Genomic DNA, 72,089 nt, shown 5'->3' with positions numbered 1-72,089 from the left:
CCTTAACTTCGTCGAGATCCCAATCTTCAGAGTTGCGTTTAATTCTCTCCAATAAATTCCATTTGAATTCAGTAGTCTTCATCATAAAGGAAGCAGTACAAGAAGTATCGAGCATGGAGCGATTGTTGTCAGAAAGCCGAGCATAAAAGTTTTGAATAATCATTTCTCTTAAGAGCTCATGATTGGGGCATGAATATAACATTGACTTGAGCCTCCCCCAAGCTTGAGCGATGCTTTCTCCTTCGCGAGGCCAAAAATTATATATATAATTACGATCACGATGAACGAGATGCATAGGATAAAACCTCTGATGGGATTCCAATTTCAACCGTTTGTAGTCCCATGATCCCATATCATCACATAGCCTATACCATGTCAATGCATCTCCCTTCAAAGATAAAGGGAAGACCTTCTTCTTGATAACATCATCGGGCATACCTGCAAGCTTAAATAATCCACAAACTTCATCCACATAGATTAAGTGTAAGTCGGGATGCAATGTTCCATCTCCTGCAAAAGGATTAGCTAGCAGTTCTCTATCATACCCGAAGGAATTTCAAAGTAAACATTTTCAGTAGGTTCAGTAGGTTTAGGAGTAACTAATTGTGGTTCCGGACGAGGTGAATATACCCCGAACAAACCCCTCAAAGGATTATGTTCCATAGTAAAAAGTGACAGTAAATTTTAGCACACTATATAAAATTTTCTTTACCAAATTCCACCTACCAAAGGCGCTTCACTACCTGGCAACGGCGCCAGAAAAGAGTCTTGATGACCCACAAGTATAGGGGATCTATCGTAGTCCTTTCGATAAGTAAGAGTGTCGAACCCAACGAGGAGCGGAAGGAAATGATAAGCGGTTTTCAGCAAGGTATTCTCTACAAGCACTGAAATTATCGGTAACAGATAGTTTTGCGATAAGGTAATTGATAAGGAGTAGCAAGTAATAAAAGTAAATAAGGTGCAACAAGATGGCCCTGCTACCTCTTGAGCAATGCGTTGGTTTTCCCTTGAAGAGGAAAGGGTGATGCAGCAAAGTAGTGTAAGTATTTCCCTCAGTTTTTCAGAACCAATGTATCAATCCAGTAGGAGGCCATGCACGAGTCCCTCGCACCTACACAAACAAATAAAATCCTCGCAACCAACGCAATAAAGGGGTTGTCAATCCCTTCACGGTCACTTACGAAAGTGAGATCTGATAGATATGATAAGATAATATTTTGGTATTTTTATGATAAAGATGCAAAGTAAATAAAGCAAAATAAAAACGGCGCAAGAAATAGCTTGTTAAAGGGAGATTAATATGATGGAAAATAGACCTGGGGGCCATAGGTTTCACTAGTGGCTTCTCTCGAGAGCATAAGTATCACGGTGGGTAAACAAATTACTGTTGAGCAATTGACAGAATTGAGCATAGTTATGAGAATATCTAGGTATGATCATGTATATAGGCATCACGTCCGAGACAAGTAGACCAACTCCTGCCTGCATCTACTACTATTACTCCACACATCGACCGCTATCTAGCATGCATCTAGAGTATTCAAAGGAACAAAGTAACACTTTAAGCAAGATGACATTATGTAGAGGGATAAACTCATGCAATATGATATAAACCCCATCTTGTTATCCTCGATGACAACAATAGAATATGTGCCTTACTGCCCCTACTGTCACTGGGAAAGGACACCGCAAGATTGAACCAAAAGCTAAGAAAGATCAATCTAGTAGGCCAAACCAAACTGATAATTCGAAGAGACTTGCAAATATAACAATTCATACATAAAAGAATTCAGAGAAGATTCAAATATTGCTCATAGGTAAACTTGATCATAAACCCACAATTCATCGGTCTCAACAAACACACCGCAAAAGAAGATTACATTGAATAGATCTCCACAAGAGAGGGGGAGAACCTTGTATTGAGATCCAAAAAGAGACAAGAAGCCATCTAGCTAATAACTATGGACCGGAAGGTCTGAAGTAAACTACTCACACATCATCAGAGAGGCTATGGTGTTGATGTAGAAGCCCTCCGTGATCGATGCCCCCTCCGGCGGAGCTCCGGAAAAGGCCCCAAGATGGGATCTCACGGGTACAGAAGGTTGCGGTGGTGGAATTAGGTTTTTGGCTCCGTATCTGGTAGTTTGGGGGCACGTAGGTATATATAGGAGGAAGAAGTACGTCGGTGGAGCAACGTGGGCCCCATGAGGGTGGAGGGAGCGCCTGGGGGGGTAGGCGCGCTCCCTACCTCGTGCCTTCCTGTTTGCTTTCTTGACGTAGGGTCCAAGTCCTCTGGATCGCGTTCGTTCCAAAAATCACGTTCCTGAAGGTTTCATTCCGTTTGGACTCCGTTTGATATTCTTTTTCTGCGAAACTCTGAAATAGGCAAAAAACAACAATTCTGGGTTGGTCCTCCGGTTAATAGGTTAGTCCTAAAAATAATATAAAAGTGTATAATAAAGCCCAGTAATGTCCAAAACAGAATATAATATAGCATGGAACAATAAAAAATTATAGATACGTTGGAGACGTATCAGGCCCAATCCTTTTTGTAGCAAAGGACAAGCCTGGACAAACTCTTATATGACGGAAAGCGCTCCCGAGGACACGTGGGAATTATCATCAAGCTAGTTTTCATCACGATCGTATGATTCGCGTTCGGTACTTTGATAATTTGATATGTGGGTGGACCGGTGCTTGGCTACTGTCCTTACTTGGACAAGCATCCCACTTATGATTAACCCCTATTGCAAGCATCCGCAACTACAATAGAAGTACTAAGGTAAACCTAACCATAGCATGAAACATATGGATCCAAATGAGCCCCTTACGAAGCAACGCATAAACTAGGGTTTAAGCTTCTGTCACTCTAGCAACCCATCATCTACTAATTACTTCCCAATGCCTCCCTCTGGGCCCAAACAATGGTGAAGTGTCATGTAGTCGACGTTCACATGACACCACTAGAGGGATGACAACATACATCATATCAAAATATCGAACGAATACCAAATTCACATGACTACTAATAGCAAGACTTCTCCCATGTCCTCAGGAACAAACGTAACTACTCAGAAAGCATATTCATGTTCATAATCAGAGGGGTATTAATATGCATAATGGATCTGAACATATGATCTTCCACCAAGTAAACCAACTAGCATCAACTACAAGGAGTAATCAACACTACTAGCAACCCACAGGTACTAATTTGAGGTTTGGATACAAAGATTGGATACAAGAGATGAACTAGGGTTTGAGATGATATGGTGCTGGTGAAGATGTTGATGGAGATTGACCACCTCCCGATGAGAGGATCGTTGGTGATGATGACGGTGATGATTTCTCCTTCCCGGAGGGAAGCTTCCTCGACAGAATAGCTCTGCCAGAGCCCTAGATTGGTTCCGCTAAGGTTCCGCCTCGTGGCGGCGGAGTCTCGTCCCGTGTAACACCCACGATGCGGCTATATCTCCCACGTGTCGGAGCATGACTTAGAGGCATAATCGCATTGTAGGCATGTCGCAAGAGGGGTAATCTTTACACAACCCATGTACTGAATAAGAAAGAGATACAGAGTTGGCTTACAATCGCCACTTCACACAATACATGAAAAGCATTACAACATCCAGAATACAATCAAAGTCCGACTACGGAACCAAAATAAAAGAAGACTACCCCTAATGCAAAAGATCCCCGATCGCCCCGACTGGGCTCCACTATTGATCAACTGAAACGAAACAACACAAAGAACGAGATCTTCATCGAGCTCCTCCTTGAGCTCGGTTGCGTCACCTGCACGGTTTCATCAGCACTTGCAAACTGGTTTTGAAAGTAATCTGTTAGTCACAGGGACTCAGCAATCTCACACCCTCGTGATCAAGACTATTTAAGCTTATGGGTAGGAAAAGGTATGTGAGGTGGAGCTGCAGCAAGAACTAGCATATATGGTGGCCAACTTATGCAAATGAGAGCGAGAAGAGAAGCAAAGCACGGCCGTGAACTAGAAGTGATCAAGAAGTGATCCTGAAACTACTTACGTTCAAGCATAACTCCAGCACTGTGTTCACTTCCCGGACTCCGCCGAGAAGAGACCATCACGGCTACACATGCGGTTGATGCATTTTAATTAAGTTAAGTGTCAAGTTTTCTACAACCGGACATTAACAAATTCCCATCTGCCCATAACCGCGGGCATGGCTTTCGAAAGTTCAAAACCCTGCAGGGGTGTCCTAACTTAGCCCATCACAAGCTCTCACGGTCAACGAAGGATATTCCTTCTCCTAGGACGGCCCGATAAGACTTGGAATCCCGGTTACAAGACATCTCGACAATGGTAAAACAAGACCAGCAAAGCCACCCGAATGTGCCAACAAATCCCGATAGGAGCTGCACATATCTCGTTCTCAGGGCAGACCGGATTGTCCAAGGTTCCGGTAGGCCAGCCCAGAGTTGCCCCTGGTGGCCACCGGCAGCTGACAGGTTGGACCAACACTCAGAGGAGCACTGGCCCGGGGGTTTAAATAGAGATGACCCTTGAGTCTGCAGAACCCAAGGGAAAAAGGCTAGGTGGCAAATGGTAAAACCAATGTTGGGCCTTGCTGGAGGAGTTTTATTCAAGGCGAACTGTCAAGGGGTTCCCATTATAACCCAACCATGTAAGGAACGCAAAATCAAGGAACATAACACCGGTATGACGGAAACTAGGGCGGCAAGAGTGGAACAAAACACCAGGCATAAGGCCGAGCCTTCCACCCTTTACCAAGTATATAAGATGCATTAATTAAATAAGAGATATTGTGATATCCCAACAATAAACATGTTCCAACAAGGAACAACTCCAATCTTCACCTCCAACTAGCAACACTATAAGAGGGGCTAAGCAAAGCGGTAACATAGCCAAACAACGGTTTGCTAGGACAAGGTGGGTTAGAGGTTTGACATGGCAATGTGGGAGGCATGATATAGCAAGTGGTAGGTATCGCGACATAGGCATAGCAGTAGAGCGAGAAACTAGCAAGAAAAGATAGAAGTGATTTCGAGGGTATGGTCATCTTGCCTGAGATCCCGCAAGGAAGAAGAACGGGTCCATGAAGAAGACAAACAGAGTAGTCGAACGGATCCTCACAACTCCGGAACGAAACCGAAGCTAACGCGAGAAGCAACCCGGAAAGAAGCAAACAACATAGTAAACAACCATCACATAAACATGGCATGATGCGCAAACAAGTATGATGCATGTCCGGTTTAAATATGCATGGCATGGCAAAGGGCACAAACAAAACTAAAAGTTAAGTGGAGTTATGCAGGGACGGCTGGCTCCATGGAAGTGCTTGAGAAGAAGCAGAGGAGGCCGTGGACTCTGGCTGCTGGTCGAGTTCGAGTTTTCTCGATCTGGAAGCTGGCCGGGACGGGTGCTGCTCGGGGAAGGGGAAGCTCGGGCAGTGGTTGGCTGCGGTTTGGATCTAGGAAGATCGGGCGAGGGGATTTGGCCAGGTGGGATATGGATCGCTCCCGAGGAAGGAGGAGACTTGTTCGAGCGCTTCGTTTGGGCTGGTGGGGAGACCGAGGAGAAGGTGGAGGCTCTGGTTGGTTCGCTGGTGATCCCGAGGAGAACCAGAGAGAGTGGTGGTGGAGGGATTCAGAGGATGGGACAGTATAGGCTAGGGTTTGATCTGATATTTATATCAGATGAGTTTAGGTTAGGGGCTAACTCGTCCCTCCGATCAAAATCGGACGGTTGGGAAAAATAGGCTAGGGAACCCAAATAAGAAAATGGTGATGTTTTGTAGATGTTTGGGGATGATCCGGATTCAACGGTGACGACTGTCCGGGTCGGGTCCGGGAAAGTTTTGGACGCGCACATGAGGGGTCGGTGCACTATGCAAAGAGGGGTTTTTGGACCGTGCGATCGCATCGGACGGCTCCGGACGCGAAGAGGGGTAGGTGGATGGACTAGGTGGACTGTGGCGAGGCTGAGAGGAGAGAAGAGAGAGAGAGGGCCCGACAGCAGTTTCCGGAGACCGAAAACGTCCGACGATAGACCGGCTATACTGCCGCTATAGTTTAACGGTTGGGATATCAAACGAACTCCGAATGCGATGAAACTTGGCAGGCGACCTACTAACACTATAACAACACGGCATGCCAACTTTTAACCCAATCCGAGAACATTTTCTGGCCACTTATAAAATACTATTTCGGACATGCCGCGGGCGCGTGCAAGAGTGTCTGGGCTCAGAACGGACAAGAGACGGGACAAGGAGACCGGGACGGATGCAAGTTTTCAAAAACATGCAGATGCAATGCGGGTGATGACATGACAAGATGCAACACGGAAGCGAATGACATGGCAATGACGGCGAATAACTGGAAGACACCTGGCGCATCGGTCTCGGGGCGTCACATCCTGAAAGCTTGCTTATGATTTTTTCCTCGACGAAATACTCCATATAGCAGAAGATGGGCATTAGAGGGCCACCAGGGGGCCCACGAGGCAGGGGGCGCGCCCCCACCCTCGTGGCTGGTGGGTGGCCCCCCTCTGGTACTTCTTGCACTCAATATTTTTTATATATTATGGAAATAACTCACGTGAAGTTTCAGGACTTTTGGAGCTGTGCAGAATAGGTCTCCAATATTTGCTCCTTTTCCAGCCCAGAATCGCAGCTGCCAGCATTCTCCCTCTTTATGTAAACCTTGTAAAATAAGAGAGAATAGGCATAAGTATTGTGACATAACGTGTAATAATAGCCCATAATGCAATAAATATTGATATAAAACCATGATGCAAAATGGATGTATCAAAAAGTTACCACTCCATTTTCATCCCTACTCGAAGGGCACGTTGCACCTCAAGTGCTTGAGCTTCACGTAGTTGTTGTTCTTGGCGTTGTGCCTCGGCATCTTGTGCATCTTGGTGTAGACGCCCTTGCTCTTCCTCTTCGTGTTGGCGTTGTCGTTGCCATTATCGTGCTTGCACAAAGGTAGCTTGGTCTTGACGGTGTCGGTGCTCTTGAGAGTCGGTGTCGCTTAGAGGATTGAGGCTTGCTTGACGATCGTTGCACGCGGTACGTCGAAGAGTGTTCGATGTTAGTGTACGTGAGCCAGAGAGGGTGAAGTCGGAGTGTCGACTTGAGCGGCTCTATCTTGATGGGGACGAAGTGCAAGAAGAGCGGTTGAGCAACAAAGCACGAATCTCGTCCATTCTTGCGTTGTTCTCTTGCTTGTGATCGTCGAGCTTGTGGTCGAAGTAGTCTCTTGTATGTTGCTAGGAGAGTCGCAAGTCGGTGGCGAGGTTGTCAATGCGTTCACTCATTGCTTGTTGCTCTTGATGCAAAGCACGTTGTGCACCAAAGAGGTGGCTCTTGGTGACGTAGGAGTTCATGTTGTCGTCTTGCCGATGAAGAGTGGGTTGGTAGAAGTACTTGGCCTATCCATCATTCCAAGAGAAATATGTGAGTGGGAGAAAGAGAAGAACGTATACCAAATGTACCTTGACTGAAGTTGAAGGTGGATCAATGATCACTCGAATGTGGGACAAGGAAATAGCACAATTGGTACCAATTCTTGTTAGTTTCTCACACCTACAGAAGTAAAAGCTTATGGTGGAGCTTGGTTAGGATGGTGGCACAAAAATTGATGCAATTGTTAGTAAGCTTCAATAATGTTGGAAAAGATTCGCAAGTTTGCAATGCAACAAGTAGACCAAGCAATATAAGGTACACGGAAACACACACACAAAGCGATAAGTGGGGTCGTGCAACCAAGGATGAGCCAAAATGTGGAATCCATGAAAATTCTCTTGTTGCACAATACTAGAGAGACGCTAGCACGATTGCACCATAGGCGGATACAAAGACTTGTGCACAACCTACTAAGAAAAAATGCAATGACTTCTATCCCAAGTATGATATATGTATGGTGTTTTTATGATATGATCCAAGATGATCTAGTATGACAATCTTAATGTTGTATGATGCTATGGTTCTTTCTTAAAAGCTCTTTGCTTATCTTTCCCTTTTGCTTAAAAGCTTGTTTGGCTCTTTGTTGTTTGAGCTATTTTCTCATGCAATGCTTCACGAACCAAGATAGCAATTGTGTATGTGATGACAACCTTGTGACACAAGAGATGATACCAAGATATTCACCAATGATGTATGTATGCTATGGGAAGTATGATCACTAATGTGCACAAGTCACGTTGCCGGCAATACTCAAAGGCTAGCCTCGATGGGTAAGCGACGCAAAGGAGTAAGGCTATGATGGCTACCAATGTAATGGCAAGAATGATGTATCCAATACCAAGATGATGTTACCGTTCTCGCTTACGGTATGGTGTCAAAATGGTGTAGCGGTTGTTGTCGATGACGCGTACGTGGTGAAGATGAGCGGCGGTGATGTTGATGTCGAACCGTACCTAAATAGCCAAAACACAATAGGACACGGAACCACAACTCAAATTCTCAAAGCACAAAGTTGCAAAACAAGTCGGAGTGTGAAATGGATAAGCAATGGTGGTGCTATGCGGAAGTGGTGATGGTGTAGAGGTGGTGGGAGTGCATATGCGGAGGTGTGGCGGTGGTGGAGACCAAACTGAAAAAATTCAGTTTCCACAGGGAACATCGGACGTCCGGTGGAGGAGTGGTCATCCGGTCGTCAGATGTCCGGTAGCTTGCGGACGTCCGATGCCTGGGCAACTTCGGGCATGGTATGAACAACAAGGGTTCGTGAATGGGGAGGTCCAAATTCATCGAATTTGGGCGATTTCATGGATGAAAAAGGTGGGAACGAAGGGGAAAAGCTAGATCCACACAAGGCAAAGCAAATCCATGGATCAAATCCAACAAAATTTCATCACAGCAACAAATCAAAAAAAAATTGGGGCTATTTTTGTGGGGAATTTTTGAATTAGGGACAAAATCAACAAAACACAAGGCTAGAAACACAACGGGGAGGCTCTGAAATCGTGATCAACGTGGCTCGGATACCAAGATGATGTAAGGTAGGAACCCTAGAAGATGATCTTTCATGAAAGGAGCGGATCCCGCGATGAACACAAAGAACACGTGGGGAAACACAAAGGGAAACACGAGAGAATCACTAAACCAACAATAAATTGTCACACATATGCTAGGTCCTCAAGTACACAAGAGATCACACGGTCCACGGTCAACTAAGGACGATACAAGTAGCACGATATTCTCCGTGAGGAGGTCTTGAGGTTCTTCCCCTGAAGGGGTCTTGAATCCGGTTGGCGGATCTTCTCTGAGGAGGCGCTATCTCCGAGGAGAAGGTAACCAAGTGGATGAGCAAACCTCTCACACAAAAAAATGAGCTAATCCTTTGCTAACCCTAGCTAGGAGGAATAGGAGGTTTATTTATAGTCTTAGTGCAACTAGGGACGAAGTGAGGGGGTACATGGGCCTCGGGCCCGAATCCTGTGCACAGACAGGTACCGGACGTCCGCTGGGGGCCGGTCCGGTGGCTCGTGGGCGGCCGAACGTCTGGTAGTCGCCGGTCTCCCGCTCATTCTGGCTCAGATACTGGAGTAGCGGATTTCTGGAAGTGGCCGGTCGTCCGGTCGCCAGACGTCCGGTGGCGTCGGACTTCCGCTCGTTTGGCTCGGGTGCGTGGCCGCCGATCGTCCCATCTAGGCCGGACGTCCGCTTGCCATAGCTCGGTTGGGGCTTCAGGCGCCGGACATCCGGTCCCGAGTGGTCGTCCAGTGGCTGGGGCTTCAGGCGTTGGACGTCCGGTCCCGAGTGGTCATTCGGTGGCTGGCGCTTGTTCCGCAGCTCTTCTTCTTGTACTTCACGGTCGGTATTCTTGCCGTCTTGTCCATTGGGTGTAGCCGCTCCATGGCCCTCCTCCAAGTACCTGATCACACATGGTAGTAGCCATGTTTCATGTATAGGAAATGGTAGTTTGGAGAGGAGCGAGTTCACCTTATCTTCAATAGCCTTTGCTCGTGCCCTTGTCATTGGTCCAAGTGGTGTCATGGGAGACATAGGTAGGTCCATGGTGATGATCTTGGGATGCTCCGCATCAAAGTCGGGGTGTCGTGTGGTGGGGGAACCGGAAGTTACCAAAGCAACCCCAACCTATTATGTAAATGAGGGTCGTATTGTAACTATTGTTCTCCGTGCACCAAGGACAAAAGGGGAATTTCGCATGCTAAAGACTAGGTGGCGGAAATTTAACAAGGAGGCAGGAAATTTTGCCGCCCGCGGGATCATTCGTAGCCAGTTTCAACTAATTTTGGACAGTGCCAGCGGGAAGGTCATGCGAGACTGTGTACACGGGGCACAGGTCAGCAGTTAATAACAGGTGTGAAGTCCACCCTAGAAAAAAGACAATAACTCAGGATGATGCACCGATAACTTGGACGTTCACACGGGTGCACCCAATCGTACGGTTGTAGAGGCCCATTCACAAAAACACGGATCGAACGCTCAGCCTATGTATTTCTCGTGTAAATATATAATTTAGTGCCATTGGTTATTTATTTTAAACACAATGCATTGACGTTTTAATTTTAATTATACTTGAGAGTAACGAATGGATAATATAGATGCACAAAAGAAATGGACATTGTAGTCCATTACTTAAAAGTGTTACCTCATATGATTACATGGCCTCCATTTCATAAATTGCATACCCGTTGAATTCATATATGAATATTACATGTATTACTTCATAACAGAACCTTAAATCATCCAAGACTAATGAATTTGAATGCAAAACTAACAATGGTGCATGTACATGATAACTATAGTGGTTGTTTGAAGAAACATCACTATAACTTTGGCATGCACAATTAAAAAGGACTATTTGGAAAAAATGTGATATGTGAGTGTCCAATCTTTATAGCGTTGAATCGATATTGTATATTTGGCCACGATACGAAGTAGATATTGATTATGTTCAAGGGATGCACGTCCATGATTGCTAGATAGTGATACATGAATGAATTGTGCAATCTCTCTCACACACATACATATCTCATTTCTCCATGGGCATCGGAATCACACACGCACACTTCGTGTATTTATCTCCTAATGTCAAGGTTAGAATATGTCTTTCTACCCCGTCCTACAAGTCTCTCGCACACAAACACATACTCTCTCTCTATCGAACACGCCCACCCCTTTAATTCCGCCCACCCACTGCCACCAATGTCTCGAAGTATAACTATGTCTCGCACACATATGCGTAAGGTTAACTGAAGTCCTGGAACCATATGAATACATACAATGGGATTCTAGCAAAGCACCTTTTGTTTTGAGATTTCGCTCTCTCTCACACACACACACATTGTTTCTCTCTTCATATTTTCCGGCACTTGCATGCACACCACTTGTTTATCTCTGTGATGCTTTAAGTATGCCTCGGATACATGCTATCTACCTATCCCTTAATATAGATATGTATCACACAAATTCCTTCTCCCTACATCTCAGTGTCACTGCCCCCCCCCCACACACACTTCCCGACATCGAAGGAGTAGGGTGACACCTCGATCTTGATACTAATCTATCAACTAGCTTCTCTCTCAAACACACACACACACACACACACTTCCCGGCACTGAAGGAGTAGGGTGACACCTCGATCTTGATACTAATATATCTACTGGCTTCTCTCTCAAACACACACACTCGCTAGTTGTGCCTCTGTGCCTACCGCTCGCACACTCTCAATACATCTTTCTCTCCCTCCCCCCTCCCCCAACAATGACAGCAGAATGGCGACACCTCGATCTTGATCTTAATCTATCAATTGGCTTCTCTCTCAAACACACACACACACACACTAACTAGTTGTGCCCCTGTGCCTCTCTCACACACACTCGATACTTCTTTCTCTCCGTAGCTCGATATGTAGATTTCTCGCGCGCGCACAGCAGGAGTGACGATGACGTTGAACCCGGTCTGCCTTGTTTTTACCAGCCTCATGTGATAGTTTTCACCCTGTTTTCTGTTAATTAACAAGGCAATCTTTTCTTTGTTACTACTAGTGAATTTGAGATCATTCGGGGCAGACAGAAAATATACCACTTCAACCCAATTATCGTAGTAACTATTTAAAAAGAAACAAGCAAGATGCCCGTGTGTTGCACGGAACATCAAGATGCATTTGTATGAGTAGTTTATCTTTTGGGAGAAAACGATGAACGAGGGAAGGCCTTATTTGCAAATGTGGACAGGGGTGTGGGTATATTTTTGCAAAATTTCCATAGTTTCCTTCCTGTCCGCCAGATATAAACTGGCGGCCTATATTGCAGGATGGCAGGCACACCATCATCACCAACTCTGTTTTTTATAAGAGTAGAGAAAGACGAGTGATATATCTCTTGCATCTTCCACAATGAACATCTATTGGACTGGTTAGCGCCGGATGCTGGCAACACGCTGACCTGAGTTCGAATTTTTTCTTAAACTTTAGATTTTTAGATTTTTTTTCAATATATACTTCTTTCGCTACTATACTGACAGTGGAACCCACAGTGTACTTAGAATACAAGATTAAGGATGGATTTGTTTATATTTAACTTTCTGTATGAATCTGTAGACACCCTGAAAGTCATGTACACTGTACATGCAATTAACTTTTTATAGAGGGAGAATCATACATGCAATTAACTCAAATGGATTGTGTTCGATTCAGGGCCCCGCAGACCCAAGAAAGGTTCGAACTCTGGGGCCTGTGCGAAGAACTCAACCTAAACAACCTACCAGCTCGTCGCCCCAAGCCTTTCCCGATTCGCATGAGCAAGGGAGAAGATGACACATTAGTTTACCCAGGTTCGGGCCACCTTGCGGTGTAAGACCCTACTCCTGCTTTGTGGTGGATTGGCCTCACGAGGGACTACGGATGAACTAGTACAAGGGATGAACAACCTCGCGAGGCTCAGGGGTGAGGAATGAGTCGACCCTTCTACGATGGTGGCTAACCTATATTTATAGTGGCCTCAGTCCTCTTCCACAAAAACATAGACGGCAAGGGATACCACAGTGGCCAATTTGAAAGGGGACAAGTAGTACATCTTATCCTGATGAAAGGTGGTCTTCACGTGCAAAGCTTCTAGTCGTGACGTAGCGATGGGCTCGGCGATGACATCCGTCCTGCCGTGCGGGCGGTCTTGGTCTCATTGCACCGGAATGGAAACCTTTGCCAGATTCCTCGGGAACCCACACCTGTCCTTGCCTCCTTAGCACCAAAGTGGAAGCTGCCTCTTCTGCGCCCACTGGCGCCCGTCTGCCTTGGTCGTCATGGCTTGTGTCATCGTGGCCTCATGAGGCCTTACCTGCATAGAAATCTCTGCTCCTCGGGAGGCCGCTCCTTCGGGAGATCTTGGTGTCGTCCGCCTCGCGAGGCTTGGCCCCTTGCGAGGGTCTTGTCTTGGCCCCTTGCAAGGGTCTTTTCTTGGCTGTCTTGCAGATGGGTCGGACCAGGTCCTCGAGCGAGCCACGCCATGGGCCGCAGGCAGGCAAGTTTGGGTACCCTAGTTCCTAGAATGCCAACAGTAGCCCCCGGGCCCAAGGCGCACTCGGACATGGCTTCGAGGAAAAGCCAAAGGGCAAGGGAGAAGCGCCATGGGCCCCAATTGCCTGCGGGCCATGCTAACGCGTGGCGCTCGGCAGGATGCGGACACCTCCGCTCCCCCACGCCGCCTCAGCAACTGTCCAAACTGTCAAAAGACTAGCTTGCCCCGCGAGGCCATAATTACTCCTACTTGCCTCGCCTTAGACCCCCTTTCCTCTGCCAAGGACCTGTCTGGATCCAATCGAGCTCGGCTTCCCCTTTCCTTCTCCAACTCTGGTGCCGGCGACTTTTGCTGATGGCTCCCAAGAAGTCGCAGCCCGTGGTGCACGCTGCAAGCTCTTCCTCCTCTCCTACGCATGCACTCAATGTCTCCTCCATCACCGAGGAGGGGAACCTCGCCCTTGTGCTCCTGTACACGGCGGGCGACGAGAATGAGTGGAAGCGGACCATAATCTGGGCCTACTCCACCGAGCAGCGGACTCTGGCGCGGACATTTTACCCCTTCGTCCTCCGCAACATCTTTGCGGGGCTCGTGCCCCCTCTTTCTGAGTTCTTCAACGCCATCCTCAACCACTACCAGGTCCAGGCCTTGCATTTTCAGCCCCTCTCCATCCTCCTCCTGTCCATCTTTTCCTTTTACTGCGAGGCCTTCATGGGCGTGAGGCCCTCTGTGCCCCTCCTCCGGCACTTCTTCTCTTTGTGGCTGAACAATCCGACCCAGCGCTCCGACTGCGTGTCCTCATCGTGGTTCACAAGAACAATGTGCTCATGAGGGTCGGATACCCGAGGATGGCATTGTACGGGAGGCGTATGTGGGCGACGTCAAAGTCGATGTGCTCGGTGTGGTAGTTTTCACGCTTGACGAAGGTGACTGGGAGGCGCACCTGCCCGAGGGGAACGATGGATCCATCGGTCACTCCTGAGAAAGGCTTGGTGGGGAGGAGCTGGTCATAGGGCACCTGGAGCATCTCAAACGTCTCAACGAAGAGAACATTGAGCCCCGTGCCATAGTCAATGAGGGTTTTGGCGATGAGGACATTACTGATGGTTGGCGTGCAGAGCATCGGGAGTACGCCAGCGGCGGTTGAGCACTTGAACTGGTCCATGGAGTCAAAGGTGATGGCATGCTTGGACCACCTGAGGGGACGCGATGCCTGAAGCTTGAGGAGGGCCGCGTTGAACGCACGAGCGAACTGCTTGAAGATGCGCTGGGAGGCGGGAGCCTGAGCACCACCCAGGATGCAGGCGATTGCGTGAGGCTCTTGGAAGCCCACAGACCCATCGTCTTGCTGGTTGTCGTCATTTCTCCTTGGCGGCGACGATAGCGGAGGGAGGCCGGTGTTTCCTTGATGACGGTCGTCATGAGGCTGGTCCCGCCATGGGCCGTCACGAGGCTGGCCTTGACAGCGGTTCTCGCGGGTCTGGTCATGCCAGTCCTGACGAGAGTCGCGGTTGTCCCAATGGTCCCCACCGTGGCCGTAGCCACGGTCGCTGCATTCGGGGCGGTGGTCAAGGCGCTCATCTTGGATTGCCCTGAGCTCCTGGCAGTCGTTGGTGTTGTGGCCGTGGACGTTGTGGAACACGCAGAATGGGCGGTTGCCCCTAGGAGGCTCATTGTGGTCATGACCATGCTTCATCTCGGGCTCCGCAGCCAGCACGGCGGGGCCCTTACGCTTTGCCTCTTTGTCCTTAGCCTTCATGTCTTCAGGATCTAGCTCTGGGAGGTCAAGGAGGGAGAGCCACCCTTTTTCGGCCCTTGCGCACTTGGTCGCCAGGTTGAACATCTCCAGAGCAGAACATAGGTCCTCGTGGATGGCGAGCTCCTCCTTCATCTTGACAGCCCATACGCCATTAGTGAATGCCAAGATGATGGCCTCATCTGACGCCTTCAGGATCTTGAGGTGAACGCTCGTAAAGCACTGGATGTATTTGTGCAAAGTTTCCCATGGCTGCCACTTCACGCGCCGCAGGTCGGTCACTACAGGAGCGTGGTTGCAAGTTCCCTGGAAGATGGCGATGAAGCGCTTGTGAAGCTCATTCCAGGAGGAGATCGACCTCTCCGGGAGGTTCAGGAACCAGGAGCGCGCGCCGTCCTTGAGGGCCATGGGGAACCAATTGGCCATAACTTTCTCATCACTGCTCGCCACTTCGATGCTCAGCACGTAAAGTTGGACGAACTCTGTGGGGTCGGGGGTGCCATCATAGCATTCAGGCAGATATGGCCTGAACTTGTCGGGCCACATGACATGGCGCAGCTCCGGGGTGAAGGCACAGCAGGCCGTCGCGCTCACAAGCACGGCGCGCACTGGGGGAGCTCGGTCCTGACACCCACAAGCCACAGGCTCCGGCGGTGCAAGGTCTTGGTGCTGGCGCGGAGGCGATGGGAGCGCGCGCATCGGCCTGCGACCGCTACACCACCTGGCTGCTTGCTTCATCTCCTGCCGGCACCACACGCCATGGGTCGCGTGGGGGCACGTCACGCCTGGGCTCCGGGTCAGTGTTGTGCCGAGGAGGAGGAGGCGCGCCGTGAGCCATGTCGCCCGCCTGGGACGGTAGGGAAGGCAGCGAGCAGGGCGGCGTAGGAGCCTCGCTGGTGGCGTTGACGTGCTCAGTGATGCGTCCGAGCCAGTTGTTGTGGAGGTTGTTGGCGGGACGATAACACAGGAGCTCGCGTGCCATGAGCAATGCAGCCTGCGCGTTCGCTGGCCCACGACGAGCATGGGAGGATGATGCCATGGCTGGAGTGGGCGACGGAGTCGCGGTGCGGCCATCACGCCGCACAGAAGGTGGCATCGACGAATCCTACTGCTCGTGAGCAGCCGAGTCACTGGCGGTGTTATCCATGGGGGAGGCAGAGCGGCGAGGAGCGTTGTTGCCTGTGGGTGCTGTTTGGCCGACACGGGTGGCCCGGCGCTTGGCGCGGACATGGTGGGCGTCGGCCATGGGAGCGACGGAATGGAGGGGAAACGAATGGTGGAAGAAGGACTATGACACGCCCCTACCTGGCGCGCCACATGTAGGATTCAGGGCTCTGCAGACCCAAGAATGGTTCGAACTCTGGGGTGTGTGCAAAGAACTCAACCTATCCAGCCTACCAGCTCGTTGCCCCATAGCCTAGCCCGATTCGCATGAGCAAGGGAGAAGATGACACGGTAGTTTACCCAGGTTCGGGCCACCTTTCGGTGTATGACCCTACTCCTGCTTTGTGGTGGATTGGCCTCACGAGGGGCTGAGGATGAACTGGTACAAGGGATGATCAACCTCGCGAGGTTCAGGTGTGAGGAATGAGTCGACCCCTTCTACGGTGGTGGCTAACTTATATTTATAGTGGCATCGGTCCTCTTCCCCCAAAATGTAGGTGGGAAGGGATCCCTCAGTGGCCAATTTAAAAGGGGATAAGTAATAAATCTTATCCTGATGACAGGTGGTCTTCGCCTGCAAAGCTTCTGGTCGTGACGTAGTGGTGGGCTCGACAATGACATCCGTCCTGCCGTGCTGGCGGTCTTGGTCTTGTTGCACCGGAATGGAGACCTTTGCCAGATTCCTTGGGAACCCATGCCTGTCCTTGCCTTCTTAGCACCAAACAGGAAACTGCCTCCTCTGCGCCCGCTGGCGCCCGCCTACCTTGGTCGTCATGGCTTGCGTCATCGTGGCCTCATGAGGCCGGTTACCTGCATAGAAATCTCCGCTCCTTGAGAGGCCACGTGGGGAGGCTGCTCCTTCGGGAGGTCTTGCTGTCATCTGCCTCGCGAGGCTTGGCCCCTGATATGTCTCCAACGTATCTATAATATTTGATTGTTCCATGCTATTATATTATCTATCTTGGATGTTTTATAAGCATTTATATGCTATTTTATATGATTTCTGGGACCAACCTATTAACCTAGAGCCCAGTGCCAGTTTGTGTTTTTCCTTGTTTTTGAGTTTCGCAGAAAAAGAATATCAAACGGAGTCCAATTGACCTGAAAATTTACGGAGATTATTTTTGGAAAATATAAAAAATACTAAAACGAAAAGATATCGGAGAGGAGTCCCGAGGCCACCACAAGGGTGGAGGGCGCCCCTCGTCCTTGTTGTCGCCTCATGGGCCCCCTTGACTTGTCCCCTATGCCAACACCTCTTATAAATCCCAAAAACCCCAGAACAAAACCTAGATTGGGAGTTCCGCCGCCGCAAGCCTCTGTAGCCACGAAAAACCAATCGGGAGCCCGTTCCGGCACCTCGCTGGAGGGGGAAACCATCATCGGTGGCCATCTTCATAATCCCGGCGCTCTCCATGACGAGGAGGGAGTAGTTCACCCTCGGGGCAGAGGGTATTTACCAGTAGCTATGTGTTTGATCTCTCTCTCTCTCTCGTGTTCTTGATTTGGCACGATCTTGATGTACCACGAGCTTTGCTATTATAGTTGGATCTTATGATGTTTCTCCCCCTCTATCTCCTTGTGATGAATTGGGTTTTCCCTTGGAAGTTATCTTATCGGATTGAGTCTTTAAGGATTTGAGAACACTTGATTTATTTCTTGCATGTGCTTATCTGTGGTGACAATGGGATATTCACATGATCCACTTGATGTATGTTTCGGTGATCAACTTGCGAGTTCTGTGACCTTGTGAACTTATGCATAGGGGTTGGCACACGTTTTCGTCTTGACTCTCTGGTCGAAACTTTGGGGCACTCTTTGAAGTTCTTTGTGTTGGTTGAATAGATGAATCTGAGATTGTCTGATGCATATCGTATAATCATACCCGCAGATACTTGAGGTGACATTGGAGTATCTAGGTGACGTTAGGGTTTTGGTTGATTTGTGTCTTGAGGTGTTATTTTACTTGAATTCTAGGGCTGTTTGTGACACTTATAGGAATAGCCAAATAGATCGATCAGAAAGAATAACTCTGAGGTGGTTTCGTACCCTACAATAATCTCTTCATTTATTCTCCGCTATTAGTGACTTTGGAGTGACTCTTTGTTGCACGTTGAGAGATTGTTATATGATCTAATTATGTTATCATTGTTGAGAGAACTTGCACTAGTGAAAGTATGAACCCTAGGCCTTGTTTTCAAGCATTGCAATATCGTTTTCGCTCACTTTTGTTACTAGTTACCTTTCTGTTTTTATATTTTCAGATAACAAAAACCTATATGTACTATCCATATTAGGCTTGTATCACCATCTCTTCGTCGAACTAGTGCACCTATACAATTTACCAATGTATTGGATGTGTTGGGAACATAAGAGACTCTTTGTTATTTGGTTGCAGGGTTGTTTGAGAGATACTATCTTCATCCTACGCCTCCCACAGATTGATAAACCTTAGGTCATCCACTTGAGGGAAATTTGCTACTGTCCTACAAAACTCTGTGCTTGGAGGCCCAACACGAGTCTACAAGAAGAAGGTTGCGTAGTAGACATCATCCCCTCGCGAGGGTCTTGTCTTAGCGGTCTTGCAGATGGGCCAGACTAGGCCGTCGAGCGAGCCACACCCTGGGCCGCAGGCAGGCAAGTCTAGGTACTCTCGTTCCCAAAACACTAAGAGATTGGATGTGAATCTATTATTTCCAACATAAGAGCATCTCCTACGGCAACCGGCAAATTTCCTGCCGCTTCCTTCCGCAAAGGACGACATCCAACACGAGAGGCATACATTTTCACAACTCTAACCAACTAGAAGAAATTCGTCCAAACAAGGACTAATTTCATATAAGCATGAAGGATTTCGTATAAAAAAGCCAGATCTTCATATAAACATGACGGATTTCATTACATTTACATGAACTAAGCGGTGCTAATCCGACTCTCGTGGTATAATTAATACCTAATCTAAATTGATGCTCGTGGATCCCTTTGTCTTTCTCATGTCTGGCAGATGCTTGCGGGGTCGACGAAGGTCCTCGCAAGAGACAAAGCAGCCAAGAGACCACCTGTATACGCAAATGTCGCCACGGCGATGGCCTTCATGGGACCCAAGCAGCGGCGGCCTCCCGTGTTCTACTTCTCCTCGATGATGGCGGCGGACACGGAGAAGTTGGCCACTGACTCGTCGCTCTCCGCGCACCTGGCTTCTGTCTCTGACTGCATGGCGCTGCCACAGGCATGGGAGGCGCGGCCACCACCGACACGGGAGGCGTGGCCACAGACACTGGTGGCATGGTATGACGCGGCAGCGATGACGCCCATGCCGTCATGCCGGGATGGAGCAACTCGCCACTCCTCATCGAGCTGAACTGGAGCATCGAGTTGCTGAATCACGCATCGGCTTGTGGCGGAAAATGGCTCCGTCGAGCTAGGCGTGGTAGGTGAAGCACTGAGCGGCCTTGCTCGTATCTGGAGGGCTCGGCAGGCCACCCAGTCGGCTAGTATGCCGGAGAACGACTCCTCGAAAGCCATCGGAAGAGTGGAGAAAATGGTGAAGGAGGAGATTGCTACTTCTTGAGCTTGCGTTGGTTTTTCCCTTGAAGAGGAAAGGGTGATGCAGCAAAATATAGATAAGTATTTCCCTCAGTTAAGAACCAAGGTATCAATCCAGTAGGAGAAACACGCAAGTCCCCAATATATGCACATACACAAACAATCAAACACTTGCACCCAACGCGAAAAAGGGGTTGTAAATTGCCCCAAGGTATTTTTTGGTAGAGATAGATATAAAATATTACTAAAACATAAAAGCAAATAAATTGCAGCAAGGTATTTTTGGTATATAGATCTAAAAATATATGAAGGAAAATAGACCCAGGGGCCATAGGTTTCACTAGAGGCTTCTCTCTTGAAGGCAAATAATACGGTGGGTGAACAAATTACTGTCGAGCAATTCATAGAAAAGCGCAAAGTTATGACGATATACAAGGTAATGATTATGAATATAGGCACCCCGTCCATGTCAAGTAGGCCGACTCCTGCCTGCATCTACTACTATTACTCCACACATTAACCGCTATCCTGCATGCATCTAGAGTATTAAGTTCATAAAGAACGGAGTAACGCCTTAAGTAAGATGACGTGATGTAGAGGGATAAACTCAAGCAATGTGATGAAAACCCCATCTTTTTACCCTTGATGGCAACAATACAATAAATGTCTCACTACCCTACTTTGTCACTGGGTGAAATCACACAAGATTGAACCCAAAACTAAGCACCTCTCCCATTGCAAGAAAAACCAATGTAGTTGGCCATACCAAACCGATAATTCGAAGAGAAATACGAAGATATCAAATCATGCATATAAGAATTCAGAGATGATTCAAATAATATTCATAGATAAGCTGATCATAAATCCATAATTCATCGATCTTGACAGACACACCGCAAAAGAAGATTACCTCGGATAGATCTCCAAGAACATCGAGTAGAACATGGTATTGAGAATCAAAGAGAGAGAAGAAGCCATCTAGCTACTAGCTATGGACTCATAGGTATATGGTAAACTACTCACGCTTCATCGAAAGGGCAATAGGGTTGATGTAGATTCCCTCCGTGATCAAATCCCCCTCTGGCAGGATGCCAAAAAAGGCCCCAACATGGGATCTCACGGGAACAGAAGGTTACGATAGCGGAAATATATTTTGGTGGATGCTTCTGTTGATAATGGAATATTTGAGGATTTATAGAACTTAGAGGCAGGTCGGTGGACTCTAGAGGGGCCCACAAGCTAGGGGGTGCCCCCCTAGGGCGCGCCCTGGAGGCTTGTGGAGTCCTCGGGACTCTTCTGACCTGGCCTCCAAGCTCCGTGGATGTCTTATGGTCCAAGAAAAATCATCGTGAAATTATATTGCGTTAGTACTCTATCTGATATTCCTTTTCTGTAAAACTCAAAAACAAGGAAAAAAATAGAAACTGGTACTTGGCTCTAGGTTAATAAGTTAGTCCCAAAAATAATATGAAATAGCATATTAATGCATATAAAACATCCAAAACATATAATATAATAGCATGGAACAATAAAAATTTATAGATATGTTGGAGACATATCAGAAATGGGGGAGCGACGGAGGGATGCGATTCTTGCCCGCTGTCTGGCCTCGTTTAAATAGATGGTGGACGGTAGGAGCTTGGTCGGCGAGGCCTCTTCCAATGTAAAGGTGCTTAGATGAGGTGTGCATTAAATATCTTAGCAACTTAACTACTCAATCCATAGGTGCTTAACTTGTTGTTGCTAAGCTCACTTTATTTAATGTGTTAGCACCTAAAGTCTTTCATGCATTGGTCAAGTTGTCTCATTTAAGTGGTTTGCCTAGGTTCACGTGCTTGAATTGGTTCTTCCTAGGGTCACCAAAGTGCTCTCTCTCCTTCTTAATTGTTATGCCATGTCATTTTTTCGCTTATGTGGCATGCTTAGCACCTTTCCATGGTGGAGCACTTGGAAGGGCCAACGGGAGGAGCTCGGCCGGCATTGCTTTAATTCCGGCCCGCTCATGAACGGATGTGTGGCCAGAGTAGGTTTCTCGGTTTGCATGCGGGTTTAACGGGGGCGTTTGATGGAGGCGAGGAGGCGTGTTCAGCCGGGCGTGCAACAAGTGGCATACTACTATTAGATTTGACAGCTACTAGTAAACCAGGATTGTAAAAATATATTGAGTAAACCAGGACAGTTCCCGATACGGCTTTAATGCAGACGAGGGAGAGGATAGTGGTTCCCGTAATATTGAACGACCAATGATGCATCCTCCTTCAATTAGTATCATGCTGAGGGAAGTAGGGAGGAGGACGCAGAAAGGAGGCAGCACGATGTGAATGCAATGCAGTTTGCACTCATATAAAGGCGCCCTCCATTCCAATGCATCCACCACATTGTACGCACCTACGCACGTACACTAAGCGTAGCAGTACTCACTTCATAACCATGGCGGCGATGCGATCGACCGGCCAGGGTCCGTGCCAGATGGTCCATGACACCGGCTTACGACATGGCACCGAGGACCGTCTCCAAAGGGTGTTGGCGATCGGCTGGTTCATGGCCATCATCGACGCCAGCTACGACTCTGAGTTGGACAAGATGATCGTTGCCACCATCAAAAAGTTCACCGTCGTGAAGAAGCTCGTGGACGACATCGTTGTACTCCTCTAGCTTGCGTGCATAGGATCCTCATTTCCTGCTGCCCTAATCAGCCTGCATGGTGAGAAAATTTTTCAAGCACTGGTGGCCCTGCGACTGTCCGCCGACGCAATGAAGAATGTCCACCTCGAGGTCGTGCTCCCCGCTAGGACCCTCACCCTGCAAAAATTCATCAACGTACACATCCACATGTACGAGGAAACCATGTACATAGGCATCTACTAGGCCATTGAGGATGCTACGATGTTGGCCTTCGTCAACCGGCTAGAAGCCTTGGACGCCTTTGTTGAGAAGCACCTTGACCTCACCACAAAAACTGCCGCTCCTCAGCCACCGGTCGGTGGCCCGGCGCACTAAGTCTAGGAGGAGGACGTCATTGATGGATGCATCTTTCTTCTTGCCTCCTGTAACAATCACCATTGCGATCGCGTCGTCATGGCCTTAATTCTTATTGTACTATTGCATTGTCATTCTAGTCGATAAAGACATGTGTATTCCCTTTGCCCACATTCGGCGTCAATTATATGCGTCACTGTAAGTCTGTAACTAGTACTCCCTCCATCAATTTATAAGTTGTGCTTCCCTTTTGCATCAACTTCGTAATTTCTGTATGATGCTCAAGCCGACCTACGATGTCACATCCCTAGTTCTGGTATGACCTAGACTAGCTAGTCATGTGTGCATCATGTTTAAATTTCAATGAATTTGAAATAGGGACATGTGAAAGCCTCAGAAATCATTTCTGAAAAGGATGAAGATAAAAATTGCTTCAAATATGTCCAAGAAAATGTTCATGTTTCTCTTTGAAAATATTGGCCTAAGCTAAAATTCAAACCAATATTTTCAGGAGCTCATAAATATTTATTTTGGGCATTTGGAATTAATTCAATAATTATATGCATTGGATTTATATTTGATATATTTCAAATATGATCCAATAATTCTGGAAATTGTTGTGGGGCTTTATATTAATGTCACTAGTCCATACAACAATTTACAGAAGCTTATAAATTGATTTGGGTTAAAAATCAAATCAAAACAGAGTTAAAGAAAATAGGAAACAGAAAAATAAAAGAGAGAGAGAGGGAATCATACCTGGCCTCACCAGCGCAGCCCACCAACCGGCCCAGCACTGTAGCTAGCTGGCCCAACCCATCTCTACCTCCCCTGTTGTCTTCCTCCTCTTGCCAGGAGGACGAAGGGCGCGTGCCCGACGCGCGCGCGCACGCCCCGACCACCTCCTGCTTTCCTACTCGCCGCTGGACGCCTCTAGGAGACGCCATGCAACCCCCTGACCCCTCTCACTCTTCCCCGTGGCCCTCCTCTCCTCTCCTCTTGCTCTCTCTTCCGAACCCGAGCGGAGCCATCGCTGCCGCTCATCGTTACCGTGGCCACCAGCATCCCCACGCCCGAAAACGCCCCCACGAGCTCCTCCTCGACGCCGTAGAGCCGCACACCAAATAACACGCCCCCGGGAGGCCAGCAATGTCGTCATCACTTTCGTCTTCCACCTCGGGCTCCGGCCACCATCGTCGTCGATTCGCAGCAACCTGGCCTCCCCCAAGCCCGCTTCGATGCCTGCTGCAACTGCTATGAGCTCCGCCATTGTTTACCCCTCCTCCCCATGCCTCTCGATCTTCGTAGCCGTCGTCTCGACCGAAATCGAAGCTCACCGCCACCCAACCATGGTGCCGCCGTGGCCAGAGCCCGAACCAGCCGCTCCCGCACGCATCATCGTTCTCCCCTCCTCCCCTAGAGCCCGTAGCCACCACCAGCTCCTCCCCATCGTGCCCTACAGCCACCCGCCTGAGCTAGCCCGAACTCCGGCCGCCGTCTGGCTCGACGCCGGCGTCATTCCCGGCCACCCCAGCACACCCCGCCTGCAACGTTCGACGCGCAAGATCATCAGCAGCACGTAGATGGCCTCGGCCGCCCTTTTGGTTGCAGGAGCGCGAAAACCGCAGCTCCTCACCGCGTTTGACCTCGCCGGCGGCGAACTGCCGGTGGGTTTGACCCACTTTGACCACGGTGGGACCCCCCGTGTCCATCACATGTGGGGCCGGCCTTTGACTGAATTAGTGTAGGGTTATAATTAGTAATAATTGCCACTGTTAGAGGTTAATCTCCCGCTAACTAAACACTGTGCCACTGACAGTGGGACCCACTACCCAGTTAATCCATGGTTTATGCCTAAACCTTCTTAATTAAAGCCACAACCACTGACATGCGGGCCCCACTGGTCAGGTTTGACCAGGACCGCCCCTGTTGACTTGCTGACGTCACAGTGATGTCATGCTGACGTGGTAATTCTTTTCTGGAATTTAAATAAATCTTAAATGGTTTATTTATTTCAGAAAATGTTATAAACTTCTAAAAATCATATAAAATAGACCGTAACGCCAAATGAAATAAGTTATATATGAAAAATGATCAAAAAAATCCAATCTATCCATCTGTACTGGTTTCATGCATGTTAGAGCAACCTAAACTTGCTGTGTAGATGAAACATGATAATGCACTTATATGAGTTCATAGTTTAGGCTTGTATTTGAATCTTTGATTCAACTAAGCTCAAACAACCATGGTTTTAGTTGCATTAGCTCAAAACACATCATATTGACATGTGATGATCATGCATCATATTGTGCATTGCGTGGATTGTGTTTTCCTTCTCTGTTGCCAGTATTTGTCCCCTCTCGATAGACGTGCTTTCGACGATGAGTTCGATGACACCGATGAAGAACTATACTATCTTCAGAAGTGCCAGGCAAGCAAAACCCCCTTGTTCATTCCGATACAATCCCACTCTCTCGCTCCCGCTCTCTTTTACTTCATTAGGACAACAACGATTCAACTGTTGCATGATGCGGTAGTTGAACCCCTTTCCTCTGCATGACCTGTCATTGCAACAGTAAATAGAGGAAACCCACTAGCATGAGTAGGAGTTGTTTGAGCCCTGATGTGCCTACTCATTCATGCTTTTTGTCATGCCTGCTATTACTTAGAGTTGTGTCAGGTCTGATTCCTCGGGGATGAATTGGAAAGTTGTGAACATGTCCTACTGTGTGTGAGCTAAGTGTGTTGAACACGATTTGGTAAAGGTATCGATGAGAGGTCATGTAGGAGTACATGGTGGTTTGTTTCATTGGAACCGTCCTTAAGCACCGAGATCTATATGTGTGATTTAAGAATCAGTTACTACCATGCATTGGGCCCGAAACCAATGGACCCTCTCGGCTTCTTAACCACCCTAGTCCTCTGTCTAGGAGTTGCAACTAGTTTCTGGTGTTTATAGGATATGTGTTGGCGGCCGTGCGTAGCGCTGACTCTAGGGGTGGGCTATGATGCGGTAGATACACCGTGGCACAGTGTACCGAGTCGCTCGTTTGGTGTCTCGGGAACCCTGTACACATCGTTCGGGGCCGTATGTGGAAACCTCGGCCGGACTCCCTGTGGATGGAACCTGGATAGGCGATAAACCTAGACTAGATACTTGAGTGTTTAGGTAGGCCGTGGCCGACACCCTCGTTGGGCTTCCGCTTGAAGGTTGCCGAGTACATGTCGTGTAAACGGCGGTAAGTGGTGAGAGCGTGTGTGAAGAAGTACACCTCTGCAGGGTTAACATCATCTATTCGAATAGCCTCGTCCGCGGTAAAGGACTACTTGGTTACCTATACAGTTCATAGACAAGTGAAAGTGGATATTCTAAAACTCGCAAGATAAGCGTGAGTGCTATGGATGACGTTCTCGTAGGGAGATGGGAGCGGATCCATAGTGGTGTATTGATATGGTGAATATGTGGACTCGTGTGCGCCACCTCAAAGAGTTACTTGCAGTCATAGTTTAGGATAGCCACTCAGTCAAAGCTGACTTGCTGCAGTCAAACTCCACCACCCCCTTTGTTGATACTGATGTAAGTCTTGCTGGGTACATTTGTACTCATGTTTGCCTATTTTATGTTTTTGCAGAGAGACTTCAGTCTCGCTAGTATTTCCGTGTGGACTTTGACGTTTAGCTTGATACCTCAGCTACGATCTTGTGCCCTCGGCAAGATCTGGTAGATAGTTAGGCTTCTTAGCCTTTTTCATTTGTAGATGTCTGTACTCAGACATGTTAAGCTTCCGCATGTGCTTTGACTTGTATGCTCTGAATGTTGGGTCATGAGACCCATGTTTGTAATATCTCGCTCTACGGAGCCTAATGAATAAATATTTGAGTTGTAGAGTCATGTTGTGATGCCATGTTGTATTAGCACATATCAGGTATATTGTGTGTATGCTATTGAAATGCTTGGTATGTGTGGGATCCGACAACCTAGTTGTCTATCCTTGGTAGCCTCTCTTATGGGGAAATGTAGTCTGGTGCTTCCACTGAGCCTTGGTAGTCTGCTACAGCCTGGTTTACCGGAGTCTTGCTAGCCCAGCACTACTGCTCTGGAACACTTAGACTGGCCGGCGTGTGATTCACTTCATTCCTGTGTCTGTCCCTTTAGGGAAATGTCAAGCGGAGACATCCGGAGTCCTGCTAGCCTGCTACAGCCCGGTTTACCAGAGTCCTGTTAGCCCGATTGCTACAACCCGGATTCATAGGTTGTCGACTGACATGCTCGATGTTGATTCATGTATGCCTGTCCCCGTAAGTTAGTGCCACTTTGGGTTCATGACTAGTCATGTCGTCCCGAGTTCTTTGTCATATGGATGCTAGTGACACTATCATATACGTGAGCCAAAAGGCGCAACGGTTCTGGGCCATGGTAAGGAGACACCCGTGGGAATACCGTGCGTGCGGCCGCAAAGTGATATGAAGTGTTACAGGCTAGATCGGTGTGACTTAGGATCGGGGTCCTGACAGCTTTGGTATCAGAGCCTGACTGGCTGTAGGATTACCAAGCCAAATCGGTCGAAGTTGTGTCTAGAAATGCTTTAGTGATGTAAGGGAGTTGATTTGGGAAGGGAACGTAAGGCTCTTTTTACTCCTTATACCTTGTGCCTTCTGATCTGAGTCAGCTTCTTCTTTTCTACGGGGATTAAGAACTATGCCTTCTCATCTATCTATCAGGATGACGTGTTACTAATCCATAGACTTATAGGATTGATGGATTCAAGTCTCAGCTCAGTTTCTACTACTTCCGTATGTTCATAGCCGGTCTCAGAACCTTGCTATTGTGATGTCGAGTGGTCATGCCACCATCTTGCAGGATGTCTCAAATCTTTTTGAGTATTTACAACTGTTATGTTGTCCGAGTCATCCTAGGTTTCTAAGTAGTCCGATGCATATGCAGATCCCTTCTTTCCATTCCCGATGTCCCTTTGGGCCAGTTCAACCACACTAATCGGTGAGTTGAGGTACTCTACTGCCTCGACATATATGTTGGAGCTAATATTATGAACCTAGGTGTCTTAGAGAACCACTTAGTAATCGAGCCATGTTTTATATTCCTAGTGTGATGATTCTGGCCGTCATTCTCGAAAGCATCCCGGGATGCCATTTAGTAGTAGGTATTCTACTCCTGGGTTCTGGACCCAAGACTCACTCTACTTACCTCGTGTTGATAGTGTTGCTCGTACCTTTAGGATATTAGTAACCTTTGCGATAGTCCTCGAGGTCCGTGGTATATCATTCTTCCAAATACCATGCACCATTCTTGGCAGAAGTTCTTTTGAACCAAGAGGTCACAACAAGAGTGCTCTTGATGAGTTCTCCATTCTATTGTGACTCTGCCAGTTCTACCTTCTGCATGGGTTATCCGGAAGAAACATGTTGAACTTTGCTCGACATGCTAATCCATGAATCCACAACTCAGAAAGTTATATCTTCCTTTGAGTTGTCCCTCTTTAGTTGTCTTCTGACCTTCGTCTATCAATTGATAGTCAGGAGTATGCGTGCATTCGTTCATCGATGCCTATTACTCTTGTGGTCCGTCAAGCCATTCTATTTCGGAATGACTAGGAGAAACAAACTCCAGTACCTCATCCATATCCAGGGTTGGGTCAAAATAGTTTTGTATTGCAGATCAAAATGCCAATCCAGCTTTTGGTTCTGTTCCACCTTGGAGTGTTACCCTCTTTACGTCGGGATTGTCATGAGAATTGCACCACCTCTTATGAATTCTTGACGAAGTGATACTTCTCACCACCATTCTTCATTCCTCGGTCTCTGTGTTGTTGCAACCAGAATGCCGACAAGTGAATTGTGATGTGTGAAATCAATACTCCGAGCAACTTGTTGCTTGGTAGTAAAGGGACAATATTCTCATTCTTAGCATGTTGGTTAATGAATCATCATTCTAAGATAGATTGTGCTACCTAGTCCTTATTTCTGGTGCACTCTTCGATCAATATGTTAGGATTATTCAATCCCTTGCTTATTTGATCATATCGTCTTGCTCTGAAAAGCAAGATTCTTCTCGAGCTTAGTAACATATCGGTGGTTCGTGATGTTCCGAATATCTTCTCAGAAGTATTACCAGGTTGTCACCTGACCGTTATGTTGAGTTCGTTGTCATGTTGGTTTTCCTCCAAACCACACAATATCCAAGAATCTGTGTTGGATACCCCTGAGCGAGTTGGTTAAGCCAAACAACAACTTGGAGAGTTGGAAGATAAAAGCTTCTCTGACTTAGTTCATGTTAAGGGATATCTTTTGTGCGTGTGTGTGTGTTGAAGAAATATGATATCTTCATCGATTGGTCCTCGTGATCAGTTGTTGAATCTATTGTCTTGTCAAGACTTTGACTTGAGTATGGGCTATCATCAAATCAAATCAGAACCAATGATGTTCGTAGTGTTGTCTTACTCGTGGTTGATCCCTCGAGCATACACCATTATATCTTTTGGTCTGACCAATTCTATCACTTTGCTCACATAGTTATGGAATTCCATCTTCATGGAAATCTTTATGATTTGTTGTTGAACCCATCAGCAACATTTTGTCTCCCCCATGATTCATGTTGAACATCAACCTAGTGTTGAAAACTTTGTAAGCAATGCCTTCGTGTTCCGTTCATGAAGTATATGTTTGGATGAAAGAAGTGAGTTCCTATAATTCATGTGCATTTGATGCAAGTTGCCGCCATGAATTCGAGAAAGTCAATGTTGCTTTCTCTAGAGTCATCCCAAATCGGTCATGCATACGTGCAAAGTATTCTGTGGTTTGGAGACTTGCAACCTTCATTCTATATGTATCCCTAGCACACCAAGCCACTGATTGATTTGCTCAAGGAGAAGAAGTTCCTTCTTAAGAATCATGACTTATGCTAGGACTTCATTATCCTGGATGATGGTTCCCAACCTGAACTTGGTAGTATTTTATTATAAGACTACTACGTGGTCATGCCTGTCTGGGACAGCGTGTTCACCTGTTATAGCAAAACCCGCTCATGTTTCGGAGCTTGCTATCGTAGTTCATTTCCTAAGAATCTTGCAACGTCATCTCGTCGATTTGTGTTGCAATCCTTCCTTTCAGACATGATGAGTCTGGAATATCCTGACACCAACCAGATCTGAATCTTAGGCAGGTGTGATGGTTGGAACGTTTCCCAAGAACTATAATATTGGTCTCTTTGTAACCCGGTAAAGTGGATGTCTTGGCCAACACACCCAGCCGAAAAACCCATTATTGTAGTATCTTGATTGAGAAATTTGGCCACCTTCCATAAGGATTCCGTAGGATTTACTTCCATAGTTATTCCGTTTGGATTCTTGCGCTCCCGAAGTCCGACCGTCTACCTGATGTTCTAGATACCAAGCCATATCAATAAATGGGTTACGCTAGCACATCAAGGAGAACATTAGAAGCAAAGTGCTAAATGTCTCGCGGTCGATCATCATATTTTGTTTCCCTGGCCTCGCTAAGGAGAAATCTGATAAGGTGTTATCTCCCTTTGCATCTGCATCGTCCATCACTATTCATCATGGCAGTATGTTGTGTTGCCAGGATCCTTGACACGGATATTGGTAAAACCTTGATGAATACAGAAATGCTCAAGTTCTTGAGAGCACGCGCAAGCACTAGGATTTATCATCGGCATGAATTGGGATCCACTCTCAGTTTCTTTGATTATGCCATAACCTTTCAAACAGTGGAATCACTCTCTACTGTTGAGTTTCTCCCAATTATTAGAATCATTCCCAGCATTAGCATTTTGTTCCTAGCTTGCACCGTCATTGTGCCATTCAACCATGGACTACCCTTCTCCATAATTTCTGGTCAGGATCACCTTCAATAGTGGTCCTACCATGGGTCCCATCCATTTCCGATATAGGCAAAAATCATCCATTGCGTTGTCTTCAACAAGGTAGTCCACATCATCCATCCTAGTATGAGTATGTCAATTCTTCGAACTCTCCGAAACGATCAATTGTGATTTTCCCTAGGCTGGTGTGAAAAGTTTCAATGATCTAGATATCAAAAGTAATTCTTTTTGTCACTTAAGGGAATAATTCTATGATTCACCTCCCCCGAAGTGTCCCGTTATGGAATCATGGCAATTATCTCCTCGTTACTTGACCCCATTCACCATCTTCTCAAGCGTGGAATTGTTGCCTACCAAATTGAACCCTGTCATATGTTCTTCCATCCCTTCCGAGGTGTGTTTGAATGTCTCAGCTCGAGAGATGTTGATATGTCTCATTCCGCGAGTTGATCCTGAGTTGTTCAATCTTCGAGAAGATCGATCCTTATAGAGTTTCCTTTTCCTCTTGTTGCCATGTTGACTGGAGTTCTCAGAGCAAGACAATGGGGTGAGTTGTCACATCCCTAGTTCTGGTATGACCTAGACTACCTAGTCATGTGTGCATCATGTTTAAATTTCAATGAATTTGAAATGGGGACATGTGAAAGCCTCAGAAATCATTTCTGAAAATGACCAAGATAAAAATTGCTTCAAATATGTCTAAGAAAATGTTCACATTTCTCTTTGAAAATATTGGCCAGAGCTAAAATTCAAACCAATATTTTCAGGAGCTCATAAATATTTATTTTCGGCATTCGGAATTAATTCAATAATTATTTGCATTGGATTTATATTTGATATATTTCAAATATGATCCAATAATTCTGGAAATTGTTGTGGGGCTTTATATTAATGTCACTAGTCCATACAACAATTTACAAAAGCTCAGAAAATTTGGGTTAAAAATCAAATCAAAACAGAGTTAAAGAAAATAGGAAACAGAAAATAAAAGAGAGAGAGGGAATCGTACCTGGCCTCACCTGTGCAGCCCACCAACCGGCCGAGCACTGTAGCTAGCCGGCCCAACCCACCTCTACCTCCCCTTTCGTCTTCTTCCTCTTGCCAGGAGGACGAAGGGCGTGTGCCCGCCCCGCACGCACGCGCCGGCCACCTCCTGCTTGCCTACTCGCCACTAGATGCCTCTGGGAGACGCCACGCAACCCCCTGACCCCTCTCACTCTTCCTCGTGGCCCTCCTCTCCTCTGCTCTCGCTCTCTCTTCCGAAGCCGAGCAAAGCCGTCGCCGCCGCTCGTCGTTAGCGTGGCCACCAGCATCCCCATGCCCGGCCAATGCCCCCATGAGCTCCGCCTCGACGCCGTAGAGTCGCACGCCAAAGCATGTGCCCCCAGGAGGCCAGCAACGTCGTCATCGCCGTCGTCTTCCACCTCGGGCTTCGGCCACCATCGTCGTCGATTCGCAGCAACCCGGCCTCCCCCGAGCCCGCTTCGACGCCTGCTGCAACCGCATGTAGCTCCACCGTCGTTTGCACCTCCTCCCCATGCCTCTCGATCTCCGTAGCCGTCGTCTCGACCGAAGCCAAAGCTAACCGCTGCCCAGCCATGGCGCCGCCGTGGCCAGAGCCCGAACAAGCCGCTCCCGCACGAGTCATCGTTTTCCCCTACTCCCCAGGAGCCCGTAGCCACCACTAGCTCCTCCCCACGTGCCCTACAGCCACCCGCCCGAGCTCGCCCGAACTCCGGCCGCCGCCTGGCTCGATGCCAGCGTCATTCCCGGCCACCCCAGCACACCTCGCCTGCACCGTTCGACGCGCAAGATCATCAGCAACACGTAGATGGCCTCGGCCGCCCTTTAGGTCGCCGGAGCACGAAAACCGCAACTCCTCATCGCGTTTGACCTTGCCGACGGCGAACTACCAGTGGGTTTGACCCACTTTGACCACGGTGGGACCCCCCGTGTCCATCACATGTGGGGCCGGCCTTTGACTGAATTAGTGTAGGGTTATAATTAGTAATAATTGCCACTGTTAGAGGTTAATCTCCCGCTAACTAAACACTGTGCCACTGACAGTGGGACCCACTACCCAGTTAATCCATGGTTTATGCCTAAACCTTCTTAATTAAAGCCACAACCACTGACATGCGGGCCCCACTGGTCAGGTTTGACCAGGACCGCCCATGTTGACTCGCTGACGTCACAGTGATGTCATGCTGACGTGGTAATTCTTTTCTGGAATTTAAATAAATCTTAAATGGTTTATTTATTTCAGAAAATGTTATAAACTTCTAAAAATCATATAAAATCAACCGTAACGCCAAATGAAATAAGTTATATATGAAAAATGATCAAAAAAAAATCCAATCTATCCATCTGTACTGGTTTCATGCTTGTTAGAGCAACCTAAACTTGCTGTGTAGATGAAACATGATAATGCACTTATATGAGTTCATAGTTTAGGCTTGTATTTGAATCTTTGATTCAACTAAGCTCAAACAACCATGGTTTTAGTTGCATTAGCTCAAAACACATCATATTGACATGTGATGATCATGCATCATATCGTGCATTGCGTGGATTGTGTTTTCCTTCTCTGTTGCCAGTATTTGTCCCCTCTCGATAGACGTGCTTTCGACGATGAGTTCGATGACACCGATGAAGAACTATACTATCTTCAGAAGTGCCAGGCAAGCAAAACCCCCTTGTTCATTCCGATACAATCCCACTCTCTCGCTCCCGCTCTCTTTTACTTCATTAGGACAACAACGATTCAACTGTTGCATGATGCAGTAGTTGAACCCCTTTCCTCTGCATGACCTGTCATTGCAACAGTAAATAGAGGAAACCCACTAGCATGAGTAGGAGTTGTTTGAGCCCTGATGTGCCTACTCATTCATGCTTTTTGTCATGCCTGCTATTACTTAGAGTTGTGTCAGGTCTGATTCCTCGGGGATGAATTGGAAAGTTGTGAACATGTCCTACTGTGTGTGAGCTAAGTGTGTTGAACACGATTTGGTAAAGGTATCGATGAGAGGTCATGTAGGAGTACATGGTGGTTTGTTTCATTGGAACCGTCCTTAAGCACCGAGATCTATATGTGTGATTTAAGAATCAGTTACTACCATGCATTGGGCCCGAAACCAATGGACCCTCTCGGCTTCTTAACCACCCTAGTCCTTTGTCTAGGAGTTGCAACTAGTTTCTGGTGTTTATAGGATATGTGTTGGCGGCCGTGCGTAGCGCTGACTCTAGGGGTGGGCTATGATGCGGTAGATACACCGTGGCACAGTGTACCGAGTCGCTCGTTTGGTGTCTCGGGAGCCCTGTACACATCGTTCGGGGCCGTATGTGGAAACCTCGGTCGGACTCCCTGTGGATGGAACCTGGATAGGCGATAAACCTAGACTAGAGACTTGAGTGTTTAGGTAGGCCGTGGCCGACACCCTCGTTGGGCTTCCGCTTGAAGGTTGCCGAGTACATGTCGTGTAAACGGCGGTAAGTGGTGAGAGCGTGTGTGAAGAAGTACACCTCTGCAGGGTTAACATCATCTATTCGAATAGCCTCGTCCGCGGTAAAGGACTACTTGGTTACCTATACAGTTCATAGACAAGTGAAAGTGGATATTCTAAAACTCGCAAGATAAGCGTGAGTGCTATGGATGACGTTCTCGTAGGGAGATGGGAGCGGATCCATAGTGGTGTATTGATATGGTGAATATGTGGACTCGTGTGCGCCACCTCAAAGAGTTACTTGCAGTCATAGTTTAGGATAGCCACTCAGTCAAAGCTGACTTGCTGCAGTCAAACTCCACCACCCCCTTTGTTGATACTGATGTATATGTAGCTAGTTCTGATGTAAGTCTTGCTGTGTACATTTGTACTCACGTTTGCCTATTTTATGTTTTTGCAGAGAGACTTCAGTCTCGCTAGTAGTTCCGTGTGGTCTTCAACGTTTAGCTTGATACCTCAGCTATGATCTTGTGCCCTCGGCAGGATCTGGTAGATAGTTAGGCTTCTTAGCCTTTTTCATTTGTAGATGTCTGTACTCAGACATGTTAAGAATCCGCATGTGCTTTGACTTGTATGCTCTGAATGTTGGGTCATGAGACCCGTGTTTGTAATATCTCGCTCTACGGAGCCTAATGAATAAATACTTTGAGTTGTAGAGTCATGTTGTGATGCCATGTTGTATTTGCACATATCGGGCATATTGTGTGTATGTTATTGAAATGCTTGGTATGTGTGGGATCCGACAACCTAGTTGTCTTTCCTTGGTAGCCTCTCTTACGGGGAAATGTAGTCTGGTGCTTCCACTAAGCCTTGGTAGTCCGCTACAGCCCGGTTTACCGGAGTCCTGCTAGCCCAGCACTACTCCTCCGGAACACTTAGACTGTCCGGCATGTGATTCACTCCGTTCCTGTGTCTGTCCCATCCGGGAAATGTCAAGCGGAGACATCCGGAGTCCTGCTAGCCTGCTACAGCCCGGTTTACCGGAGTGTTGTTAGCTCGGTTGTTACAGCCCGGATTCATATGCTGTTGACCGACATGCTCGATGTTGATTCATGTATGCCTGTCCCCGCAAGTTAGTGCCACTTTGGGTTCACGACTAGTCATGACGGCCCGGGTTCTCTGTCATATGGATGCTAGCAACACTATCATATACGTGAGCCAAAAGGCGCAACGGTTCCGGGCCATGGTAAGGCGACACCCGTGGGAATACCGTGCGTGAGGCCGCAAAGTGATATGAGGTGTTACAGGCTAGATCGGTGTGACTTAGGATCAGGGTCCTGACATACGAACTACTCGTAAATTCAAAAACTGTGACCGAACTTATAAATTCAAAACTACTCGTGCAACATGCCTGTCATGTTCGCAAGTTCAAGACGAGAAACTGGAAGACGTTCATGAAGCATGTCCCTTCCCCATCGCATACCACACTATCGTTCTGGTCCCCCAGTCAGCATGCATTGGCTAGGCTTTATATCACTACAACATGTGGGACTGCATGTGACCAAATGGACGATGCGCCAACCTAGCTACTACCCTTCTTATCGGGTGGGAAAAGCTCCGCCCTAGTGTTTCCAATTGTTATTTCTATCTATCAATCACGCGCAGAACCAAATGTTACAATTTATACGTGTTTAAAAGGAAAAGGCCTACCGTGTTCTCGTCGCACCCCCACACGCTCGGGAATCGGGAGTACTCCACAGTCCATCTGGCACGCCACATAGCTCGGGACGGTGTGTAGCCTAGCATTTTCACTTCCATGTGGGACTCCAGTTGAGAAAACCGACTATCGGCAAACCACACCCCACCCGTCGCGTTGGAAAACAAACGGGGAGGGGAAGATCTAGATGTAACACGAAGGCGAAGAAATTTGGTGTTATATGGGACTCGTTGATAGAGTAGGAGCACTCCGTACTACTCCTACTATGAAGTTTGTAATACTACTACCATTATACAACTAGGTACGTGCACGACACAGCATCGTAGGAACAAAAAATGGGAATATCTTGTTTTGGGTGATTTATCTTTTTTCAGTCAACATAGTATGAATAATATGATGTGGGGGGCACCCATGAAGCCACATGGCACGTATGGAGGTCTTATTTAGAGCTTCTTGTGTGGATTGATCACACTGTCTTGCTTCTCATTCGAGAAGAACGTGTATGGGTACAATTAGGTTATAGTAGATCCGAAACGCAGCCACCTTGACCATTGGATCAACATCAGTCAACGGTTTATATCGTGTACGTGCAAATACACACATTGACTCTGGAAAAATAATAAATATATAATATATAATACATAATACCGCAAATTGGGTTTCTCTAAAGTCAAACTTTGTATACTTTTCACAATTTGTAGGAAAAAGTATTAACATATACACCACAAAATATATATCATTTGATTCGCCATTGCTTTTATTTCCACACCGTGTAAATTTGTTAGTGTGAATGTTCATATTGTTTTCACCAAATTCGGTCAAGCTATATGAAATTTGGCTGCAGTCAAAGCTATGTATGTTCAGAGTAAATTACAAACGGAGGGAGTGGAATAGAAATAGATATAACTATACAAATTAAAAATATAGTAATATAGTCTATAGATATAAATTAGGCTACTACCCTTTTTCTAGGTTAGAACTCGTGTTTTTGTGTACAAATTGTTTTGCTTTGCTATAATTTGCATTTGCGGGGTGTGCGTAGGACTACCGTGTTTTGTTCAGTACCAGCAACCCCACCATTATCCTTAATTAATTCATATTGGCAATTATTATTGCATTACCTTAGTTCTAGCCGGTTCTTTGGTTGCTTGGAGGAACTCCATCTCGTTATTCAGGTTGATTTGTGCATACGACAAGATCATCGTCCATCTAAGATTTGTTTAGTAACAATTGTTGATTTGTATCACCGAGTACGATATAGCTGGATTGTCAACGTCAAAATCGACCAAATCGATACTTATCCCCACTCTCATTGAAAGATTGGGTCGCCATCATAAGACTACCACCTAGGCAATTCCTTCGTTATAACATACACATGAGCACCCATCTCATTATTCAAGTCCACGCCTACCTCTCTCTCTCTCTCTCTCTTGAAACACACACACCTCTCCACACGATGCGTGTCTCTTGGTCTCTCTTCCATCCCATGACAAAAAGGCACACCACCATTTTCTTCTTATTGCTACCCCCATCTATGTAGTTAGGTCTCCTTGCAATAAACAAGCATTCATCTCTCTCTCTACTATCTCTTTCTACCACACATAACCTTCCACCCGTAGCCAGCCATGCTGCGAGGTGTATCCAGCTCTCTCACACGGAAACAGACGATGTCTGTGTGTCCCTTCATCACACACACACACACTATCGCTCTCCCATATCCGCAACCTCATAACCTTGTCGATCCCGATGTTACACGCACCTCTCTCTCTCTCTAACACACACGCACATGCACGCACCCTCTCTCTCCCTTTCGGACACTCCTCTCTCTACAACACACACTCTTTTGAACACACATATGCCCCTCTCTCGTTAGGTATCGCTTCCCTCGCCCCCCCTCTTTGTCACACAAATATTCTCTCTATATCTATCTCTTGCAATAATACATGCATAGTCTAAATTGAAACCAACTACAAAAATGAGCTCTGATTACAAAAATAAAATCCACTCCCAAACAGAATATGAAAATAGGGTGAAATCGTGCACACAAATGTTTGTTGTGTGCATGAATGTCAATGATATGGATGTACAACTCGTACATCCACACAGACCCATTTCACACAAATTACATTAAACCCTTCTCAAAATATGGTGCGCATGTGATGTTTGTTGTACTACTCCTGCCATCTTTCCTCCGACATGTTCCAACATATTGTGCTACTTCCGTTTCTATTTTTCTTCTCAGACCATGTGAAACCAGCCACAGACGCCACTCACATCATCAAAACAACCCGAGGAATGTGTCTTCAGTGAAGCATAATTTATTTTTACTGATATATGTATATCAAAACTAGAGTGTTTATATTTCAAGGTTGTGAACAAGTATAATTCTACTACTTGGGATCCATTGCAACGCACGGGCCGACACATTGGTAGTAGTAATAAACCAATTCCGAGTTTGGCACGAGTTCGTACTGCAGGAGCACCACAAGGCTTGGCGCAGGAGTTACATTTCCCTCTCGGGGCCCACGGGACCGAGCTTCAGCGGCTTAGTGACCTGCCTTTCAGTCAATGAAATGTGGACCCTAAATGCGGCTGGCCCACATGTCATTCTCATAAAAGCAAAGGGACGGTGGGACCGAGAGGGGTGAGGCGCAGATCGGCGGACGTGTGGTGTCATGGGTTTGAGCGGCGTCATGGGAATCGTGTGTGGCTGTGGTAGAAACTTGATGGTCGCCGCAGTTCAGCTGGCCCACATGTCATGCACACAAAGGTGGAGGAGCAGTGGGGCCGAGAGGGGTGAGGTGCATGTCGGGAGACGTGGTGCCGTGGGTTGGAGCCGTGTCATGGGAATCACGTGTGGCAGTGGTAGAAACATGATGGTCGTTTTGGTTCAACTTCCATAGACAAGCTGTCATGTCTACTGACACATGCATTGCATACCGCTCACTACAAGGAGTAGTAGTAGAGAAAACTAGGCGGATAAATAGTTCATGATAGTCAAGCGGACCTATATCAATGCACAAAGAGTACACTTGTTCCAAAGACATGCACACCAGCGAAATTGTTCATCTGTATCAATGTACACAAAGAGGAAATATAATTTTTACAAGAGAGGAAATAGTTCATCCATCTATAATTCCCTGCTACTGGTCTTCTTCTTCTTCTTCTTCGTCTTCCTCTTCTTCTTCTTCTTCTTCTTCTTCTTCGTCTTCTTCTTCTTCTTCTTCTCACTTTCTGTGGGAGACGGCTTTGCAATAGGCTCTTTCGACCTTGCAGCTATCTCGAAACCCACTCAGGCATCAAGGGCAGCATATTTTATCCGCTCGTAGGTCAAGGGCAGCATATTTCGACCTAGCGTCTCATCACCCTTCTAAAGATTTGTTCTGAGCACAAAATTTGCTACGTCGAATAGGGTTGGTGTTTATTCATCTCAATCATCTACATGAATTCTGGTTTGCAGGTCAGCGATGTTTTTCAAGTCAAGTTTGTACGACGCCAGCTTCTCTTTGTACCCTTTGATGGCTGCCCCACAGAAGTATATGTCCTCCCGAGACATGAAATCGTGGAGCTCACCTGGTATGGAAGGTGCGTGTATGAGGTGATACACCAAAACTTCATCTTTGAGGCACAACTGAAGGACGACGACATGTTGGATCTTCCCAGTGGCACGTTCAGTGTACTCTGCATTGAGACCGACGACCGTCATCTCCACCTTTTGAAGGGAGTTGGATACGTTGTTGATCCACTCCTGAGAAACCCTTCGGTGGTCGGTGACGGTGGCAACTATGCTCGACGAGCCTTCGATGAAGACATGTTTGATGCTAAAAACCTGCATATGGATCTCTTTCGCCATTTGGAACCGCTGGCCCAGAGGGCTATGGTTCAAAGAATGGTTAGTCTACCTGAAGAAGATGATTATTTAAAGGGGCTTCAGAATTACTCCAGGAGGATGTAAATCCAGTGGGGTTTGAATGCAAATGACGGAGAGGTGAAGTAGCCGAGGAAAATCGGTTCCCGATGGAGAAGTAAATGGGAGAAGTGGCATGCAGAGAGTTGATTAGATGGCTAGGTAGACCAACCAGCAAAACGAAAAGACTATGAGGGTAGCATACTGAGGAGTGGTCCATGTCCGCGTACGTGCCCATCCTTCTATCGCTACATGTGCCACTGGTTAGTTGAGGTCACTCTTTTGAATCACCATGGCGAAACAATTTATGATAAACTTTTATTTCTACATCCCTCCTGACAGGTGGGACCTACGCAAAACTCTCTTGGGTGGACGAATAGATATACAAACATATCCATCTCTTTGCACACAAAAAATGTGTCATAGCTGGTTCAGATTGATATTGGCGCGTGCCTGCGAGGCACAACCTTTTCTGGTTAAGGAATATGTGGTTATCCTAAAAAAGAAAAAGCCCTTCTTCACGCTTCCGCATGCACAATAATTTGGTTCTGCTTGCAATATGGATGCTACTTGGAGGATTAAGTGAACCCAGAGGCATGCTAGCACGGGAGACCTATTTCCGCTATATAGTACTACTCCGTATGTTACTACTAGTAGTAGTACAACTATGACACACTTGGTGGTCAAAATATTATTCATCTGGTCCTCACAGTGAAGTGACAAGACCCTGCGCCCGAGGTGACACTAGTCAAGGCAGCGTGTTCGGGTTACCAAAGTCAGCCTCACCCTGTGCATTGTGCAGTCACTGTCACTGCCGATGTATAGCATGCCTCGCCTCGTCTCCCTCTCCCCTAGCACCACTCCATCTCCATCTCCATCTCACCAGAGATCCTGAGGTCACACTTCATCATCTCACTGTGCCCCCACGTACCCTCGCCTCGCTCGCCTCCTCCAGTATCACTATTCCCTCGCTAGCCGCTCCAACATCGAGAGCCTTCTCCCTCATAATAAAGCCCACAAAAACCCCACCTTCCAAACTCCACCATGGCCGAACGCGAACCGCGCAGCATCCATATGAGTCGCGATTGGAGCAATCTCCCCAGTGACATCCTCGACCTCCGTTGTTCGTGTATGGATATGTTGAGCGTCGTGCGGCTGGCTGCATGCTCGAGGGACATGCACGCAGCCATCGTCGAAGTGAGGCCTCAACTTTTCAAGAAACCCTGCTTGCTGCTATCTAGTCTAGTGAGATTTGCTCACCATGATATGGAGGCATACATGATGCCCCTCGACTTGAATCCAACCTCCATTAGCCGAAACTTCTTTACAGGTATGTAGTGGGTCGCCGTACATCATGCCCCTCAACTTCAATCCGATCACCATCGCCCGAAACTTCTTGGCAGGTATGTACTAGGTCGGCATGAACTCCCACTGGATGGCTGCCGTCAGAGAAATGGGAAAAAGTTGGTGCTCGTGAACTTCCACAACTCCCATGAAATTATCCTTCCTCTGTTGGATTATGTAGGGTTTTACCATCGCGGTCCAAGTCATCTAGATTACCACGTTAGTTGGACGGACGTTGTTTTGCAGAAGATTGTAATCTGCCAAGTGCCCACACGATATGCGGATTACGCAGACTTCAAGATAATTGCCTTGTTCGACCGCGGACTCGCCTATCTTTCCATCGGTGCCTTCTTTAGCTGGAGACGACTCACCTCGCAGTGGATCATCAAAGCTGATACACACTTCTGTGAGGCTATTGAACACGATGGCATCATCTACACGATCAACAAAGCAGATGGCACCACGTATTGCTGGGATGGCACGTGTAAGTTGTTTTCATCTGATTTTAATGATAACGCCATGACATTGTTTGAACTTTTTCTGATGATTGGCATATCCCTGTTTGAGCAGAATTTGAGTAGAACTATGGCAATGTATTAGAGACGTCGTAAATCAACTATATTTGGGATGAGTTAATTCATGTGATTGTGACCATGTCATTGCAGCCAATTTGTACCCTTGAATAATCAAACGGTCAGGAAGATATGTATATTTTCCTTACTTTATAGTAATCTATATACTACTCCCTCCATCCCAAAATAAGTGTCTTGAGCTTAGTACAAATTTATATTAGAGCTAGTACAAAGTTGAGACACTTATTTTGGGATGGAGGGAGTACTAAATATGAGTGTGTTCAATAGCCATGTTAGTTTCCTCATTTTCATGATGTAGAAACATGCATCACACTGTAGGTTTCATCTAACCATACATTAGGGAATTAAATGTGCATATGGAGAACTCTATATTTGGAAGTAGTGAAATCCTGTAATGCTTACCATGTGTACATACCTATATTCGCCCTTCAGCAATCAATGGCTAGAATAATATCCTCACAAAATTTTTGCCCACACAACATGAGTATATAACAATGCATGGTATGTTAGTTTCCCTGAAGAATTTGTTTGTGAGGACAGAACATGATTACATGACATGCATGACATGGTTTTTTCGTGTGAAGAATCGATTGCGAGATAACATGAGTATAACCATGCATGTCACTTCTATATTTTCGAACCCAATATACATCTCCCTGTATTTTCCTATCAGTTCCAACAGGGATAGGTCAATGATGTTTCTTGCATTATCCTACTCATGCTTTGAACAATGCCGATCTTATATTAAAAATGCCCATCCTTTTTGATATGATGCAGTGTCCCTACAATTACTGCCCTTTGTAATCACACCACCTTTGCCAAAAACAGGGAAGCACAACTGGTTCCTCGCTCGATCATACAACGACAAAAGACTGATGATCATTCGCATACATGAGCCAGTATTGCAAAAAACCCACTATGTACAAGCACCATGAAATGTGTGAGTATCCAGGCAGTGGCTGTTACGTCTATGAGCAGGATACCAGCTTGTTGGGGCCTTCAGGATTTTTGAGTTGGAGGCGGGTAAACAGCCTTGGTTCACACTCTTTGTTTCTCGAACTCAATTATCCGATTAACCAGGAGATCACCATTGGCAAGGACCTTGATGGAAGAGAGGCTTTTTTCTAGGGAAAGCTATGTCTACACGGTGAGCCCTAGGACTTTGGGAGCAGACTCCCCTAATTGTCAACGATATAGCCTACAGCCAAAAGAAGGTAGAATGATAAAGGCATCTGGATTAACTTTCATCCTTGGATGTCTCAAGTCCGATAGGAAGTGATGTGGTTCAAGCCTTCAAGTTGACAGGTAATTGGGATGTTGCATCAAAAGGGTGGAGTTTTGGTGTCTCCGAATCACTGGTGGCTGAAGCGGGGCTGCAAATTATGATGGTGTTGGATCATCCTTCTTCAAATGACTTGTTGTCTTTGGTGCTTGTTCTGGATGGGTAGTTCTCTCTTTTGTTATCCTCGTCTATGTCACACTTACTATGTAATAGTCGCCTCTATTTAGAATGTCATTCTCTTCTGGATCACAAGAGTCTGAGCACTGTAGATGGGTGCGTTTTGGTGGTGTAGCAAGACTTCTTATGAACAATCATGGCTTGCTGTTTATGTTAGTAGTAGTCACTAGTCAGTGTTTGAATGTTGTATATATCATTGTTTTGAACTGTTTATTGTCTCGAACTACTGGTGGGCTAAATGAGGGCATCACCATTCTCTAGTGTTCAGAGTATATCTCCTTTTTTTAAGTTATAATTTGAGCTCAGTGTCTTTTCGATGATGTACACTTGTTTGGGCCAGTGAGGTGTCATTGAATATGGGCCGAGTAGTAATGCAATGCCAAACAGGTCAATTATAACTCTCAGGTCGTGCGCTCAAAAATAAGAAAGAAAATGACTCTTAGGCCGACATGTGGGCACCACCGGTGTTTTCGCGCGCTTGTGCGCCGAGAGCATATTGGCGCGTGTTTGAAATTCATGCTACCTTTTCATCCCCAATCTCTCGCCCTTCCCCTACCTCTGGAATCTCGATTCCTACTCCAGTTTTCCCAAATCCCCCTCCCGTACTCCCTGTACTCAAGCACAGTATCATGTTGCCGGTAAATGCGGATCTCCAAGCTAGAGATCCTGAGGTCCGTCCTGCCTTCGGGCGCTGCGTGCTGTCGGTCAACAATGGCATGGCGGCGCTTGGTGACCAGTTTGCCGGCAAAGTGCTGATGGTAACCATAAATGGCAATCGACATCCCATCTCACTGGACGACCATGTCAAAGCTCTTGGCATTGCGCTCGGCATCCAAATAAGTGACTTGCTCATCGAAGTCTGTCCGCCACTGGCTGATTTCTTCGTCAGGTTTCAGACAACTTTCATTTCACAGTCGTGTGTTTGAATCTTCCTGGCATTTGTTCTACGATGGCGCACTGGTGAGCTTTAATCGGTGGCACCCAAGATGGGGCTCTGTGCCCTCTGAGCTTGATTTTTTTAACAAAGCTTACCTTCCGCCGCATGCCTCGATGTGCTTGGAACAGCGAGTCCATGAATGAGCTTATCAACGACCTAGGAGGAGAGCTCGTAAGTATGTTTGTTCCTCTAGACAGCTAGGCTCTGATAGTTATGGCATGGATGAAGAAGCCGTCCACCATGCTGAAGGTGATTGGTGTTGAGATATCGGTGCAGGAACCGGGGTTGTACTATTCTTTGCCACCAAGGCTGTCGTGGACAAGGTTAGGTATGTACCTGTATCGAGTGTTCATGCATGTCGAAGAAGTGGTCAATCCATCAATCGAAGTCCTGGCGCCGCTGCTAGTGCCAGGGTCCGTCGACGATGTCCATTACAGGAGTCAACGTTAGACTTTCCCCGTGTTGCTCGCAACGATGGATGGCATAGGCCCTACTCCATCGCGCGGCAGAGGCCACTGATTCTTTGGAAGAAGAGACAGGGTTGGCTGCCTGGATGTGCTAAAATTTGAGGTAACAACTGAATCTTCTCACATACTAGTTACATCTGAGCTATCGGTGTGAAGAACTTATGTGCTAGTACATTTGATTGTGACCTATTCTATTTTTGTACTTGAACTTTTTTTAGAAAGGGGTGTACATCTACTTAATGTGCTAGCAGAATTTATTGTGTTGTCTATCTTTTTTCTTTGCACATCATTCAAGATATTTGCCCGTCATTGATAAATACGATGAACGGTTATGTACGAGTTTGTTGGTTTCAACATAGCCCTACCTGTAGCGATCTATTGCTTCCACCCTGATTGTGCCGCCAGCGTGAAATTTTTGTATGCAAGTTCAGTGTGCTATGATGTTCTATATGATTGTGTCAACTATATAAGTTTTTACCGAGCATCAACAATGCATATGGCTGAAAGATGCATTTACGAGCATCGACCAATGGGTCTCTCTCTGTCTCTCTCTCACATAGACACAAGTGGGACCGTTGAATTATTTCTTCGCTCGTGACAACTTTTAATTAGGTTCCACTGTACTCTAACTTTTTCTTAAGTTATTAACTGAGCTTAGTGACTTCAAAAAGTTGTACAGAAGCCTTGTTTGGGCCTTTTCAGGTGTTGGTGAATGTGGGTTGAGTAGCCATGTAAAGTTGTACTATACTACACATGCCTTTTTCGTTGAACATCAGCAATGCAACTAGGATGACAGTTGTACCCAAGATCCTAAAATAAGCGCAGCCTAGCCTATGTTTCTTTTAATAAAATGCACAACTTAGTTCCTTTTTTATATTATAAAATTACCAAGCCAACTTAATTTTTTAATAATATTCCTCTCTCAATATTATTTTTTATACAAAATGCTCAGTCCAGACCATCATTGTTTTTTCACCCATCCCAGAAAATGGGTCCATTTCTACTAAAATCAAATGGCTTGTAAATTATCAGAAATGATAAATGGGCTACATGTACGCAATATTATTTTTCACCCAACCCAATAAAATAGGTGTACTTGAATAAATAATCAAATGTGCTGTAAATTATCATAAATAGTAAATCGACATTATTATTTTTACCCAGCCCAGGAAATAGATTATTTTTTGAGTCAATGCCCAGGAAATAGATGTATTGGCAAACAAAATTAAATGGGCTATAAAACCTAAATAAATGGGTTGCATTCCGCCACAGCTTCCGAAGCTGACTTTGTTGGCCCACTAGACGAAGCCTGTGAAAGGTGTTGTCCATTTAGTGAACAAAACGATTTAATGGTCTAAAACAAATGGCCAACAAACAATTCCGACATCTGTAGTCATTAGATTGACATCCAGCGGTGATCTTGCTTCTTCAGTATCTAATCTAGTTGCTCTTGCTCCAGCCGCCAAAACCATCACCGGCTAGAGCGTCGACATCTGCCTCCCGTGGCCGGCTGTGCTACCACGCGGGCCTCGCCGCCCCATCCTAATCCTAACAGTGGCTAGGTCATACTTGTACTCTCCCACACCTTCTGCTATTCTCCGGTGAAGGCAGCCTCACCCGGCAGCCGAACTAGTCCCTCGTACTCCCCTCCGCCAGGGACTCCAGTGCCCCTTGTTCCATGACTCCAGATCGTTCCCATCTTAGGCCTCGCCGTCGTCCTCTGTTGTGGTCCACTCGACGATGCGTGGTCAATAATGAGAGCCGGCATGGAGTATGTCGAGAGTCTAACAACTGGGAACCACCAGCTACATCTTCGCAAGCAAGCTAGTGCCTCCTTATTATGCGGGAATAAACGATTCCTCCCCCTAACAGGTTGGACCCACCATCTACAATCTTTGCACGCAAGGATGTTCATTCTTATTACGTGAAAAAAGTCGCACATGACAGCTGGGACCCACGAGCTACATCTTCACACGGAAGGAAGTGGCTCTTATTACGCGCAAGAAAAATGATTCCTCCCCTGCTAGCTCGGACCCACCTGATTTGGAGGCTGACTGTGGGCCTACTAAGTTGACACGTACACAGGGCTTTTTTAACCTAGTCAACAAACAATTCTAGCAGCAGTGACCGTTGGATTAACATCCAACGGCCACGCTATTTCTTCAATCTCTAATTTTCTTGCTCCAGCCGCTGAAACCAGCGTTGGTTGGACTGCCTGCTACTGCCTCCCATGGTCGGCTGTGCTGCCACCACTGGCCATGCCATCCCTCTACTCGCCCACACCCCCTATTATTCTCCGGCGATAGCAGCCTTACGTCGCAGCTAAACCAGTGAACCCTCGTACTCCCCTCCGCATGGGCATCCACCTGCCTCGTCTTCTCTGGCTCCGCACCGTTCTCTTCCTAGGCCTCACTATCGTTCACCACCTTGATGCTCTCGGTGCCTCATGGTCAATGAGGTCAACGAACGACAGTAATCAGAAGAGGACTTTAGGCTGTAAGGCTAACAGCTGGACCCACCAGCTGCATCTTCAAATGCAAGAAAGTGCCTCCTTATTACTCGCAAAATAAAAATGATTCCTCCCCCCGACAGCCAGGACCCACCACCTATATCTTTGCATGCAAGGAAGTGCGTCCTTATCCTGACAGCTAGGACCCACCTACTTGAAGTGTACGTAGCATTGTCTGTCTGGTCACAAACATGTACGTAAATACTAGTCGATCGGTCTCTCTGCAATGATGAACTATGGCCGAGCAAGCAGCAGCACGTGTAGTAGTAGAGCCCCCGACATAGCAGTTTAGGCAGTCCAGTCAAAATTGTGTACACATACGTACAACCAGATGCCAAAAAATACGGCCACGTACGTACGTACGGGCGGGGTCTTGAATGCCTACTCACGCATACGTACGGACAGGGCTCATGTACATGGAGAGGCAACGGACTGCAGCAACGCGTCCTATACATCGGCAGCCAACCAGCTGGGTCGGAATGGAGAAATGTCTTGTTCATCGAGAGGCAACAGACTGGGTCAGAAATGCATCGTGTTCATTGGGAGCCAACCGGCTTGGATGGAACAGTCGAAACGGGGCCTGGCATACCGTAGAACGGAGGAAAGATACTGGCAATCCGCTGTGGACGACATGTATGAAAAAAGACTGAAGGATGTTTTATGTCCGTGTCAAAAATGCAAAGGAATTCTCAGGCTCGACCCCTTTGAGGGTGGCACATTCAAGGCGCACCAGCTCATGCATGGTTTCATGCATGGCCATACTCGGTGGATAAGTGAAGATGATCATTATGATGATGATGATGATGATGATGAGGAGGACGTCGACGGGGCAGGAAATAACGACATGGGGCCACTAGACGAAGAGATGACCGATTATGTGCCCGAAGAGGAAGACGGCCTCGGAAATGTAAATGGCGAAGAGGCAGTTCAAGGCGGAGAAGACGCGGACACGCCACCGTATTCGTCGCTACTAAGTTCAGCCATGCGGGAACCGCATGTTCGAGACCTGCTTCGCAAGAAGACGACTAGCGACAAAGCTGCTTCTAGAGAGGAGGCCAAACTGGCGCAACTAGAGGTAGACTCGATGACACCTTTGTATGATGGTTGCAATAATCCCGAGGTGACCCGCTTGAGTTTCACACTAGAACTTCTAAAGATGAAGGCAAAAAACAAATGGACAGATACAAGCCTGGATGAGCTTCTGAAGTACCTAAAGAAGGTTCTTCCCGCGGGAAGCCTGTGTCCTACTAGTGTCGAGGAGGCAAAGAAAATCATGTGCCCTCTTGATCTGCCACATATTAGATATCACACATGCATGAATGATTGCATCATATATCGGAACGAGCACGCTGAAAAAACCATCTGTCCAAAGTGCAATGCTTCACGATATAAAAAGGCCGGAAAGAAAGCTCCATAGAAAGTTATATGGTACTTTCCGATCACTCCGCGTCTATAGCGGTATTTCATAGATCCTAAGGAAGCAAAGCTTATGCGCTGGCACGCGGAGAGGGTGAAGCCAGATGACGGAGATGAGCCTAAGCTGAGAAACCTCGTAGATGCTAGCTAGTGGAGAGCATTAAATGCTGAATTTGATTTTTCGCAAATGATCCAAGGAACATCGTGCTTGGCACTAGTAGTGATGGTATGAATCCATTTGGCAACCAGAACACCAATCATAGCACATGGCCCGTGTTTGTATGGATGTACAACCTCCCCCTGGTTGTGCATGAAGGAAAAATACATACCATGGCTATGCTTATTCAAGGGCCGAGACAACCGGGAAATGATATAAATATGTATCTTGGGTTACTGAAAGAGGAGTTACAGACCTTATGGACAACGCCAGCCAAGACATGGGATGCAAGCAAAGGAGAGTATTTCTACATGAGAGCCGCGCTGATCACGACGGTCCAGGACTATCTCGGTTTCGGCTATCTCTCCGGCCAGGTGTGCCACGGATATTGCGGATGCACGAGGTGCATGGATGATACAACTTCTCTGCAGCTATCGGAAGATGGCGGGTCTTCGAAAATCGTGTACATGGGGCATCGAAGATGGCTCGAGAAGGATGACCCATGGAGAAAGCGTGGAGATCTATTCAATGGTAAGGCTGAGCATCGAGGTCCTCCACGTAAGCGTAGAGGTGCAGAAATATATGAGTTATTGAAGAACTGGAAAGAGTGCCCCTCGCCGGGAAAGATGAAGAAAAAGGCGCCAGAGCCCCTGCTGAAGGTATGGAAGACGAGATCTGTTTTCTGGGACTTGGAATACTGGCCCATACTCGACACGCCTCATATCCTTGATCAAATGCATATCACAAAAAATATCCTTGAGAGTTTGCTTGGAACATTGATGAACATGGCGGAGAGGACCAAGGATGGGCCGAAGGCAAGAAAATACTTGGAATTTTTGAAAATCAGGAAAGATCTCCAAATGCCCAGTAAAAGGTCGTCAGAGGAGACGGAGACGGAGACGGAAGATAGGGGCAAAAAAGTAAACAAGAAGGAAGAACAATATTGCCCCCCCTCTTGCTTCACCTTAGATCCGAAGGAGGTCGATCAATTGTTCAAGTGCCTTGCCAAAATCAAAGTTAGTTTCGGATACTGTGGGAAGATAAGAAGATATCTGGACACTAAGAAAAAAAAGGTTCAGTGGGATGAAGTCTCACGATTGTCATGTGATGATGATGCAGTTACTCCCGGTTGCAATTAGAGGGATTATGGACACACATGTGCTTGAGACGCTTACTGACCTATGCCACTTTTTTGATGCTATCTCTTGAAAGTCGATCAGTGTGAAGAAACTCCATAGGCTACAGGAAGAGATCATTGTCATACTGAATGAGCTAGAGATGTACTTCCCGCCCGCGTACTTTGATGACATGGTGCATCTATGTGTCCACATCGTGGACGACATCATCGACCTAGGGCCGACATTCCTGCATAGCATGATGCCGTTCGAGAGGATGAATGGGGTCATCAAAGGATTCGTTTGTAACATGTCCCGTCCAGATGGAAGCATAGCCCAGGGATATTTGACCAAAGAGTGCATCTCTTTCTGTGAGAGTTATCTGACCAAAGACCGTGTTGTTGGTTTTCCCGTCAACAAGCACTGTGGAAGGCTCGAAGGCGAAGGTCACACCAACGGTCATAGGGATTTGAATGTGTTACGCTCGGGCCGACAAAACGACATTGACAGGGCAAACTTAGTAGTGCTACAACAACTAGATGTGCTAGAAGATTTCGTGACACTGCACAAAGAGACCATCGCAAAGAAATACCGTGACCGTGGGGTGCACAGGACGGACGCTGAAGTTATTAGAGAGCACAACTCCACTTTCGTGCGTTGGTTCAAAGAGCGAGTTTTGGCTAATCCCCCGGAAGAGGGTTGTCCGAACGGAACAATCATATACGCCTTAGCACATGGCCCCTCGACCAACCTCGCGACTTATCAAGCATATGATATCAACGGATACACATTCTACACGGAGGAGAAAGATATAAACAGTGATGACCAAAACTCAGGGGTGACGATGGAAGCCATGACCGGGAATGTAATTGAAAGATATTACGGAAGGGTCGAAGAGATATGGGAGCTTAACTACTCTGGATTGCATAGCGCGACGATGTTCCGTGTCAGATGGGCTAAAAATGTACACAGAGAAAACCGACATTTCACTACCATGTGTATACTCGACTCCGATGATAGCGGTACCATCAACGCCATCGCCAAAAATGAGCCATGGGTACACGCTAAACACGTGACACAATGTTTCTTCATAACTGATCCGATCAATCCCAGCCGTGTTGTCGTGAGGAGAAGCAAAAGGAGCATCGCCGGAATGGATGGAGTCGCCAACGAGGAAGACTATGACCAGTACGGTGATCCGATGAGGGAAGATGATGCTGATGACGATGAAACATATGTCAAAAGAAGAATGAAGACTACATTACCTACAAAAGACCATAATCCCTGGAGAAGGAAAAGTCACGACCATGGGCTCAATTATTCGACAATGAACAAAAGAGGGAGGAAGATCAGTCTAAAGCGTCGTCGTCGCCCAAGCTGACAAACTAATCCCCAAATTTTGTGTGTGTCTTTTTTGTATACCGGTGTTAGCGGTCAAATCATGTAATATATATTATACTAATTATTATCCGGAGGGTAACAGTGGTATTGCTCTAACGACAGACCAAATTAAAGGAAGGAAAGTGCAAAAGAAAGATAAGAAAAAGAAAAGTGCAAATGAAAGAAAAAGAAAAAGAAAGGAAGTTTTACAAAATGAAATGAAACGAAAAGGAAAAAGGAACTAATAAGTTGTAGAAAATGAAATGCAAGGAAAATAAAAAGAAAAAGAAAAATAAAAAAAGAAAAAGAAAAAAAATTAGCAGTAGCGCGTTTTATCTTGGGAAGCGCTATAGCTAAGAAAAAGAAAAAAAATTAAAAAAACTAGCAGTAGCGCGTTTCTTCTGAACAAGCGCTATAGCTAACTTAGCTATAGCACGTTTTGCCAACAAGCGCTATAGCTAATTTAGCTATAGCGTGTTTTACCAACAAGCCCTATAGCTAATTTAGCTATAGCGCGTTTTGCCAACAAGCGCTATAGCTAATTTAGCTATAGCACCGGTCCGCTAGCCCCCCTCTTTCTGTCTCTCTCACTCGCGCCGCCGCTCGTCGATCCCCTCTGACGCCAACCGCCGACGCCTGCCCCGCCCCGCCCCGCCTCGACCCCATCCCGCTCCGGTATGCCTCCCCCCCCCCCCGCCCCCTCTTCCTTCCTCTCCGACCCCTCAGCCCTAGCTCTCTCTTTGACCCCCTCCCACTCTCTGCAGATCAGCGACCCCGGCGACCCCGACGCCGACGCCCGCCCCGCCTCGCCCCGCCTCGACCCCATCCCACTCCGGTATGCCCCCCCCCCCCCCCCCGCCCCCTCTTCCTTCCTCTCTGACCCCTCAGCCCTGGCTCTCTCTCTAACCCCCTCCTGCTCTTTGCAGATCAGTGACCCCGGCGACCCCGACACCGACGCCAGCCCCGCCCCGCCCCGCCTCGACCCCATCCCGCTCCGGTATGCCCCCCGCATAGTTAGTGTTAGTGTTAGTTAGTTAGTTAATTGTTGTTAGTGTTAGTTAGCTTAATTTGCTATTAGTGCTAGTTAGTTAATTGATGTTAGTGTTAGTTAGTGTTAGCCCAGTGATAGTTAGTTAGTGTTAGTTAGCTTAATTTGCTGTTAGTGTTTGTTTTTAAATGAAAATGGAAATGAAAATAATAGTTTTTGAAAATTAGCTTATGTAGTTGTTGTCCATTTTGAAAATGAGGATTTTTAACTTAGAGTTTGGTCACTCTCTCTCTCTATAGATCGAAGCTAGGCGCAGATCGATGAGGAGGAGAAGGACCCCGGCCCCCTCTGCCCCGGCGACCCCGACCCCGAGGTGCGCCACCCCCTGTTCCCTCCCTATTCATATGTCAGCACATAATGATGCAAGGGGGAGTGTTCATAATGTGGCTGTTAAAGTGTTCACAATGATGCATGATTGTGTATATGTTGGGCAGCAACGTTCATCATTGTGTATATGTCAGCAACAACAAAGTGACCTATGTTTTGCAGGAAATGTTGATTCATTTCCATTCCGACAAATTTCAGGCGCTCTATATGTGCACTTTCTAGAAAAGGTCATGTTGAAATTTTCCGTGAATTTCGGCATGACTTGTGCTACAAAGTTGGACATATCGAGTGCTCGAGATTTGTCGCTCCAGGAATGAAACGACATTTCCGGTAAAACAAAGGTCACTTTTTTGGTCATTATTCACTTTATTATATAAAGCTCGATAATTAAACCACTATGACATTGAACCCTAGGAAATATGACCGACACCGATGAGGCCGGAGGTTCTCAGTCCCAATTAGGTCAAGCACACGCCTACCTCGACTTTCTGGCGGATCGGAGAGATAGGAAGCTGGGTGTCCGGACCACCTTGTCATGACGGATGACGATGGTGGTGGTGCCGGCGCCGACACTGATGCCACCAACGACACCGGCACTGAGACTGGCGCTGATGATGTTCCTAACTACAGCACGGAAGGTGGGACCTCCCAAGCCAGTGAGGGACAGAAGGAAAAGAGTACACGACGCCCAAATGAGCTCTGCACCAGAAGAATGGTGGTCATGGTGGTGCACCCTGGCGAGTTTGAGCCAATAGAGCCGCGAGAAGTGGCAGCGTGTTACGGCAACCAACTAGGATGCATCCTACGGGATACCTCTAACATCAACACCACAAAAATACGGAAGGATGAACATTTGAAGAAGCTGCTTCTAACTAGGTTGCACGCAAGATTCCAGTTCCCCAGTCGGAATGACAATGTCAACCCATGGGATGATGAGGGCATGAAAAAAAATCAACAACAAAGCCCTAGGGAAGTTCAGCAACGCATTGAGCGCTTGGAAAACTAGGGTGAAAAGGGTGGTTCAAGTAGACCATGAAACCTACGCCGAGATTGTTGCAGACAATCCGAAAATTACGATAGAGGACTTTGAAAGGTTCATGGAGACTTGCACTAAAGAAGCTGCCAAGGCCAGGTCGGAGAGAGGCAAGCAGCTGCAGGCAAAGAACATGGGGAACCACCGCCTTGGAAGTCATGGTTACACGGGAAAGAGGCCCGTGTGGGCTAAGGAGGACGTAGAACGTGAACGTCAGGGGATCCCAGACCCATTGGCTGAGTTCACCGACCAGCTGGAGCACGACTTCATCAGGGCCCGATTCTCGTGGGACCCTAAGAAAAAGGTTTTTTTTCATCGACGGGCCGACTATGCAATTCATGAGATTACTGGTAATTATTCTTTTTACCACCTTACATGTTAGGTTCTGATCAACGAAGTCTACTACATTCTAGTCGCATTCGTAAATGATTCACGGTACATTTTGCAGAGAGAGCAACACAAGCTTGCGGCCGAGAGCGACTCGTCGACACAGTCGACTCTGTAGTCGGCGAAGTACAAGTGGGACACTCCTTTCAACTGGGCCATGAACATAATGATGGGACACCCGCCCGGCCAGCGGCTGCAATATGGACGTGTGCATGGCGCCAGGGATGGGGCCACTTGGAAGTACTATTATAACAAGGACCCTGTGGCCAAAAGACAGAGAAAGAAGTTCAGTCAAGTGACTATCGACAAGAAGGTGGCACGGGCGATGCAGAAAGCAAAAGCTGAGACCAAAGCTGTGATAATCGCTGCCTGTAGATCTGATATGGTGGCTGCCTTTACAAGCTTGATTCCAGCAGTGGTCACATGGGTGCAACAAAATCCAAACGCGCCACCAAGTGAATTTCCCATGCCCAGCTTCACCGGGAGCAACTCAATGAACACCGGACCCATACCCATACCTAGTATGGCAACCGCACCTGCACCTCCTCCAGCACCTACTCCTGCACCCAGCTCTCACAGCAGCCCTAGCTCCATCTCTGGCTTGAATGTCGGGACGTCGACATTGGCTGAGCTCGACGCCCTCACAGTAAATACGCGTCGTCGCACCTTCATCAACTCAACTAATTAATTAATCTTCAATTTCCGTTCTTTTTGGATCTCTGATGCCGCACGTATATGTCTTTGTAGGCCGACTCCACTCCATGCACCCTCCTTTACAACATGAAGGGCGGGTTGGTGGATGTGGGGAAGGGTACTATAGTGAAGCCTAAGGATCGATTGTTTCACCGCGGGCAGATGCCTGATAATGCCTTAAGGGTCTCCGTGGCGAGTGTGAAAGCAGGCTACGAGGGTCTTCCTCGTCCGATACAAACCGATGGAGAGGATGACAAGACCACCACGCAGCTTTGGCAATGCAAAAATTGGCCGATCCTGTGGCCAAAAAATCTTCTTCGTGTCGAGTTGGCCGGGAGCACACCAACGGGACCTCAGGAAGGTATGACCACAACACCACCTACATAAGTACAACCATCGTCTGTGCTGCTTGCTGAGATCGAGAGACATGAGGAAGGGGGGCCAACCGTTTCGCTGGCAGATGATGCCATCTGCCCCATGGAAGAGGATAGGTATCATGACATGGAGGACGCCGGCGATGACCCTAACCAGTATTTCAATACTGCCTTTAACTATGAAGTAACAATGAGTCAACCATATGAATATGAGATGCATGTACCAGAGCCGGAACATCCTCGGGAGTGCAAGAAGTCTTTGTTCATGCAATCCTCGCAGGACACGCCTCCAGATGCCGGCTCCACCCAAGCTCAACTGATGAGCCAGAGTCATCCAAAGCTGAGCCCGACAACACTAGGGGTGGTGCTCAAGGAGGGTCTAACAGACCCACCAGCACCTGAGCCGAAGAAGAAGTAGAGGAAGAGACCGGCGGCGAGAAAATCCAATAAAGCTGGCAATGTTGGTTCTAGCAGCCAGCCGCCTTCGACCAAGGTTAACCGTGTACCGATGAAACATGCACCATTAATCCATGTCGTGGGAAACCAATGGTACCGGCAAATGCACTAGCTGCCATAGAAGGGGATCTCACGAGACTCCATGACCATGTGCTTTCGACAGAGAGAAGCCTCCTCGCCTCGGATGATCCAGGATACCCACTTTATATGGTTCATGTGCCGAGCAGTTGCAAGATGTATGTCCACACATGCCCCGCGGACCTCTTCTTCCTGAGGTTTGATTACATCTTCAAGATGTTTCAAATGAGGACACTCGATTTTACCTCCGTCTGCCTGTATGCACTGCACATGAACTAAATCGTTAGGAGAGAGCAAGTAACCGGTCTTGCAGTCGCGGACCCATACTAAATGCATGAGGGCTTCTTGTCAATCAATCATGCCAACCGTCAATATGCGAGTCAGTACATCGAAGAATTCTTGCTCAGCAATAAGGACAAAGAAACGATTCTCCTACCTTATCATCCTAGGTAAGTCATCCGCGGATAGCACTATAACACATACATCCTTTCGTGCATTTCAATAGTTACTTTGCACGCATGGAGGCTAAACTTGATCGTGTATTTTGCACAGCGGGGGGTGTCGTGCCGTTCTCATTGTTCTTTACTCGCGTTACTCCTGCGCTCTATATTTGGACCCGTCGAAGAACATACGGAAGAAATATTACACACACATAAAGTATGTTCTGGACAGAGCTATGCTGGGCTTCAGCATGCGGGGTGGCTACATCCAATGCAAAAAAACAAATAAGGCCGGGCTTTGTTTCATCCACAAGACTGATTTCTGTTGCATCCAGCAACTGGCAATAAGTGAGAATGATGGATTCTACGTCATCCATCTAATGATGGAGTACAGAAGGGATGTGCAATCACTTTGCATGAAATCTTTATCCGATACCCATATCCAGAGATGGGCCGAAGGCTTTGGAGTCGTGCCGGATAATCGACTTCGAAATGATTTCTACCGGATCCAACAAGAAATTGCGTCCATCATCATCAAAGATGCCCTCGAAGAGAATGGGATGTTCTACAGCGGCCCAATATCGCGAGCTGATGTCCGAACCCGCATTGCCCTACAGCGTCAGGACATGATGCCTTTCACTAAGCTTGGGTGCACCCTTCCGGATATGGACAGATGGGAAGAGTGCACTACTTAAAAACAATGTGTCTGTTTAGTTACTTGTTACTTTCTGTACGACGAAACTTCGAATCTCTCAGTATGACGAAACTATTAGATGTATTGTGCCGCGCTCTAGTTAATTACCTTCGGTATGATGAAATTTGTTAACTATGTTTACTATATATGTTGCTTCTATTTCATAATTATTTTGTTGAATTCGCTTCATGGTATATATATGTGCATCTCTGACAGGTATATAGATCAACGATGGCGAGGAAGTGGTATGCCGTGTATGTAGGGCATGTTCCGGGTGTGTATGATGAGTGGCCAGAGTGTCAGGCCCAAGTCTCTGGCTTCTCCGGCGGAAGCCAGAAAGGGTTTGATAGCAGAGCGGAAGCCGAAGCTAGTTACTTGAGATTCATAGCACAACAGGGGATTCAGAACCAGCGCCGCTGCAAAAACTACTACATCATACCGCTTTTGATCATCATGATTGCTCTTATCATGTATGTATTAGTTTAGGTAGATGATGAAACATGTGTCTATGGTGACAATGTAAGAGACATGTGATCATTAACTTGTATCACTATTTCGAGATGATGATGAGATCGGCATCATTTGTGTTGAGACTATGTTGATATGATGAGACTATGTTGTACCACTTCGATGATGATGATGAGACATTCCTTTTTCATATAGTTCCAGTGTATGTGTATGTTGTAACTGTATAAAACCTGAAAAAAATACGAATACAGCAACATAAAAAAATACTAGCAGTAGCGTGGGCTATTGGAGTAGTAGCAGCGCTGCTTACGAGTAGCGTTTTTAAGGGACACGATACTAGTACTAGCAGTAGCGATGGATAGAGGCGCGCTACTGCTAGATACAGATAGCAGTAGCGCTGGTTCAAACAAGTGCTACTGCTAGAAAATAGATGTAGGGCAGTAGCAGTAGCATGCCTGCCCGCGCTACTAATTGCCAAAAAACCAGCACTACCGGTAAGGGTTTTCCTAGTAGTGTATGGTCGAAACAGGGTGTTGTTGACGGGAGGGGTGTGGCGTACCGCAAGGCGGAGGAAATGAACTTGTATTTGAGCGCCTACGATCAAAATGGGGTCCTGCTCATCGGGAGGGGTGTGGCGTACCGCAAAACGGGACTCCACGAGCTACTATTCATCCACCATCTACTGCCTCACTCCAGCCTCGACGGGCTACTGTTCATCCACCGTCGACTTCCTCCAGCCTCCACCTGCTACTGTTCATCCACTGCGACCTTCCTCCTACCTCCACCAGCTACTGTTCATGCATGGGCTACTGTTCATCCATGGGCTACTGTTCATCCAGCCTCCATAGGCTACCGTTCATGGAGCCTCCACGAGGTCCTGTTCATCCACACCCAACCGGCTCGGGTGTGGCGGCCTCCTCGATCGGGGTCCCGTTCATCTAGCAGCAACGGCCTCTACTACCACGGGGTACTGTTCATCCAACCCCCACCGGGAACTGTTCATCCAACCCCCAACAATGGTCACTGTTCATCAAGAGGCAGCAAGTTGGATCGGCTTCAGTTAGCAGTAGTAGCAAAGGAATCGCTCAGGTTCAATTAACAGCGAAGAGATCGACCGCTCGGGTTTAGTAACGTAGGTAGTGCAATCGCTGGGGTTCAGTAAGCGAATGCCTCGCTTGGGTTCAGTTATATCCCAACACCTCGCACATAAGCGCGTACGTGTACGAGAGAAACACACAAACCTCTGTGCATCGCTCCGCCCCGACCACCCACCGTAACCGGGAACTCCCCGAAATTTTCCTCGCCCTCGCTTCTACCACGATTTTTCCCTTCATGTACGGCCCAAAGAATGTCATGCAGGTGCGTCCCCGACCCACCCACGATGAAAATCCCATTTTCTATCATGAGTTTTGTCATAGAAGTAGGAGCCCGGCACATCTATGATGATACGTGGTTTTGTCACAATTATCGTCATAGAAGTGTCATAAGCATGACAGAAAAACATTTCGTTCAGGCCAAAATGTCACGGATGTGTCTTTTTTTGTAGTGTATGATTTCTAATGACTTAACCTCTACTCCGAGTGTGTTTCTTTCTTTGGTGCTAGATCTCCTACAAGATGAAGTGCCAATCCTTGATGTGTCCATACCTCCAATGGACAAACTAATGGCCATGGTGGACGATGATGCACCCTCCACATAGTACCATCAAGTTAATGAAGCTATTAACCAAGCGTCAATTTTTACCACCTCAGCTACAAAACATCAGCAGAGCTCTAAAGGTAACATAGGTGATGGTACTTCAACTGTCAACTAGTGGACTATCTTGACATCGATTTCTTGTATGATGTTGATCACCTTATGGATTCACCACATACTATATCTTCTACATGCTTAGATGTGCCACCCATTTATGATGTATATGATGATGAGCATGTTGAATTGCCTAGTTGTGATCCTATGCTCCATAGGATATCATGTGAAAATTCTATCGGTCACGTCATGTTTGACAATCCATTAAACTTGTCATATCCTATGAGTGAGATCTCCCATATTGCGTCATAACAATCTCAACATAGTAACTATGCATGCCCCATTAAAATAAATCCCATTTGCACTTATGGCATAGATGACGAGATGATGCTTATTGCATTTTGTTTCTCTTGCGATGATATTGCTATGCTACCTTTGCAAAATTTGTGAATTCATATCATATGCCATGCCATGAAAATTATTGTGTATTGCATGATTCCATCCCTAGTGTGAACCATATGCATACCATTCATAATAATGCTCTAGATATAGCTAGTGATGCATTACACAATTTGAGTCTCCATTATGCTATACATAACAACTAACCTATCATGATGGATGACATGTTTTTATATCATGCATCTCATTTATTTGAGCATTGGCTAGTTTGTGCTAACCAACACATGCACGTGTGCATCATAATGGATGACGTGTACATATACCACGCACACACATTTTTTCCTTTGCCTTTGTTATGCGTAGGTTCTTTCGAACACTCATCGAACTCACAATCCCATTAGTTGACAAAACGAGCTCTTGAGAGCAACGACAATTTGGGATACCGTGGATTGTCCTTACCACTTTTCCATTCCTGCAAGAACTTAGCGCATTACCTTTACTTGGTTCTCACACGACTATGGGCTATATATCAGTTGTCACCTTATGCCCATTTTACCATGTTCGCTTTGCATGTTATGCTTCCTTCTATGCCTTTGCCATGCAATTGTGACCCTTGCTTGCATTTACCCATGATTCACCATTATACTACTCCTATGTGTATTTGCATGCTTGATGGAGATACTTGTTGCTCTTGCCATGTTTACCTCCTACCACATGCTATTGTTGATTGTTGTGTTGGGAGAGTCATGATTTTCCATTGCTATTTACATAGGACTTCTTGCCAATACATTACTCACATCTTGTCTTCATGCTTGCGATATGTCATGTGCATTATGTATACTCCCTATTTTCCCACATGTCATGATGACCATGATTACCTCTAGTTTGTTGCATCTTCGCACTACTAGCTTGCATGACTTGATCACTATGATTACTCGCTTTGTCCCATAACCCATGATATATTCTTGCTCGTTTCATTGGGTTGATGACATATATGTTCATGCCTATCACATGATTTATCTTGATCATTGTCTCTTGTCTCCAATAGTTGCATCTCTCATATTCACTTGTAGTGAGTGCAACCATGCTATGCTTGTTAATCTTGGAGATTTTTATATCTTACTTGTGATGCATGCTTGTTTGATTGAGCTTAATATCTTTGGTTCTACTATCATATTATGCCTACATACCATGAACTACACCCTTGTCCTTTCTTATGATAAGAATGATGAAAACACTTGTTGGTTATCTCACCACATGATGTCTACTACACAACATTCTTCTTGTAGACCCGTGTTGGGCCTCCAAGAGCAGAGTTTTGTAGGACAGTAGCAAATTTCCCTCAAGTGGATGACTTAAGGTTTATCACTCCGTGCAAGGCATAGGATGAAGATGGTCTCTCTCAAACAACCCTGCAACCAAATAACAAAGAGTCTCTTGTGCCCCCAACACACCCAATACAATGGTAGATTGTATAGGTGCACTAGTTCGGCGAAGAGATGGTGATACAAGTGTAATATCGATGGTAGATATAGGTTCTGTAATCTGAAAATATAAAAACAGCAAGGTAACTAGTAGTAAAAGTGAGCGAAAACGATAATTCAATGCTTGAAAACAAGGCCTAGGGTTCATACTTTCACTAGTACAAGTTCTCTCAACAATGATAACATAGTTAGATCATATGGAAATCCCTCAATGTGCGGCAAAAGTCACTCCAAAGTTCCTATCGTGGAGAACATAAGATGAAATTTCTTGTAGGGTATGAAAGCACCTCAAAGTTATTCTTTCCAATCAGTCCATTGGGCTATTCCTATAAGTGTCACAAACAGCCCTAGAGTTCGTAGTAAAATAACATCATATGACACACATCAATCAACCCTAATGTCACCTAGATACTCCATTGTCACCACAAGTACCCGAGGGTCAATTATACGATATGCATCAAACAACTTCTGATTCATAATATTCAATCCAACAGTAAGAACCTCAAAGAGTGCCCCAAGATTCCTATCGGAGAAATAAGAACGAAAACATACATAAACCCCTATGCATAGATTACCCCAATGTCACCTCAGGAATCCGCGAGTTGAGTGCCAAAACATACATCAAGTGAATCAATAGAATACCTCATTGTCACCACGGGTATCCCACGCAAGACATACATCAAGTGTTCTCAAATCCATAATAGTATTCAATCCAATAATAGTGAAACCTCGAAGGTAAAACTCAAATCACCACAAGAAGATAGAGGGGGAGAAACACCATATGATTCAGCTATAGTAACAAAGCTCGCGGTACATCAAGAATGTGCCAAATCAAGAACACAAGGGAGAGAGATCAAACACATAGCTACGGGTACATACCCTCAGCCCCGAGGGTGAACTACTCCCTCCTTGTCTTGGAGACCGCCAGGATGATGAAGATGGCCACTCGTGATGCTTTCCCCCTCCGGCAGGGTGCCAGAACGAGCTCTCGATTGGTTTTTTGTGTCTACAAAGGCTTGTGGCGGCGGAACTCCTGATCTAGGTTTCTTTTTGGGGGTTTGTGGATTTATAGCAATTTTTGGCGTCGATTTCACGTCAGGAGGGGTCCATGAGTCAGTGACAAGGCAGGGGGCGCGCCCTCCACCCTTGTCGTTGACGCGGGACTCTTGAGGCCCAATTCTTTTGCTTCGGGGGCTTCTTCCGGTCCATAAAAAATCACCGTAAAATTTCAGCTCGTTTGGACTCCGTTTGGTATTCCTTTTCTACAAAACTCATAAACAAGGAAAAACAGAAACTGGCACTGGGCTCTAGGTTAATAGGTTAGTCCCAAAAATAATACAAAATAGCATATTAATGCATACAAAACATCCAAAACAAATAATATAATAGCATGGAACAATCAAAAACTATAGATACGTTGGAGATGTATCACCACATGAATGATAGTTTTACATTTCTGCTAACCTCATTTGTTTTTCCAAATGTTTTGTCATGTTCTTTCATTTTAACTCCGTACTATGGGGGCTGCGGACCACGCTGAATCACACTACCGGGTACACACCGTTTTTTATGGTGTATGGCGCTGAGGCGGTGCCGCCTTGCAACATAATTCATGACTCACCTCGAGTGCGCATGTACGAAGAAAGAGAGGACGAGCTCGATCGTCAGGACAGTTTGGATGCCCTGTAGGAGGAGCGCGACGTGGCAAAAGCCCGTTCGGCATTCTATCAACAACAGGCTTGAAGGTATCAAAGCAGAGAAGTGCGGGCCAAAACCTATAACGTTGGTGAAAGAGATTGTTTTTGGGCTTAATCTAATTATTATTTTTGGGCTTCATGCCCCGCACATGTGTTATTCTTTCGCATGTACCTTTTTTCGCCATTATATGCATCTATATGACTTCAGTTTTGGCCAAGCTGGGTCACCTGGCTCTTGTGTTTATGCCCTATGTTCCCGTTAATTCGTCTAGGCATAAGGGGAGCACCTCTGCGATTGTTATTGTCGGGTCAGCCGGATGTGTACCTCATACTGGGTGAAGCCGAAAGCTAGCGTTCTTAAGGGAATATTCCGTCGGTGAATAAAAGATGACTTTCATTTAAATTACTACATGCCCCCAGATATTTGCAGCCTGCGTCTCACAGTTCGGACATGCACATTAGGGCATGCGTACCCAGGGAAAGGAACCCTTAATGAAACTATTCTCCCTGGAAGATGTTTCTTACAATCCATGTAATATAACATAGCTAGTTGGGTACTTGTCTGTTCAAGCACTTATGACCCCTATGCCTGGTTTCCATGCATACCCTGGTTTTTATATAACCAAGTGGGTATTCGGATACACTCCGGACTATCGGTTCCAGAGGTCGAAGCGAAAAGGTCCTCCATGACAAATGATTTACAATCCGGCTAGGGACATTACATATGTCACTTGAAGTACACGGTCACTAAGACTGATTAAATTCTTCTTCTATACCATCCAACAGGCTGTCTAGCCTACAATCATGTTGGGAATACTTTGCGGCTAATTCTACTTGATCATACACTAAACTGACGGGGATCTCTTTCCCATCGGGCCCAACAGGTCTGACCCTGGCCATGTGGTTTGGGTCAGCCTTGGTATATCGTGTCTTCACCATACCCCAGGCTTCCCGTGCACCTTGTCGGCAGGCCAATATCTTCCATAATCGGAAGCGCTGCCGCACTCCCTTGAGCTTCTCTATAAGCTCCCCCATGCCTCCTGGCGGGGACGTGGACGACCACAAGGCTTGGGCAATACTCTACATCACCTGCCGAACTTGTTCGTGCAGTTGTGAGAGCTCTGGCAGAAGATCACCCGAGGACCCGGGCATCTCCTCTGCGGGACGACCCGTTAGCATACCTGCAGACATAACGCTGTTAGCAGGCTTCTTCGCCAAACTCCTGTAAAAAGTTCGTTCAAGCACTTACTAAAAATGCCGCGCTGAAGCCGTTTATTCTCCTTCATGGAGTCTGCAAGCTAGGCTCGGACATCCTTCAGTTCCATGCCCAGCCGGATATTGGCATCTTGGAGATCATTTTTCTCCTGCCTGACTCGCGTCAGCATGCGCTCGCCAGCATTTCACTGTCGATCATCACATGCCGTATCCGCCTCCACGGCCTCCGGATTCCCTCCAGGGCCACCTGCAACATCTATTGTTAGGTGTGCATATACGCCGCATACTACCTGGTACTGATATTCTTTGCAATATACAAAAGTTACCAGGGGGGCCTTTTTGGACTCCTTCAATGCGGCAACAGCGGCTTCCAGCTAGGCCCTGCACTCGTCCAGCTCTTGAGATAGTTGGGAATTCTTCTCCGTAAGAACCTACACAAATAATGATCCTTAAATCAGTTGCGTCAAGTGTTTCAAGTCTCAGGGGCTATTGATACATATAATCTTCATATTTGCTTACCTGTACATCCCTCACATACTGGTCCATGGTTCTGGCTTGACCATTTTGAGCAGCACGGAGGTACGCGTCTCCAGAATAGAAGGCATCAAATGCCTCTTGTGAGAAGCAAGCGTCACGGAGTACGGCCCGACGACGCCTATGATTCATGGCACTCTCCACTTCTGAATTTGTAGCGGACAGTCTATCCGCATCCTCTGTAGGAGGAGTATCCGGCGTCCACCCCATGTCGGCTTCCGCCTCTATGTCCGGCCCTGGAGCCCGACTAGTGGAAGCGTGATCAGAAACCTCTCCGGACATATTCCGGCGAGCGTTTTTTCTATTAAAGAAACATGGACGTCATTACATTTTGAGAAAGACAACAACCACAGAGCGGGGTTTTTTTGTCATACCTCTGCGCCAGCGTCTCTGTCCTGACCGCCTTCCTTTTTGGCCTACCCAGCCTCGGTGCCTCTTGTTGGCGAGTTGCTGCGGGTTCGGCATGGCGTCTTGAATGCCTTCCCTGTAAAACACCATATGTATATGGTAGGTTAAGTGTCTAAGAGGGGATCCTAGTTTTTGGAGTTCGGATTTTGGTTTTTCTTACGTGCAACGCAGGGAGCAGTCCAGGATAGTCGGCCGTAATGGCCACCATGGCATCATCACAGCTCAATTGATAGAACTACCTGTCTATTAGCTCCACGAATATGTCCGGATCTTCTTCGAGTCCGAGACCGAGGGCCCGGTCAGGGTCCTCTGGTTGTGGAGATGGGCTGTTGACCTCCCTTACAGCTTTTCACAGTTCCTGCCGTAAAATGGCAAGGTGAGTACCTACGACAAAGAATGCGGGAAGAATGGGAGCAAGGAGATATAACTCACCCAGCTTGGAGGGTTGTACATGGAGAATCCATCCCGTGGCTTGATGCGGATGAACTCCTCTGCCTCTCCCTTGAACAACTCGGACAAAATTTTTGCTAAAGCAGCAGCGGAGTCCGGTCCCTTACGCCCACAACGGGTGGCATCATCTTCCCCGTGAAAACACCATAGGGGGTGCCCTCGATATTGAAGTGGCTGCACTCCCCGCATTATGCATATTGACATAACCTCGATCCTGATTGAGCCAGCGCTTTAATCCGGTTCATCAGGTAAAGGACTTTCTTCGTTGTCTTCCTCCTGGGGGCTCCGTGGGCGCCAGCTTTGGCGTTTCTTCAGAGGAGCATTGTTGAACTCAGGAAGACCCCGCCGAACAGGGTCCGGAAGGGGGGCGTCCTCCATATAAAACCATTCGGAAGGCCAGTCTTCGGACGTCTTCTTCGGAGTACCGGACATGTATCCGGTTTCGGTGATGCGCCATATTTCGGCTCCGCCCACTTGATAAAGTGACCCCTTCTATGTGCGGGGGACGAGGCAAAATAACCTTTTCCACAGCTCAAAATGAGCCTCGCAGCCCAGGAATAACTCGCAAAGGGCAACGTAGCCGGCGATGTGTAATATGGAAGCAGGGGTGAAATTATCCAGTTGGAGGCCGTAAAACTCCAGGAGCCCGTGGAGGAATGGATGAATTGGAAATCCGAGTCCCCTTAATAAGTAAGGAACAAGGCACACCCGCTCCCCTGTAGAGGGGCTAGGGAAGCTCTCCGCTTGCTCCCCACCATTGTAGGTGGCGAGCCCGGCTCGGACGGGAACCATATACGCTGGAGGGAGAAATCCTTGAGTCTGCAGTTCGACTACTCGACTGTGTGGGACGGAACACCTCTCCCAATCACCGGGCTTAGGGCTACAGGGGCGAGAGGAGGAGCTGCAGTGGTCGGCCATGTTGGAGTGGATTTTTCCGAAGCGCGCTCCGATGGATTCTCGCTGTGGGAGGATGGTATGGATTGGATATAAGAATCCACATCCCTTTAATAGACAATTTATTTATCTGGCTAGGGGTGCGAATGTAAAAATGCCCTGGCTCCTCGTATTCATTCGACGCATGGGAGATAGCCCTTATTGGGCGCAGAAGCCAAGAAGTCCAACATTTATGGGGCCGAACACTACTTAACAAACATTCAAAATTTGGAGAAGAACCCACCTTGCAATGTCGAAGACAATACTGCGTGTCGGACTTGACGTCATTGAAGCCTGGTTCGGGGGCTACTGATGGAGTCCTGGATTAGGGGGTCTTCGGACAACCGGACTATATCCTTTGGTCGGACTGTTGGACTATGAAGATACTAGATTGAAGACTTCGTCTCGTGTCCGGATGGGACTTTACTTGGTGTAGAAGGCAAGCTAGGCAATACAGATATGTATATCTCCTCCTTTGTAACCAACCTTGTGTAACCCTAGCCCCCTCCGGTGTCTATATAAATCGGACGGTTTTAGTCCGTAGGACAACAGATAATCATACCATAGGCTAGCTTCTAGGGTTTAGCCTCTCTGATCTCGTGGTAGATCAACTCTTCTAATACTCATATCATCAAGAACAATCAAGCAGGACATAGGGTTTTACCTCCATCAAGAGGGCCCGAACCTGGGTAAACATCCTGTCCCCTGCCTCCTGTTACCATCCGCCTTAGACGCATAGTTCCGGACCCCCTACCCGAGATCCGCCGGTTTTCACACCGACACCCACCTACTCGAAGTGTATGTAACATTGTTTGTCTGTTCACAAACATGTACGTACATACTGGTCGATCGGTCTCTCTGCAATGATGAACCGTGGCCGAGCAAGCAGTGACACGTGTAGTAGTAGAGCCCCCGACATAGTAGTTTAGGCAGTCCAGTCAAAACTGTGTACACATACGTACAACCAGATGCCAAAAAATACGCCCACATATGTACATACGGGAGGGGTCTTGAATGCCTACTCGCGCATACGTACGACCAGGGCTCGTGTACATGGAGAGGCAACGGACTGCAGCAACGCATCCTATACATCGGCAGCCAACCGGCTGGGTCGGAATGGAGAAACGTGTTGTTCATCAAGAGGCAACAGACTGGGTCGGAAAAGCTTCGTGTTCATCAGGAGCCAACTGGCTTGGATGGAACAGTCGAAACGGAGCCTGGCATACCGCAAAACGGAGGAAACGGCCTTCCGTTCGACCGACTATGATCGAAACGGGATCCTGTTCAATGGGAGGTGTCTGGTATACTGCAAAACAAAGGAAACAGACTTGTCTTTGAGCTCCTATGGTCGAAACAAGGTGTTGTTGATCAGGAGGGGTGTGGCGTACCGCAATACGGAGGAAACGAACTTGTGTTTGAGCGCCTACGATCGAAATGGGGTCCTGTTCATCGGGAGGGGTGTGACGTACCACAAAACGGGACTCCACGGGCTACTATTCATCCACCATCTACTGCCTCGCTCCAGCCTCGATGGGATACTGTTCATCCACCATCGACTTCCTCGAGCCTCCATGGGCTATTATTCATCCACCGTCGACTTCCTCCAGCCTCCACCTGCTACTGTTCATCCACCGCGACCTTCCTCCTGCCTGCACCAGCTACTGTTCATGCATGGGCTACTGTTCATCCAGCCTCCATAGGCTACTGTTCATGGAGCCTCCATGGGGTCCTGTTCATCCACACCCAACCGGATCGGGTGTGGCGGCCTCCTCGATCGGGGTCCCGTTCATCCAGCAGCAACGGCCTCTACTACCACGGGGTACTGTTCATCCAACCCCCACCAGGAACTTTTCATCCAACCCCCAACAACGGTCACTGTTCATCAAGAGGCAGCAGGTTGGATCGGCTTCAGTTAGCAGTAGTAGCAAAGGAATCGCTCAGGTTCAATTAACAGCGAAGAGATCGACCGCTCGGGTTTAGTAACGTAGGTAGAGCAATCGCTGGGGTTCAGTAAGCGAATGCCTCGCTCGGGTTCAGTTATAGCCCAACACCTCACACACAAGCGCGTACGTGTATGAGAGAAACACACAAACCTCTGTGCATCGCTCCGCCCCGACCACCCACCGTAACCGGGAACTCCCCGAAATTTTCCTCGCCCTCGCTTCTACCACAATTTTTCCCTTCATGTACGGCCCAAAGAATGTCATGCAGGTGCGTCCCCGACCCACCCACGATGAAAATCCCATTTTCTGTCAAGATTTTTGTCATAGAAGTAGGAGCCCGGCACATCTATGATGATACGTGGTTTTGTCACAATTATCATCATAGAAGTGTCATAAGCATGACAGAAAAACTTTTCGTTCAGGACAAAATGTCACGGATGTGTCTTTTTTGTAGTGTATGATTTCTAACGACTTAACCTCTACTCCGAGTGTGTTTCTTTCTTTGGTGCTAGATCTCCTACAAGATGAAGTGCCAATCCTCGATGTGTCCATACCTCCAATGGACAAACTAATGGCCATGGTGGACGATAGATGCACACCCCACATGGTACCATCAAGTTAATGAAGCTATTGACCAAGCGTCAATTTTTACCACCTCAGCTACAAAACATGAGCGGACTCTAAAGGTAACATAGGTGATGGTACTTCAATTGTCAACTAGTGGACTATCTTGACATCGATTGCTTGCATGATGTTGATCACCTTATGGATTCACCACATACTATGTCTTCTACATGCTTAGATGTGCCACCCATTTATGATGTATATGATGATGAGCATGTTGAGTTGCCTAGTTGTGATCCTATGCTCCATAGGATATCATGTGAAAATTCTATCGGTCACATCATGTTTGACAATCCATTAAACTTGTCATATCCTATGAGTGAGATCTCCCATATTGCATCATAACAATCTCAACATAGTAACTATGCATGCCCCATTAAAATAAATCCCATTTGCACTTATGGCATAGATGACGAGATGATGGTTATTGGATTTTGTTTCTCTTGCGATGATATTGCTATGCTACCTTTGCAAAATTTGTGAATTCATCTCATATGCCATGCCATGAAAATTATTGTGTATTGCATGATTCCATCCCTAGAGTGCACCATATGCATACCATTCATAATAATGCTCTAGATATCGATAGTGATGTATTACACAATTTGAGTCTCCATTATGCTATACATAACAACTAACCTATCATGATGGATGACATGTTTTTATATCATGCATCTCATTTATTTGAGCATTGGCTAGTTTGTGCTAACCAACACATGCACGTGCGCATCATAATGGATGATGTGTACATATACCATGCACACACATTTTTTCCTTTGCCTTTGTTTTGTGTAGGTACTTCCAAACACTCGTCGAACTCACAATCCCATTAGTCGACAAAACGAGCTCTTGAGAGCAACGACAATTTGGGATACCGTGGATTGTCCTTACCACTTTTCCATTCCTGCAAGAACTTCACGCATTACCTTTACTTGGTTCTCACACGGCTATGGGCTATATATTAGTTGTCACCTTATGCCCATTTTACCATGTTCGCTTTGCATGTTATGCTTCCTTCTATGCCTTTGCCATGCAATTATGACCCTTGCTTGCATTTACCCATGATTCACCATTATACTACTCATGTGTGTATTTGCATGCTTGGTGGAGATACTTGTTGCTCTTGCCATGTTTACATCCTACCACATGCTATTGTTGATTCTTGTGTAGGGAGAGTCATGATTTTCCATTGCTATTTACATAGGACTTCTTGCCAATACAATGTTGATACATTAATCACATCTTGTCTTCATGCTTGCGATATGTCATGTGCATTATGTATACTCCCTATTTTCCCACATGTCATGATGACCATGATTACCTGTAGTATGTTGCATCTTCGCACTACTAGCTTGCATGACTTGATCACTATGATTACTCGCTTTGTCCCATGAACCATGATATATTCTTGCTCCTTTGATTGGGTAGATGACATATATGTTCATGCCTATCACATGATTTATCTTGATCATTGTATCTTGTCTCCAATAGTTGCATCTCTCATATTCACTTGTAGTGAGTGCAACCATGCTATGCTTGTTAATCTTGGAGATTTTGATATCTTACTTGTGATGCATTCTTGTTTGATTGAGCTTAATGTCTTTGGTTCTACTATCATATTATGCCTACATACCATGAACTACACCCTTGTCCTTCCTTATGATAAGAATGATGAAAACACTTGTTGGTTATCTCACCACATGATGTCTACTACACAACATTCTTCTTATAGACTCGTGTTGGGCCTCCAAGTGCAGAGTTTTGTAGGACAATAGCAAATCTCCCTCAAGTGGATGACTTAAGGTTTATCAATCCGTGCAAGGCATAGGATGAAGATGGTCTCTCTCAAACAACCCTACAACCAAATAACAAAGAGTCTCTTGTGTCTCCAACACACCCAATACAATGGTAGATTATATAGGTGCACTAGTTCGGCGAAGAGATGGTGATACAAGTGTAATATCGATGGTAGATATAGGTTTTGTAATATGAAAATATAAAAGCAGCAAGGTAACTAGTAGTAAAATTTAGCGAAAACGGTATTTCCATGCTTGAAAACAAGTCCTAGGGTTCATACTTTCACTTGTGCAAGTTCTCTCAACAATGATAACATAGTTAGATCATATGGAAATCCCTCAACATGCGAAAAAAGTCACTCCAAAGTTCCTATCGTGGATAACATAAGATGAAATTGCTTGTAGGGTATGAAACCACCACAAAGTTATTCTTTCCGATCAGTCCATTGGGCTATTCCTATAAGTGTCACAAACAGCCCTAGAGTTCGTAGTAAAATAACATCATATGGCACACATCAATCAACCCTAATGTCACCTAGATACTCCAATGTCACCACAAGTACCCGAGGGTCAATTATACGGTATGCATCAAACAACTTCTGATTCATAATATTCAATCCAACAGAAAGAACATCAAAGAGTGCCCCAACATTCCTATCCGAGAAACAAGGATGAAAATGTACATCAACCCCTATGCATAGATTACCCCAATGTCACCTCATGAATCTGCGAGTTGAGTGCCAAAACATAAATCAAGTGAATCAATAGAATACCCCATTGTCACCACGGGTATCCCACGCAAGACATACATCAAGTGTTCTCAAATCCATGGTAGTATTCAATCCGATAATAGTGAAACCTCAAAGGTAATACTCAAATCATCACAAGAAGATAGAGGGGGAGAAACACCATATGATTCAGCTATAGTAACAAAGCTCGCAGTACATCAAGATTGTGCCAAATCAAGAACACAAGGGAGAGAGATCAAACACAGAGCTACGGGTACATACCCTCAGCCCCGAGGGTGAACTACTCCTTCCTTGTCATGGAGACCGCCGGGATGATGAAGATGGCCGCCGGTGATGCTTTCCCCCTCTGGCAGGGTGCCAGAACGAGCTCCCGATTGGTTTTTCTTGGCTATAGAGGCTTGCGGCGGTGGAACTCCTGATCTAGGTTTCTTTTTGGGGGTTTGTGGATTTATAGCAATTTTTGGCGTCGGTTTCACGTCAAGGGGGTCCATGAGTCAGTGACAAGGCAGGGGGCGCGCCCTCCACCCTTGTCGTTGACGCGGGACTCTTCTGGCCCAATTCTTTTGCTTTGGGGGCTTCTTCCGGTCCATAAAAAATCACCGTAAATTTTCAGCTCGTTTGGACTCCATTTGGTATTCCTTTTCTACAAAACTCAAAAAACAAGGAAAAAACAGAAACTGGCACTGGGCTCCAGGTTAATAGGTTAGTCCCAAAAATAATACAAAATAGCATATTAATGCATACAAAACATCCAAAACATATAATATAATAGCATGGAACAATCAAAAACTATAGATACGTTGGAGACGTATCACCACACAAATGATAGTTTTGCATTTCTGCTAACCTCATTTGTTTTTCCAAATGTTTTGTCATG

The 72,089-nt window shown here is 46.6% G+C and overlaps 1 protein-coding gene across 1 annotated transcript; it reads right to left on the bottom strand.

Annotated features, from left to right (window-relative positions):
• Positions 1–39,379: 39,379 nt before the first annotated feature.
• LOC147990506 (uncharacterized) lies at positions 39,380–39,802 on the bottom strand. Its single transcript, XM_087538260.1, has one exon. It carries the CDS (start codon positions 39,800–39,802, stop codon positions 39,380–39,382), a length of 423 nt encoding a protein of 140 aa, XP_087394386.1.
• Between the last annotated feature and the right edge of the window lie 32,287 nt (positions 39,803–72,089).

The sequence above is a fragment of the Triticum urartu genome, chromosome 1A, assembly GCF_056163025.1.
Source record: "Triticum urartu cultivar PI428250 chromosome 1A, HENAU_Tu73, whole genome shotgun sequence".
In the NCBI taxonomy this organism is placed as follows: domain Eukaryota; kingdom Viridiplantae; phylum Streptophyta; class Magnoliopsida; order Poales; family Poaceae; genus Triticum; species Triticum urartu.
This window is presented reverse-complemented; position numbering and strand designations above follow the sequence as displayed.

Bases quoted from the DNA above. Each gene is read 5' to 3' on its own strand.
- LOC147990506 (XM_087538260.1), bottom strand. From the start codon at position 39,802: ATGGCGAAAGAGATCCATATGCAGGTTTTTAGCATCAAACATGTCTTC.